At 43.4% G+C, this 72,089-nt stretch overlaps 1 protein-coding gene across 1 annotated transcript; it reads left to right on the plus strand.

Moving 5' to 3' along the window:
* The first annotated feature begins 304 nt into the window (after positions 1 to 304).
* On the plus strand, positions 305 to 31,010 carry MOGAT1 (monoacylglycerol O-acyltransferase 1). Its single transcript, XM_024195477.3, has 6 exons — positions 305 to 864; positions 18,550 to 18,728; positions 19,471 to 19,675; positions 24,485 to 24,659; positions 27,640 to 27,839; positions 30,165 to 31,010. The coding sequence occupies exons 1-6, from the start codon at positions 771 to 773 to the stop codon at positions 30,317 to 30,319; spliced, it is 1,008 nt and encodes a 335-aa protein (XP_024051245.1). The 5' UTR covers positions 305 to 770; the 3' UTR covers positions 30,320 to 31,010.
* The last annotated feature ends 41,079 nt before the right edge of the window (positions 31,011 to 72,089 follow it).

Consider the following 72,089-nt stretch of genomic DNA (forward strand, 5'->3'; position numbering starts at 1 on the left):
CATAGACATGTGGAGGCAGCTGCTTAACGCTATGGGGAAAGACTTACACCGTTTTTGGCTGTTTTTACTCTGCTCATATTTGTTGGCCCCAGGCCCCTAACGTGAGGCACCTTTTTCACAGTTAGGCGAATGGTGCGGGGTAGAGATTGACGTGGAAGGGATCACCTGATGGTTCCTATTGGTACTGACAAGCCAGGTCTTATTACAACCACCTCCTCTCCGATCTGCCCTAGTCACTGCCCCTCCCCGCCGGGCTCGCCTCTTGGCCTGAATTGCTCTCGTGTTGCACAGCAGTCAGGTGTTCCCCCACCTCGCTGAACTGCAGCCTCTGCACTGCTCCCCGAGCTGCAGCCTAGCCCGTCCCAGCACAGTAGTTCCTGCTCTGCCGGCAGCCCTCTTGGCCCGGGACTGTCCGCTCTCCGCCTGCCTCTGCTGGGAGCGGGCAGCGAGTTCCCGTAAAGTAGGGTGCGTACGGGCTCTGGTCTGACTCGCGCCGCTTGGCTGAGTCACATGCAAGCCCCGAGGCTTTGGCTGCCCTCAGTGATCGCTTCCCCCTAAGGCAGCGGGCCGCCCCGGCGCCGGAGCTGAACCTTCACCCCCCGAACTTCAACTTGCGGGGAGCGATGGCCAGCCGGAGCACTGAGGACCTGTTTTAATCCTGGCGGGGGATCAGAGCTGGGAGTCGGTTGTTTGCTGTCCTCGTTCGGCTGCTGTTCACCTCTCCGGGGAAGAGCGAAGGTTTTACCTCTGCAGGACAGGACAGACACAGCATGAAGGTCGAGTTTGCTCCCATCAACATTCCCCTGGCCAGGAGAATTCAGACAGCTGCAGTGATTCAGTGGCTCTTCTCCTTCCTCTTACTAGGTAACAGCCTTTTTCCTGCTTACGTCTTCGAGGAAAAATGATTAATCTCTATTTTTTTTTGTAAAAAAGCAGCAACAGGCGGGATTCCTCCAGACTGAGTCGCCACGTGGTGAATTCCCACGGTGCTTTCTGGCTCTCTGTGAGCTGAGGGGTGAAAACATTTTTACTCTCAGTCAAATGGACAGGGCATTTCAGAGTAGAAGGATCACTTCTAGTTTTGTTGGCTCTGGGTTGTCTCAAAAGCTGTTGCTGTTTTTCTTCTGTCACTTGTGTTTTTGTTATGCATGGATATTTTTAAAAAAACAGCTGCAAATGAATTTCTCAATGACAGTATCTTCCCATTAAAACAAATTCCTCACTCCGAGCTAGATTTATGATGACTAATACCTACCCCCACAACAAAAAAAGAATTCGGAATGTCAGATGTAAAGATTTTTATGATTAATGTGGCTTTGGTTATTTTTGTAGGACAGTTTTCTGTGGTGAATCTCAGTGCAAATCAAACTTAAATCATCAGTGATAAGGGACTACTCTGTCATTAACCTCCTGCTTCAGGAGATGGGACTCTAAGTTTTTCATATGCTTGTTTATTTTTATCTAAAATTAACCTAGTTGTTGATGCTTAGTTATCTTACTAAATTAGTTCCACTGACTAACTTATCACTATATGGTGATTTTCCCCCTAATATTTCAGTTAGGAGTCCTGCCATTACATGTTTAATCATAGGAGTAAATCTTACTCATGTGGGTAAACCTTGATTCTCAGATAGTATAAATTGGCATAGCTTTGTTGAAGTCAATGGAGTACACTGATGCATCCACTGAGAAGGCTCACTATCAGGTGATTTCAGTATTCACATAGTTTGAGTTTTACAAAAATGTCTTCCTTACAAATCCTGCCAATATATTTTATTTTTTTAATTCCCAAAATTGTTTCTGGATCAGTATAGACATTTAGGTGTGGTCTAATTACTTACAAACAAAGGGATTGGGGAAAAGAATGTACATGTAACCCTTTTTCCAGGTGTGTGTAATTTTTTTTTAACCTTTACATATTTGCCTTTAGCCCCTTACATTTTTAATGTACTCTCCAGTTTACAAATAATTGTATTTGAGGTCTGAACAGTTTACACCTATAGTCGCATAATTGCCCATTGTCTGTGTATCTTTTATAGTGTTGGGCCAAATCCCTGAACCTTCATAAAACCCAAATATAAATGTCATGTGCAGTGGAAATCTGCTGGAGTTGTAGGAGGAATCCACAATCCTTTCTTTGCCCAAGGCCATGGAATGAGGATCTGTCAGTCTCCAAGATAGATAAAGTAGATCACGTCCTTTTGGCATACTGGAAACATAGGCGCCGGCTCTGTGGGTGCTCTGGGACTGGAGCACCGATTGGGGGAAAAATTAGCAGGTGCTCCGCACCCACTGGCAGCCAAGCTCCCCCCTCCTCGCCTCCCTCCCCCCCCCCCCCCCCCCGAGCGCTCCGCGTCCCCACTCCTCCAGGGTCGAGCACCCACCAGGCAGAGGGGAAGCTGGTGCCTAAGACTGGAAACAAGTGCAGAGAGGCGTGAGCCAGAGTGACATCGTTCTCCCACTATGAGAAAGGGACCAAGTGACCTTCTCTGTTGGATCATATGAACTGGAACCATAAACTCCCTGAACATTAAATCTCACCAACTGAGGGTCAATCCATCCTCATCATCATATCCACTCATTATACTCCACACCCGAACATAGCCACTCTATGAACTTCATACCCTCCTATCTCAATGCCTGTACTTTGACCCATCAACCTTTTACCCCCAATCGGGGATATTGCAGATTATGTATTCCTTATGCCACCTGATCTTAAACCAAACTTTGCACCCTCGATAATCTGTACATTATTCCCTGATAACCAGAAACTTCTATGCTCAAACTCTGTTCACTTTTTTTTTAACATCATCTTAATAAAATTTTTATGCAGAGGTACAACCAAATTCCTTGCTGCAATCCTACGAACAAGCAGGCAGCTGTGTTCTGCAACTGCTGCGCCCCATGGATCAATTTTAGGGGAAGTCCAGTTAGACGTCTATTTCAGTAGTCTAAATTAGATATAACAAATGCACACATCCCTGTGAAAAGGGCCATGCTAGCAAGAATCAGTCTGATATTCTGGATAAATTGGGGATGGCAATAATAGGAGTTCACCACTGAGTGCCATGCTGGGAGAGCTTCCATGCTGAGGGAGCTGTCAAGGTAACCTCCACATTTTGTGTCCATACTCCCTGCATAATGGAAGCACAGGTTGTTAACTATCCTCAAAATGTTTCACCTTACCCAGGAGCATCATATTGGTCTTATCTGAGTTGAATCTTAATCAAATGTCTCTAATCCATCTAAAAATGTTGGCGGGATAGTATGAGAGCGGAGAGACAGTTCAGAATGGATTGGCCAACAATGAGGCATAAAGTTGAGTACTGTCATCATTCTTTCCTGTCCTGAATGTCCAGTAGAGAATTTTTTTCTGAACAAATATAGATATCCCATGAGCTAATCATTCAAGAGCTCCTGAACTATATGTCTCAAAAATGCCTTCTTTAAATGAATCATCCTCCATGCTTAGAACAAGTGGGGTATTTCCCTTTATTGGTAGATTTAACTGGGTAACATGCTATTGGTCACATGATAGGTTTAGTCATCCCAGATATCCTGCAGTGACAGGACCTCTCCTGTGTAAAGCAGTTTGTCCATGCCCAACACTAGCTAATACCATATGGTTTAACCCAGGGTTTCTCAAATTGGGGTCTGTGGACCCCTGAAGATCTGTGAAGGTACTTCAGGGGGTCTGCAAGTCATGCCTGAGGCCGCCGGCCCCGTTGATCAACTCCTCCCCCTCCCTTCCAGCGCCTCCTGCACACCATGGAACAGCTGTTCAGCAGTGTGCTGGAGATGCTGGGAGGGAGAGGGAGGAGAGAGGATGGGGCGTGCTCGGAGGAGGGTCAGAAAGAGGTGGGAAAAAGGAGGGGCAAGGGTGGAGTGGGGGTGGGAAGAGGTGGGGCAAGGTTGGGGCCTCAGACTGAGCAGAGGGTTTGGGGGGTCTGCAAAAAAATTTAAATCAAAACGCGGGTCCTCAGGTTGCTGAAGTTTGAGAACCACTGGTTTAACCCATTTAATTAAAGGTATGTCTACACTACGAGAGTAGTTCGATTTTAGTTAAATCGAATATTTGCAATCGATATTAGAAAGTCGAACGTGTGTGTCCACACCAAGGACAGTAATTCGACTTTGTCAGTCCACACTACCAGGGAAAGCGTCGACATTGGAAGCAGTGCACTGTGGGCAGCTATCCCACAGTTCCCGCAGTCCCTGCTGCCCATTGGAATTCTGGGTCGAGCCCCCAATGCCTTCTGGGGGGAAAAAATGTCTCGAGGGTGCTTTTGGGTAACTGTCGTCATCCAATCGTCACTCCCGCCCTCCCTCCCTCCTTGAAAGCGCCGGCGGGAAATCAGTTCGCGCACTTTTCTGGTCAGTGACAGCGTGGACGCCACAGCACCGCGAGCATGGATCCCGCTGCGACCATCGCTGCAGTTGTGGCCGTTGTCAACGCCTCGCAGCTCATCATCCACCTTTCACAGAGGCAGATAGAGAGAAATCAGGCGAGGAGGCTACGGCAGCGGGGTGAGGACCTGAACTCCGAGAGTAGCACACGCCTGTCAGAAACCACGACACCCAGCGCCGAGGACATCGCGTTTGCAGTGGGGCATGTGGATTTTGTTGAACGGCGATTCTGGGCCCGGGAAACAAGCACGGACTGGTGGGACCGCATAGTGCTTCTGGTCTGGGATGAATCCCAGTGGCTGCGAAACTTTCGCATGCGGAAGGGGACTTTCCTGGAACTTTGTGACTTGCTGTCCCCTGCCCTGAAGCGCAAGGACACCCGCATGCGAGCAGCCCTGACTGGTATTTACTTGGAGAAGCTTACTGACTCGCTGTGATCTCAGCGAAACCAATATCCCCATCGTTATAGCAGCTTGCTGCGTGCTCCACAATCTCTGTGAGAGCAAGGGGGAGACCTTTATGGCGGGGTGGGAGGTTGAGGCAAATAGCCTGGCTGCTGATTACGCCCAGCCAGACAGCCGAGCGATTAGAAGATCCCAGCGGGACGCGCTGTGCATCCGGGAGGCTTTGAAAGCCAGTTCCAGGACTGAGCAGGGTACCCAGTGACTTTTAAGTTTGTGGACACAGAAGCTGAACTTGCCCCCATTTCTTTACCCAGTTACCCCCTTCACCCCCTTCCCAAAAAATAAAATCTGTTCTGTTTTGCTAATGAACACCGTTGTCTTCATTACTCTTTTCGCGGGAATGTTTTAAACCTGGGTTTAGTGTTGTGATGCTAATGATGCTTCTAAACTGCCCTCCCCCGCCACAAAGTCACAGAGCAACCCCCCCCCCCACAGAACATGAAAGCCACCTCCCAGACTAACCAGGGTAACTAGTCACTGCACTGTGTATGTGCCCTGCTGCTGGGCCTGCCCCCTGCTAAAGGTGACTGTCCTGTCTAATTACCAAGCCCCTTCCCCCCCTTCAGACAGACTCTCCTCCAAAAGAAGAGGATGGAAACAGTAATGAACAGAAACGTATTTTTTATTAACAACCGCACATGGAACGGGGGGGTGAAACTTGGACGGGGTCTTGTGTGAGGCGGGTAGGAAAGGACTTTTCAGATTTTGGGGAATGAGAGCCTTCTACTGCTATAGCTGTCCGCTGGGGTGGAGTGAAAGTTTTCACGGCCCCTGCCGCCCCTCCGTGTTTGGACTTTGGGTGAGGGGGGTATGGGACTTGGTGGCGGGGCAGGGCGGTTAGAGAGAGACTGCAGCGGGGCTCTCTCCTCCTGCCTCCGGTCCTGCAGAACATCCACAAGGCGGCAGAGCGTGTCCGTTTGCTCCCTCATTATTCCAAGCAGCGTTTGAGTCGCCTGCTGGTCCTCCTGTCGCCACCTCTCCTCCCGTTCCATGTTTGCCCGGTGCATTTGGGACAAGTTCTCCCTCCACTGTGTCTGCTGGGCTGCCTGTGCTCGGGAGCATCCCATTAGTTCAGCAAACATGTCTTCCCGTGTCCTCTTCTTCCTCCTCCTAATGTGCGCTAGCCTCTGGGCAGATGTGGCTGTGGGAATTGGAAAAAGGGAGTGAATTCCTGAGACAGATCAATGTATCTGTGAACAGAGAACATAGTCTTGCTCTGTGAACAAGACCATGCAGAGCACCTATCACACGCGCACTGAGGACAAGGTCGAATTTTCGGCCCTCGCCTACAGTGCCTGCGGTCTTGCTGTGGCGAGCTGAGGAGCGGGGCAGGACACCGGACTTTGTCTAGCTGGCAAACATGGTAAGCCGTAGACTTGTGGCTGCTTAAAACTTTAAGAGTGGCACTGGCCTCCTTTCACATAGAAAGCAATGCGAGTCTCTGCTGGCAGCAATCCTGCAAGCATCAACTCTGCCCCTGTCCCAGCCCCTCGCGGCTGTAAACCGCGTGGCTGTAAACCGGCGGTTGCAGTTCTGTAAAGGAACGGGCAAGCAGTCCCAATACTAACTTTCCCCTACCTAATTCAAAGCAGGGCGTCATGCCAGACATCACCCTCCTGAGGGTCTCGGAGAGCCAGAAGGAGAGGATGCTGCGGGACAGCCTGCAGAAACCGGGGCCATTTGCTGCTATGCTGTGCAAGGCCATGATCCCCGAATACCTGCTGGCGTTGTGGCAGGGAAACGTGTCATACCACGGGGGGCCCAATAAGCTCTCCCTGCCAAAGAACCCGATAATTAGGCTGGAAAGACACCTGCAGGAGGCCTATGAGGAGTTCTCCCCGGGGGATCTCGCCTCTATCCCCGGACACATCGACCAGTTTTTGGGTTAGGTGCCCTTGGAGGGACAAAAGAGTGGAGCGTCTTGGGCAGTGTAATCATGAAGCGGACATTGTTGAATTTTCTTAAAATGGTTCGGACTATACATTGAAGCGGCCAAAGACACAGTAATCATGAAACCCTTTGTTCAGATTCCCCTTTTTGTTGCACTTTCCTGTTTACATGTTTAGAAGCACTTTACCCATTGTTAATATTTCAAATCTTCCTGTTCTGTTATAAATAAAAGTTTACATACTTGAAAGCACTTTAGCTATTGTTAATATTTAAAATATGCAAGTTCTGATATAAATAAATGTTAAGATATTTAAAACACTTACTGCTTGATCCTTCCCCTGAATCTGTGTCTGGGGTAACGGCGGGGGACGGTTGGTAGGGGATCTCTGTGAGGGTGATGAAGAGCTCCTGGCTGTCGGGGAAATCAGCGGTGCCAGCGCTGTCGACTGCCTCGTCCTCCTCATCTCCTTCTTCATCTTCCCCGTCCGCTAACATGTCGGAGGAACCGGCCGCGGACAATATCCCATCCTCAGAGTCCACGGTCACTGGTGGGGTAGTGGTGGCGGCCGCACCTAGGATGGAATGCAGTGCCTCGTAGAAACGGGATGTGTGGGGCTGGGATCCGGAGCGTCCGTTTGCCTCTTTGGTTTTTTGGTAGCCTTGTCTCAGCGCCTTGATTTTCACGCGGCACTGCGTTGCATCTCGGCTGTATCCTCTCTCTGCCATGGCTTTAGAGATCTTCTCGTAGATAGATCTTTGCATTCCGTCTTTTGGAGCGCAGCTCGGCAAGCACGGACTCATCTCCCCACACAGCGATGAGATCCAAGACTTCCCGATCAGTCCATGCTGGGGCCCTCTTTCTAGTCTGGGATTGCATGGCCATCTCTGCTGGAGAGCTCTGCATCGTTGCCACTGCTGCTGAGCTCGCCACGCAGGAAATGAGATTCCAACTGCCCAGACAGGAAAAGGAATTCAAATTTTCCCGGGGTGTGGCTGGTCAGAGCATCCGAGCTCAGACTGCTGTCCAGAGCGTCAACAGAGTGGTGCACTGTGGGATAGCTCCCGGAGCTATTAGCGTCGATTTCCATCCACACCTAGCCTAATTCGATATGGCCATTTCGAATTTAGCGCTACTCCTCTCGTTGGGGAGGATTACAGAAATCGATTTAAAGAGAGTTCTATGTCGAACTAAATAGCCTCGTGGTGTGGACGGGTGCAGGGTTAATTCGATTTAACGGTGCTAAATTCGACATAAACGCCTAGTGTAGACCAGGCCTAAGACCAGTGAAACCTCTTCAGAATTCTGGACCCAAGTTTCTTTGTCTCCCTTTTACTGTATTTTAAGCTGCCAAAATCTATCCTAAAGCAGAAAAGACATTAAGAACATAAGAATGGCCATACTGGGTCAGAACAATGGTCCATCTAGCCCAGTATCCTGTCTTCTGACAGTGGCCAATGCCAGATGCTTTAGAAGGAATGAGCAGAACAGGGCAATTTATCGAGTGATCTATATATACCCTGTCATCCAGACCCATCTTCTGGCTGTCAGAGGTTTAGGGACACCTAGAGCATGGGGTTGCATCCATGACGATCTTGGCTAATAGCCACAGATGGGCCTATCTTTCATGAATTTACCTAATTCCATGGGCAGCCGGTGACCCAGCCGTTAGGGGAGGCTAGCCCCCGGCCCCTCCCCTTGTGTCCAAGGCCCCACCCCTCCCCTTCTGCATCCCTTTTACCCTTCTGCCCCCCTTCCCCTCAGGAGCCGAGAGCACGCTCACAGTGGCCCCCAGCGCAGGGCGGTGAGACTCGGCTTCGGGCGGCCGGGTGGCATGGCTAGCCCCGGTTTGCCGGGTGGCAGCATCCCCAGCCCTAGTGCTCTGGGTGGCCAGGCAGTGCGGCTAGCCCCAGTGTGCCAGGCGGCAGCAATCCTGGCCCCGGTGCTCTGGGGGTCGTGGCTGCAGCACCTCCAACCCCAGTGCTCTGGGCGGTATGGCCCCAGCACCAGCCACCCTGAGTCCCTGCGAGAGACAGGCCAGCCAGCCTGAGCCAGCCAGGGCAGAGCGCTGGGAACCGCAGGAGGGGGCCTGGTCTTCGGGCGGAGCGTGGGTGGGGCCATACTAGGCTGTTTGGGGAGGAGGCACAGCCTCCCCCTGCTTATGATACCCGCTGCCCATACCTAATTCTGTTATAAACTTTTAGCATTTGTTCTCCTATTAATCATCCATAAAGGTCAGGGACATGGCATCAGTGATAAACATGAACCTAAAAATATTGGGAGCGATGCCTAGAAATACATAGATCAGATAAGAGGAACCTCCTTTCAAATCTCTTCCTCTGAACCTGTTAAAACTACATCATATGTTTCACCTCAGTATGCATCATCATGAAAGCCAAGGTTTCTGTAAGTTTAAAAAAAGTTTGGTAAAGTTCCTAATAGCTTATTTTTATTTTCAATTTTTCATTCTGTTTAAGTTGTTTGTGTTTTTAAAAAGATAATGTAAATTTGAAATCTAGTACTGTAATGTGATCATGTTTAAAATTTCTTTTGGATACTATGGTGATCCATGAGTGCTGTAGCCAATCTTTGTGGTTTTATAATCACATTTTACTATTTTAAAATATGGTATTAAACCCATGTACCTGCATGAAAGACCTAAAGCAAATAACATGGGAATCTGACTGCACTGAAACAGTGAAACCATCCATACACCGAGTGCTGTCAAATCCACAACATTAAAACTGAAAAAAATACGCAAAATCCTTTTTCTCTTGGCTGTCTCTGGTGTAATATTCATCAATGCTACTTTTAACAACAGAAGGTCAAAAAACTTCAGACAGAAATGTGACTTTTTTTTTTTAAAATTGGTAGCATTCCTGTGATAACTCATTACACGCAGTTTTGCAATATATTAACTATGTGAACTTTTGGGTATTAAAAAAAAAAAAAAAAAGTTTAAACAAAAAATATTTTGATAAGAAACCTAACTTTATTCCCACAAACCACATACTAAAACAGCACCCATGTCTCAAAAGCAGCTGTTGAAAAGTGGAATCCGCAAACTTTCGAGAATCACACAGGTCGTGGGCGGGCAAGTAAGTGTTGGAGTCAGATTGTGTGTGTGTGTGTGTGTGTGTGTGTGTGTGTGTGTGATTTTTTTCTCTTTAACCTTATAAAGAAATTAAATGACATTGTAACCCTTCCGAAAGATGCTGGCCTGACAGGCCTGGAGACTAAAACCCTGTCTTTGGACTTGGACACTTTGCCAAAACCCTTGTTGAAATGTGTTCAGCTATTGCTACGATCCCACATCCTCTTGATGGGAAACCCACTAGATGGTGACATACACAACTCCCCCTCCCCAATATATTGCTTATAGGTCCACTCCAGTACACATACAATGCTTATCCCATGCACTTGAGGATCACAGATCTGCTGGGGTGAGTGATGTAATACTGCAGATCTATTAATGATAGCAAGTCAATTTGTATCAGTCTGCCAGGACACAGTCAATGTCTAGGAAGAAAGATTTAATTTCCCTTCTCCCTTGAAATGAAGATAATTTAATCACAGTGAATAACATATATCAGGTTTGGTTTTATGAGCTGTTCTGAAGATGAAATAGCTGTTATTTCCCTTCCTCTTTGATCCATATTTTGGAAGAATCAAGTTACAGAAGAACATTGAAAGAACTAAAGATCTTTTACAAGCTCGTGAGTTAGGTCGGCAATAACATTATATATAATTGGTTGATGTTAGAGTGTGTGTGTGTGTGTGTGCGCTGTAACATCAACACTCAGTCAGTATTGCTTATAGAGGGAAGTACTGATAGTGTTAAAAATAATACCTAGCTCTTACATAGTGCGGGTTTTTTTATCCATAGATCCCAAAGCACTTTATAAAGTTTTACAGATAGAGAAACTGAGGCACAGAGAGATTCAAGTGACTTGTCCAAGGCTACCTAGCAACTCATTGGCAGAGCAAGAAATAGAACTCAAGTGTCCTGAGTCCCAGTTGAGTACTGTCTCCACTAGGTAACACGTCCTTCCTTTTAACAAGCATTCCAATTCACCACATGAATAAAACCTTCCAAGGTCAAACAAACAGTTGCACCACTCTGTGAAGGCCAGCAAACTTGGACTCAAACATATCGAAATGGCAAGTCCTACAGCCAGCTGCCTTCCACCAAGAATCTGCTTATGATATTGTCTAAGGTCATTGTCATTTGTTCACTGACTTCCTTCTAACTAATGCCCTTGGAGAAAAATGCCCTTTTTGTGCTTAGAGACTTATTGGTTAGAATTCTTAGTCATTGTAGTTTACTCATTAACTTTGCTTTATAGACCATTAATGCATTTAAAGTAGCAGGTGTGATTTGATGGTATTGGTGTACTCTATCTCACTGTAAGTACAAGAGGCATTATAACAACACAGGGTGCAGCAAGAGAGGTGTTGACCAGGCACTCTCAACTCCCATTGGGCATGGCCCACTATTTAATGCTGTTGATAGGAGAAGAGGTGCTTAGTACCTCTAGAAGTGCTCGGCACCTTGCAGGATTGGACCCTGCTTTAGAAAACGCAAAGCAGTAAGCTTACTGATCTCTGTAGGGTGTGATCCTGTGCATAGTGTTGAATAGTCTTACATGATATTATTCATAACTGCTCTGTCTAACTTTCATACAGTTGACATAGAGTACCTTGCCAAGGAGGTGAAAGGTTACCACGTCTGTTAAACTTTAGGCTACTGCACTGAGTCATTACTGTGCCAAGAATCCTCTCAGGAACAACACTGGGAAATATTTCTGCTTATCACCCTTTGGATGAGACCTAAAGCTGGAATCCCATCCACTTGTGGTAATTAAAGACCCCATGACATTTTTGCAAAAGGAGCAATGTTGGCCAGATTCAACTTGGCCAGATTCAAACTCTGATCACAGTACCTAGAAATTCCCCTGTCATTTCAGACGGCAAAGTTAAGAACATAAGAATGGCCCTACTGGGGTCAGACCAAAGGTCCATCTAGCCCAGTATCCTGTCTTCCGACAGTGGCCAGTGTCAGGTGCCGCAGAGGGAATGAACAGAACAGGTAATCATTAAGTGATCCATCCCCTGTCGCTCATTCCTAGCTTTTGGCAAACAGAGGCTAGGGACACCGTTCCTGCCCATCCTGGCTAATAGCCATTGATGGACCTATCCTCCATGAATTTATCTAGTTCTTTTTTTGAATCCTGTTATGGTCTTGGCCTTCACAACATCCTTCAGCAAGGAGTTCCACAGGTTGACTGTGCGTTGTGTGAAGAAATACTTCCTTTTATTTATTTCAGACCTGCTGCCTATTAATTTTAATTTGGTGACCCCTCATTCTTGTGTTATGAGAAATAGTAAACAACACTTCCTTATCTATTTTCTCTACATCAGTCATGATTTTATAGATCTCAATCATATCTCCCCTTAGCTGTCTCTTTTCCAAGCTGAAAAGTCTCAGTCTTATTAATCTCTCCTCATATGGAAGCCATTCCATACCCCTAATCATTTTTGTTGCCCTTTTCTGAATCTTTTCCAATTCCAATATATCTTTTTTGAGATGGAGCGACCACATCTGCACACAGTATTCAAGATGTGGGCATACCATGGATTTATAGAGAGGCAACATGATATTTTCTGTCCTATTATCTATCTCTTTCTTAATTATCCCCAGCTTTCTGTTCACTTTTTTGACTGCCGCTGCACATTGAGTGGATGTTTTCAGAGAACTATCCACGATGACTCCAAGATCTCTTTCTTGAGTGGTAACAGCTAATTTAGACCCCATCATTTTATATGTATAGTTGGGATTATGCTTTCCAATGTGCATTACTTTGCATTTATCAACATTAAATTTCATCTGCCATTTTGTTGCCCAGTCACGCAGTTTTGAGAGATCCTTTTGTAGCTCTTCGCAGTCTGCCTGGGTCTTAACTATCTTTAGTAATTTTGTATCATCTGCAAATTTTCCCACCTTACTGTTTACTCCTTTTTCCAAATCATTTATGAATATGTTGAATAGGACATGTTGTTCTTCACATCCTTTCCTAAAGCATCTAAATTCCTTGCTGCATAATGTTGCTGGTGCAGAATAGCCCCTTCATCCCACCTCAGAAGTTGCTGCCTTTCTTTCTAGATAGTGCTTTAGAATTGTCCTGGATGAAAGTTGCTATCTGTGGGCTTGATTCAGAACCTACTAAAGTCAATGGGAGTGTGACATACTGTACCTTGGGGGAGCGTCTTGTAACCCCCATATTCCTCATCTCTATATAATTGTGATATTGCATATAAAGCATGCCATGTGAGCTATCAGGGGAAAGGTTATGATTGGCTGAAAGTCACTGTTCTATCTAAATATGTACATCTTTAGTGCATATGAAGTTATGAGATTGTGTTGTATGGTTGTCACTAAAACATGCTGTACATTGGGGAATAAGCCAGATATTAGCCCCTCAGAGACAACAGCAAGGAAAGTAACCAACGCCTGGGTGGGGTGTCAAACAACCCATCAACAGCCATTGTCCAGCAAGGGAGCTACAATTCAATGACTCACCTGCATACGGCCACACCAGGGGAATTGCTCAACCTTGCCTGGGGAGTGGCGACTTAGCAATGCCCACCAGATGTGCCTGGACTTGTGTTCTCCAAGCACATGGACTAAGGGTATAAAACACAACACAGTAGCCACATGCTGGGTCTTTTCTCCTTCCCCCACCTATGCTGCAAGCAATAAGGACACTCACAGAAGACTGAAGACTCCAGCAGAGGAGACTGGCCCAGGTTTAAGGGATAAACCTGTATATTAAGAACTGCAATATCCAGTGGGGTGAGAAAAACTGCTTAATCTAGGTGTTGCCTAGTCTAATAGCGTTGAGAGTTTAGACTGCATGCTTATATTTTCTTTTGGTAACTAACTCTGACTTTTTGTCTATCACTTATAATCACTTAAAATCTATCTTTGGAGTCAATACATTTGTTTTACTGTTTATCTTTACCAGTGAGTTTGCCTGAAGTGTGTGGTAAATCTGCTCCTGTTTGCAAAAGCTGATGTATATCCACTTTCCATTGATGAAGTGGTGAACCAATTAATAAATTTGCACTGCCCATCTTGAGCAGTGCAAGATGGTATATTCTTGAGCTGGGGGGATTCGGCTGGTGCTTTTCTCTGTGTGATTCATGAGTGGCTCTGGGAGCATTCATGCAATCTAGCTGGGTGCGGGGCTCCACATACTGTTGTGCTGAGTGATAACAGCGCCTGGAGGGCTTTGCTGCTTGTCACTAGGAAACAGGGCCGCCCAGAGGATTCAGGGGGCCCTTGGGCAAAGCAATTTGGGGGGCCCCTTCCATTAAAAAAAAGTTACAACACTATAGAATACTATATTCTCGTGGGGGGCCTGGGGCAAATTGCCCCACTTGCCCCCCCCCCGTCTGGGCGGCCCTGCTAGGAAAGCATTGTGAGAGACAGCCCGGACTGGGGAGTTTAGGGGGCACAGTGGTCCAACAGTCCCAGGCTGCACCCCAGGGATCCCGTCAAAGGGAGTATTTCCATTGTCTTCAGTGTTGTTTTCCAGTGTTCTTACTGTAGCCATAGAGCTAGCTTAAAGGCATGTTACTTATAAGTAACACAAGAAACCTAGTATCAGAGGGGTAGCTGTGTTAGTCTGGATCTGTAAAAAGCAACAGAGTCCTGTGGCACCTTTAAGACTAACAGATGTATTGGAGCATAAGCTTTCGTGGGTATTCAATACATCTGTTAGTCTTAAAGGTGCCACAGGACTCTCTGTTGCTTTTTACAAGAAACCTAGAGATCTATATCATGTAAAGCATTAGTTTAAGCAGTTAGCATAAGGCTTTAAGGCTCTGAGCCTTAGTATAAGAAAGTGGCCCAACAGGAACCCTGAGTTTTGGGGAACAGGGAACGTTGTGCTTCGGGGGAGGGTTTGTACAAAACAATACCAGGTAACTGCAGGAGCACTGAACTGATACTAGGCTTGGATATTGTGATAAATGAAGTGGGGGGCGGGTAGCTCCCTTTTATGGACAGCCAGCCAGTTAGCTATAAAATCCCTTTTAGTAGTTGTTCTCTACTTGCTTTACCTGTAAAGGGTTAAAATGTCTCCCTGCATAGGTAAAAGGAAGGGAGTGGGCCCCTGACCAAAGGAGCCAATGGGAGGGCTAGAACTTTTTAAAATTGGGGGGGGGGAAAAAACTTTCCCTTTGTCTGTCTGTCGTTCTCCAGAGGGAGGGGACAGAGCAGAGACAGGGCTGAAACTATGCTATAAAAAGCTTTGGCCAGGTATGGAAAATCATCAGATCATACCTAGAAACTACTCATTTGAAACCCCAGATAAGTAAATAGATCAGGAAATGTCTAGGAAGATGCGATTAGGTTTATCTCTTATTTCTCTATGGCTTGTGGACTCCTCTGTGCTAACCCCAGGTGATTTTGTTTTGCTTGTAACCTTTAAGCTGGACCTCAAGAAGCTATCTTGATGCTTAATCCTTGTAAAAAATTTTTTTTTTTTTTTTTGAAACCTAGCAAAAAGCCTAAGTTCCAGATGTATTTTCTTTTTTTGTTTTTAATAAAATTTACCCTTTTTAAGAACAGGATTGAATTTTTGTGTCCCTAAGAGGTTTGATTGCTGGTGGCAGCCAGGGCTTTGGAGCGGAGCACGGAGCAGCTCCGGAGCAGTGGAGCTGCAGGTTTTTTGCCTGGAGCTGGAGCGGAGCCAGAACACCGCTCCAAAGCCCTGGTGGCAACAGCTGATTTCCTTTGTTTTTCTTTCTCGGCTCTTCCCCAGAGGGGGTGTGTGTGAAAGGGCTTGAGGGTACCCCACAGGAAGGAATTCCCAAGTGCGCCTTTCTGGGTTCTCCAAAGGGGGTTTTTGCACTTGGGTGGTGGCAGCATCTACCCGTCTAAGGTCCGAGAGAAGCTGTAACCTTGGGAGTTTAATACAAGCCTGGAGTGGCCAGTATTAATTTTTTTAGATCCTTGCGGGCCCCCACTTTCTTCACTCGAAGTGCCAGAGTGGGGAATCAGCCTTGAGAGATACTTTTAGGATAGAAATACTGGCAGATGCTTAGCAACGAACTTGTCTTGGGGATGAATTGATGTATGTAAGTTAAAGTTATTAACATACTAACCTGTAGGATAAAGACACCCCAACATTATTAGGGTGAGGAAGTTAGATATGGACAAAGGGGTGGCATTTGTATGAATAGTCATGATAACCACTAGGCCCTATAATAGGCCAGACCACCATGTAAGGGGGCGATCTGGGCTGTCAGACTTGTTTGGCATGCCAGGGTGTTGCCCAGTTCTTTAGTGGTTATTGATTATTACTGGTTTCCAGTTAATTACAAGTCTAAAGAAATGGGTATTGAGGGTTCTAGTCCCAGAATCAGGCACAACAGAATTCAGGTTAAGTTCAGTATCTGGTTGGGAACCCCGAAGTGCACAATGATGATACTCACACTGAAGGCAAAGCCAAACTTTAAGCAATTTTTATTAGCACAATTAGTAAAGACGCAAATGCTCCAAACCACATAAAAAGGTAGCAGTAATATAAGCAGCTAATATTTTGTACCATTCCTTACATATACTCACACCCTTTCTTGGGGATCAGGTGGTAAGAGACAGTCATCCATGGGGGGTCTTTCTCTGTCCATGGCATGCCAAACAAGTCTGCTGCTTAAGATAATGCCTTACAGGATATAGGTCCATAGGTTTCTTGAACTTCTGCTAAATGAAATGCTAAGCTAGGTCTATGGGGTACAAGGGACAGGGTTGGAACCTCATGGATGACCACTTGTCTCTTACCACTAGATCTCCTTGAGAAGGTGTGAGTACATGTTTTGTATCATTCCTTACATTAGCTTAATTCTATATTACTGCACCCTTTTCATTTTGTTTGGAGCATTTGTGACTTTACTAATTCTGCTTATTAAATTGTTAAAGCTTTGATTTGCTCGCAGTGTGCGTGTCATCATTGTGCACAGCGGGGTTCCCGACCAGACACTGAAATTGGTAACCTGAATTAGCTCAACGTGTCTCACTGTTATCTACTTTTCCCATTTACTCTAGAGTGATTCACCATCTGCTGTGAAATCCTCCCCTTCAAGGTGCCAGGCTGCAAACCAGGTTGATGTAGTTCCCACAAACTATTTTACTCTTGAAAGATGAAACATAAAAACTGGTTTGTAAAATATCCTTGTTCAGCCAAGGTAATGCTTATTTGCTTTTACACCACAGTAATGGTTAGAGGCTCCGGTCAGGATTGGGGCCTCATTGTACTAGGCACTATACAAACACATACAAAGACACAGTTCATGGCCAAGGAGTTTACAATCCAAGTTTAGCTCTTTCTACCCTCTGATATCTATAAGCAATGCCCTTTGTGCAAGTCTTGTTGGGTACTCTAAATTCCTCCCACAATTTGCTACTCTTTGTGCCATGTAGTAGAGGGTAGCATGTGGCCCAGAATTTCCTTTTAACCAGCTTTGTACATCACAGCCAGAGTTATCCCAGAGCTTCTTAATACAGGGACAAATCCTGCAGGCCCTACACAGGAAATATTCCCATAGACATGACTGGGACTTTTTCCTGAGTAAAGATTGCAGGAGTTGGCCGAACGCTAACATATCCTGGCTAATACCGTATTATAAATCCACATGATTCAGAAAACTAAGGAAATGGTATCAATATGCTTCCTATCTACAGTAATTATATTAGGATATTACAATTGCTTTCTCATTAATTTGAGTGTCCGTTATTCTGAAAGTGGCTGGGTTAGGACAGCTGTCGTGATTCCATAGAAATGTTGGTTTGGTTTGTTTTTTTGCTTCTAGTGGCAAGACCGTAGACTCTTATTCAGGGCCGGCTCCAGGCACCAGCTTCTCAAGCAGGTGCTTGGGGCGGCCGTTCCGGACAGGGGCGGCAGTTCCAGGTATTCGGCGGCAATTCGGCGGACGGTCCCTCACTCCGCCTGGGAGTGAAGGACCTCCCGCCGAATTGCCGCCGCAGAACGCGATCGCGACTTTTTTTTTTTTTTTTTTTTTGGTTTTGGTTTTGGCTGCTTGGGGCGACCAAAACCCTGGAGCCGGCCCTGCTCTTATTAAATTAGGTTCCCTTTCGGTAACAATACCTAGCTCTTTTCATCAGTAAATCTCCAAGCACTTTGCAAAGGTCACCCCACAGGTCCGTGGTAGAGACGGGAATAGAATTCAAGTCTCTAGAGTCCCAGCCCCGTGCTCAATCCGCTCCCTCCTCATCATGCTGTCTCCCTCTGTCAGCCCTGTTCCGTCTCCTCACCAACCAGAATATATGAAGTCATTGCTCACTCTTGCTCCCTCCTTCCCCCTACCCTTAAGTGAATAAGATTCCTTTGACCTTAATTGCTGCTGGCTCCCTGCTGAGTGCTGGAATACTCAGACCTTTTCCCCAGCTCCTGTTTAGTCCTAATAGAAGTGAAGTGGTTCAGCACCTTACAAGATCCATCCCTCACACACACGTTGGGGTAAAAATAAACCCAAGTGAATACCTTCTTTGTCAGGCAGCATCTCTGCTCACTGATAGAAATTCAAATAATAGACAATAGGCCAACTTCAGTTTGAAGTTACTCTGGATAGCCAACAGTGTAACTTCTATGGAGTTCCTCTGGTTTTACACAGGTGTAAATGAAAACAAAACTGGGTCCAAGGACTCTTTCCTATAGTGAGATAGTAATGAATAATCTTCACTGTGGTTTTTTTTGTTTCTTGTAGCACAGTGTTGCTGGGGAGTCTTTATCATCTTGCTTTTGGGAAACTACTGGTTCCTACCTGTCCTCTATGCACTGTGGCTCTATCTTGATTGGGAGACCCCCCAAACTGGAGGGAGAAGATCAAAGTGGGTCAGAAACTGGACTGTTTGGAAGTACTTTACGGATTACTTTCCAATTCACGTGAGTAAAAAGTTTCACACTGAATTGTGAAAATGCAGATCAAGATGGCTTTTTATGATTAACGTTTTGGGCCACATTCATCCCTGGCATAGCTCTGCTGAAGTCAGTGGAGTTATACCAGGAGTGAATTTGACCTCTCTTCTGTAAAACAAGCTTAGATGAAGAAAATCTGGAGTTAGTGACAGGAAAAATAATTGGGGACTGGTTCTTTTGATCTGAACCTTTCTAGCCACAAGATAGAAGATCAGATATTGTGGAGATTACAGAACTACTTAATCTGAGACAGAACTGAGCTCTTTATACTTACTTTGCTTGAGATCACCTAAGGGCAGGTCTACACTTACTTCCTGGTCTGGCCGTAAGCAATCGATCTTCTGAGATCGATTTATCGCGTCTAGACAAGACGCAATAAATCGATCCCGGATCGATCCCGGAAGTGCTCGCCGTCGACGCCGGTACTCCAGCTCGGCGAGAGGAGTACGCGGCATCGACGGGGGAGCCTGCCTGCCACATCTGGACCCACAGTAAATTCGAACTAAGGTACTTTGAATTCAGCTACGTTATTAACGTAGTGGGGGGTTAGTGTGGACCAGGCCTAAGATGCTCATAATAGGAAAATAAAGTATCAGTGATCTACACATTATTACGTGCAGCCTCCCTACTTTTAAAATTCTTCCTGTGTTTATGAACCACTGTGATGAAAATGGTGTTATACTCAGACTCCATTTATATTATTTTTCAGCTCATAAAAACGTCAGATTTGGATCCAAGCCAAAACTATCTGTTTGGATTTCACCCTCATGGTATTCTTGTTGCTGGAGCCTTTGGAAACTTTTGCACAGAATATACAGGTTTTAAAGAATTATTCCCTGGTCTTACTCCATATCTTCACATCTTGCCCTTCTGGTTCGGATGCCCTTTCTTCAGAGATTATGCTTTGAGTACTGGTAGGTGGAGCCAAGATCTCTGAGCCACTGCTTCAGATATGGCATTTGTTTAAAATGAGTCGTATAAAGTGGGCTCAGATATAGGGCCTCATCCTGTATCTACTGAAGTCTATGAAAAGTTCTGCCATCTAACTTCAATAGGACCAGGACTGGCCCTGTAGAAAATCTGTTTACAGTGAATGATTGTTTCAAAAGCAATTCAGAAGGCTTTGTTGTACTTTTAATGAACTCTGATATAGTGAATCATCATTGAAAGTGACTTGTAATGACATTCCTGAATTATTTTAATACATAATAACGTGGAAATTGTAATTCCAGTTATGCAGCCCAATTCTGTACCAGTGAAGTCAATGAGAGCTTTGTCAAGGGAGCAGAATCAGGCCCACAGCAAGTCTATCATGCAGTGAGGTTGTTTGGTGAAAGAGTGACTATACTATATGAGGGAGCTAAGCTAGAAGACTTTTTGGTTGAGCAATGCATCTTTAATTTTTTAAAATATAATTTTAGTGAAAGCCGAGAAGTCATTACAGGTTGTGTAGGCACCGGTCATGATGGATAATATTAATATTTCTTTTCATATTATCATAGAATATCAGGGTTGGAAGGGACCTCAGGAGGTCATCTAGTCCAACCCCCACTCAAAGCAGGACAAATCCCCAGATCCCTAAATGGCCCCCTCAAGGATTGAATTTACAACCCTGGGTTTAGCTGGCCAATGCTCAAACCACTAAGCTATTTTTTAGTATTTTTGCATTGGCTGTAAGTAAAAAGACAAACTTAGATGCAAAATGTCATTCAAAATATAATGGCAGTAGATGCTGGTATTCAAAAATAAAATCATAATATATGAATACCATAATATTTCACATTATGTAGGAGCAGGACATTGACAATAAAAGAATTAACCGGTTGCCTACAGCTGCAAATTCAGATCAGTTGCAAGTGGGTGCAAGTCCATTTACTTTAATGAGTTGCACTGTCTTACACAAGGTTCAATTGGCCCATCCAGACCCTTACTAAATTGAGTCATCTTTGCTCATGCAAAGTAATCCCCATTGTGGTCAATATGACTGCATGCATTAATAAGGTGTGTAGCAGGGTTGGGCACCTCCCGCACATATTGATAAGTTAGGCCTGTCTCACCTGCACAGGAAGAACTCACTGCCACACCTAGAGTCTTTTTCCAGACCCAGTTTTATTCTCCAGACGTATGATTTAGGCAGTCATCAAACACAAGAGCTGTTCCTCAGCCCACTCTGGGCTACAGGTCCCAAGGGCTTTTCCCCTTTGCCTCTCTGTCCTTCCTGCTTCAGGGCCTACTGTAGCAGCCTGTCTCCCTCCTCCAGGCCATCTACCTGGGAGATACTCTTCCTCAGGGTCTACCAGAGGAGCCAGAAACCCTTCTGCAGCTTCCCCTATTATCTGAGCTCTCTCACTCTATAAAGGCATCCCTTGGCCCTCTTCCCCAGCTAGATCTAACTGAACAGGCTATTTGATCCTTGGATGATCAGGATCAGCTGGGAGGGGAGGTGATCTGTTACAAGCGAGGCTGGGCCTGATTCCCCTTAAAGAGTCAGCCAGCCTGTTACAAGGCCACATTCTTGTAATCTGTTCTATGCAGGCAGACCTTTTTGCCCATTGAAATCAATGGATCTCTGCCTGGGCACAGGAGTCCATCCACAAGGATCGGATTGCAGGATGGGAGTGTAAAGCTTTTATTTATGGTGGGATCAATTTTTGAGTTGAAGGAGGAACTCTCTATGTTAGGTACTTGTATGGCCTCCTTATTACTACAATATCTGAGTATCTCACAACTTTTGATGTATTTATCAGAGCTGTATTTATTAGGGAAAAAGAACCTGCCTCACGCAGAATTTTGCTATTTCTAAATTTGGGTTTGTTCCAATTCAGACTGGAAACCAAAAATTTCAAAACTTTCCTCAATAAGGGATGGAGCTCCAGGGCAGGCTGCCCCAGGGCCATGGACTCTGGAAATGTGGGTTTCCCAGCAGCCTGCCACATTGACTACTGAGGAGGTGAGTTGGCAGAATACAGACAGATTTCTGTCAGAACTCTGCCTGGTTTCCAGAGGAACTTCATCAAAATCAAACTGTCTCCACAGAATGTTTTGATCTCGATGAATTGACAAATTCTGACAAAAAAAACTTTTCATCAGAATTTTTCCAGTCAGCTCTAATATTCTCCTCAAAGTCCTCCTGTGAGGTAGGGCAGTGTTGTTATCCCCATTTTACAGATGGGGAACTGAGGCACGAGAGGGGCTAAAGTGACTTGCCTGAGGTCAGACAGGATGTCTCTGATGGAGCAGGTACTTCAGCCCAAGTGCTAGGTTAGGTGCTAACTATTGGACCATCCTTCCTCTCTGACAATTACTGAGATTTCTCTATTATTTTCCCATGCCTACCCATGAGCTGTTTTACTCTAGTCCTTAGTTCCGGTTACATGGGAAGAATAGGGCAGGTGGAGTTAAGTACAGTATTGTTTATTAAGCAATGATACTATGTTCTGTGCTATTGAAGAACAAGGTTGGAGACGGTTCCTGTCCCAAGAACGTTATAGTCCTGCTCTGTACAAACATCATTCCAGTGAAGGACTTGATTACTTACCTGGGTCTGAAGGGCTTCACTCCCAGTTTTGTTTTATGTGTAATTACACCATAAACCCCAAGCTCTTTGGGGGAAGGAACTATCTTTTGTTCCATGTCTGCACAGCACCTAGCACAATGGGATCTTGGTCCATAACTAGAGCTCCTAGCTGTTACCACAATACAAATAGTAAATAATAGTAAAAGCGGGAGGAATGGAAGGAAGCATGAGCCTGCTTCTCCTCTCGCCATGGTGTATATCAGGAGTTATTTTATTTAAGTTCATGAAGTTATAGCAGGAAGGCAAAATGGCCTAGTGGGCAGGGTGCTGTGCTGTGCTAGTAGCCAGGAGACTTAGGTTCTATTCCTGGCTCTGATGTTAACTCACTGTGTGTGACTTAAGGCTGGTGGTTCAACCTTGCTATGCTTCCATTCACCCATTGCTAAAATGAGACTGTTTGTATGCTTTTTTGCTGAGATCTGCAGATGAAATGAACTAATTTATTTTATGTGAGAAGAGAAACGCCTAATATGTAGTACCACGTAATATGAAAGTACTTCCAATTATAATCATATAACGTCACAAAGGAATCGCCTTCCACCAAGATATAACTTTTCAGGGGATTTTTGTTACACTTGCACAGGTCAGGAATTGGTGGTAATGGAAACTGAGCATATCTGACCTGACAGAATGTTATCCACAATCTAAATATAGCTCAGTACAGAAGTGTTTCCACATGGCTTTGCCATTCTGACCCCTAGGAACAATCCTTTTACTTTCTTGATGAGAAGTAATTTTGACATGCCCCAAAACTGCCAGTGTTGTAGACTAGTCTGAGTGATTTTATAGACACACAGGTCTTAGAGCCACAGGGGACCATTATGATCATCTCGTCTGATCCCCTGTATAATACAGGCCATAGAATTTCCCCCATTTCAAACAATGTAATGACTGCTGTGTACTCTGTACATTGAGCTCTCCTATCAGCGTTTGAAGCACATTTGTTTAGTTAACTTATTCCTGGTCATATCTGCAAGTCTCTCTAGAACATTAGTTAAACTCAATTCGGTGTCTGTTAGCAAGATATTTCTCTTAGTATGTAGCTCCAAGAGTAGCAACAAAACTGCATTACTTTTCTCACATTAAAACTTCCCTAATAGCAGAAAAGATGGGAAACAGCAGCTCAAATCTGGGCCATTTGTTTATTTGAATCCAAAAGAAAAGGCATTCAATGCCAGCTTTAAAGAAGCACAAGCTGGATTTGATCCCTAGACTGTTCTTTAAAAAATATTACTCTAAGATAGCGTGATTGCACAAAGCTGTGGGGAAGAATCCTGCAGGAGATGGGTTAGGCAAAGGTATGTTTTCCTTTTTAATGTCTATAATTCTCATGCTTCAAAGGGTCAGATTCAGTCCAAGTCTGTCACGGCTTCAGCTGATGTGAAGGGCCCATGCAACAGAAAGTCAGCCAGGGAAGAGGGGTTGGTTGTGTCAGCAGAGAAGAAGGCAAGGCCTCCTCTTTGCCCGGGAGGGGTTATATAGAGAGTTAGTGCAGCCCAAGTAATGGGATGGGCAGCACAGGCTTGGAGGTGGCATGGCCAGGGTGCCTCAAGGAAGAGCTAATGAAGTAGTTTAAGTGATCTGATTCTGCTCCTTATTACACTGTCATTCCATTGACTTCAGTTCTGGCACTATGGGTCCTAGTTTAGATTGCAACATCCTATATCCCCCCTGCTCAAACTCCCAAACATTCCCAAACTCCCTTTTATTGTTTATATGTGCCTGCTTCCCAATTAAACCCTCCACCTGCCATGGCTTTAGCTTCAGCCTGTCGACTCTCTCCATTGTAAAGCTCTCCACATGATTCTGTAGTCTCGCATTTCTGAGAAGGAAATATATTATTAGAATCATTGAGATGAGAAATGCCTGATTATTAAGAATTTGTATTGACATTGTGTGGACCCCTCCCCTCTGAAGATCTCACAATGTTCCAGCATGGCAGGAAAATAGAATTTAGCGCAAAGGGGAAAGAGGCACAGAGGACTTTGTCAAATACAAATCTGTTACAGAACCAGGATCAAATCCCGTGTCTCTTGACTCCATCCTGGGCCTTAGCCATTCAAAATATTTTAAAACTATTTCTAGCTTCTCTTGGTATTATACAAATGATTTACTGATCCCCTGTTACAAACGTTTGATCCTTAAGGAGTGGTGTCAGCCTCCAAGAAGAGTGTGTCTCATGTGCTGAACAATGATAGAGGTGGAAACGTTGCAGTGATTGTGATTGGAGGAGCAGAAGAGTCTTTGGATGCCCATCCTGGAAGTTTAACTCTGAGTATCCTCAAGAGGAGAGGTTTTATTAAAATGGCTTTGAAATATGGGTAGGTGTCCCATTAGCACTGTTGGCTGTGACTGCGACTGAACTTCTTGCAGTGTTCATACAGCATAGAAACTGTGAATCTGAGAAGGTTATTTCTGCATTGACATGGGATGCAGATGTCTAAAATAAGAGCCAGAACTGATGTATCTTGATTAAAACAGAATAAGAAATAATACAGGGGCAATTGTGAAATCCCTTTTCTTATTATTTGCAGAAATAATCTAATGGTAGGTAGAGGTATTGGCACATCCTGATGATTTGACTGACTTGTTTTAAACCACAGCAGCAAACAAACTGTGAAATTCTATGTAGTAATATTTTCCAGTTCCTCAGGTTGTGTTGCTGAATCATTCAGACACTCTATTTACTGGCTGTCCCATAGCAGTTCTGCTGATCCTACCGTTCCTGTACTTCTGAACACTACTGATTTCAAAGAGTATTTTTTCTCTTTGACTTGATTTCCTCATGATTTTTAGGGGAAGAGACGTGGTAACCCTTAGGCCCGGATTCAGCAAAGTGCAGAACTGTGTGCTTAAGTGTGTTGATGAATAGGGATGGATTTAAGCACTCGCTGAAGTGCTTTGGAGAAACAGAGCCATAATCCCGGGAAAAAAGGGCATCTTTTTCCCTTAAAGATGACCCACAAAGTGGGGGAGGTAAAAGCCAAGCATACAGATGCATTTCAGGCCTCCTTCATAAGTCTGTATAGTAGTAATATTAATAACTTGTTTAACCAGAAGAAATCATCAAAAATAGAGTCCAAGGTCTATCCTCCTACTCCAGTGGTTTTCAAACTGTGGATCGGGATCCCAAAGTGGGTCATGGGGTTGCCAGGGCTGGCTTAGATTTGCTGGGGCCCAGCGCTGAAACTGAAGCCCGAGCCCCAGGCTTCGGCCCTGGGTGTCGAGACTCAGGTTATGGGCCCCTGCCTGGGGCTGAAGCCCTTGGGCTTTGGTCCCCCCTGCCTGCGGTAGTGGGGCTTGGGCTTTGCCCCACCCCCCATCACCCGAGGGTGGCAGGGCTTGGGCAGGCTCAGGCTTCGGTCCCCTCTCCTGGGGTCATGTAGTAATTTTTGTTGTCAGAAAGGGGTCATGGTGCAATAAAGTTTGAGAACCCCTGTCCTACTCCTATCTGAAGCTCCCATTTAAACCAACAGCAGCTCTGTGTGATACAGTGTGGCTCTGTGTTCTCATTCACAATGGTGAGTTGGCCAAAGCAGCTCACAAAATGTGCCACTATTTAACTGACACACAGGACTATAGATAAGGAGCCAAATCCTGCTCCCCTTGTCCAACTGCTATGGAGGTCAAAGGGAGTCTTTCCATTTATTTCAGTGGGAGATGGATCAAGTCCCTTAAGCACTTCAATAGTTCCATTCCCTCCAATGGGTCTACTGGGAAGGACAGTTGATTCAAGATCATACAAACATTGAATACAAAATAGAAAAATCATAGTGACACAGCACAAGTAGAGAATAAACTAGTTTCTCCTGAGTTTCACAACCAAAACTCCATGTTACACTGAAATAAAGTATCAACCCCCTATAGGAAGTCTTTCAGATGAAAACGAAAGCTAGTATATTCACTGGGCATGTAGAGAAATGCCATTGCACCACAAGGTTTTCCTGTTCATCATCATTAATGGTCTAACAAAAACTTGGCAGTCTATAAATCCACTCTGTTTACAGAGTCTTCAGATGTTTCTTTCAGGGGCAGCTGTATGATGCAGAACTGTTATTGTTGAGAAACCTGCCTCACAATTTTAGGCCAGGCAGACACCATTCGAGGGGCAAGGGGAAGTGGGGTAGGGAATGGTATTTCTTATGAATCCCAGAATCTAAGAAGCCACATAAATAGTTATCTTAGTTTCATGCAAGCAATTCATGACTATCCATTGTACATACCAGACAGCTGCATCCTTGCTTCAGGAGGATTAATTTTCATTACTCTTATTAGCATATCCAGCTGATGCATTCCAAGTACTCTTCACCTTGAGTAATCTTGCTGCAATACTACCATTTTAACAGCCATGCACCATAGAGAGAGATTGTCAAACATGGTATAAGATGAAAATGCTTAGGAAATGTAGCGATTGCCTAGGATTTTAGTGCAAGAAAACTGGGAGCTGTTAAACTTCTGGAGAGAACACTTAAGAAAACACTTGATTTAAATTTTCTACAGTAGTATTGTATTGGTTCCCCATGCTTTCTAACAGCCACATAAGTTTACCAGACTGATACCTCAGCTGTAGTAGCCAGGGCTTTTAATAAAGGTTTCCCCTTTCACTCTGACAACAGCACAACCATTGCAGTTCCGATGCTTAGAATGGGGTGGAATTTGGAGAGGTTTTACAGGTGCTATATAACCCCTTTCAAGCCACAGATCCCCACTGAGGAGAAGAACAAGAACTCCTTATGATGTGGAGAGGCTGAGTTCTAAACTGAAATAGACTACTAGAGCAACTCCTGCAAACAGGATTCAGCCGCTAATGTTAAAAGTTCAATACTGGGATTTTCACAGGCACTACATGGAGTTAGACACCCAACTCCCATTGAATGTCACCTATAAGATAGAAGGTACTATGGAACTACAGCAAACTCAGTGAAACTGTGATGGCCTAGACCCAACAGCTGTTTGTCATGAATAAGATTTTAGCAGTTACCATAAAATCAGAAAAAGGGGATTCCTCTGTCTTTACTGGAAACCTTCACTTAGGTTTGCTACTGTTTGAACACTGCGCAGAAGGCAGTAGATGGTTATGTTTTTTGTTTTTACTAAATATTGTGCCCCCTTCCAGCTGCACAAAGAAGCATTTCAGCTGCATTTCAGGGAAGAGTTGAATGCATAATGCAAATACTGATGAATTTTATAAGCATTGAGGAAATTACCTGCATTGATTAATGTGACTCATCATGCTGTAGATGTGAGTTGCAAGTCATGCTTCATTGAGTGCCCTGTGTTTCAATTCTGTTTACTTTGCAGGGCTCACTTGGTTCCAGTATTCTCTTTTGGCGAAAATGAACTGTTTAAGCAAGTTGCAAACCCCAAAGGATCGTGGCTCAGAACTTTACAGGAGAGCCTGAGGAAGATAGTGGGGTTTACTTTACCACTGTTTCATGCTAGAGGAATATTTCAGTACAGTTTTGGCTTGATGCCTTATAGGAAACCTATTCACACTGTTGGTAAGTCCCTTAGTGGTTTCTGTCATTCCTATGGGAATGTTTAAAATGTGTGATTTGTGGTTGAATTCAGTAACAGTGTTCCTTTACAAATCTGCTCTGCCAGACAGAACTGGCTGCTGTGCATCTAAACGCAAGCACATGAGGTTTGAAATAAATGTGTCTTTCCTAATGTCTTTATCCTGTTCTCTTCTGTTCTGTTGGCCGGGGGAGGAGCTAAAGGCAAAAGGCTTTATAAATAAGTTACGCCAACTGGGCCACAATATGTGATTACAGTAGATTGAAACAGGAGGGGGAACTTTGACCGCATCAGCCACGGGGTGGGGTGGGGTGAAGGGGAGCACTGTTTACACAAGCCAAAATGGGGGATGGGGGGCTTCCCTCTCCTGTTTGCGCTCCCCTTCACTTTAATCCCTGCCCAAATCCTTTCCTCAGCGCAGCCCACCTGAGATGGCTGAGTGCTCAGGAATTCCTATGGAAGTCAGGGAAATGTTCCAATCCCTTGAAGAGCAGTGGAGCATCTCCATAGCCATGTAGTTTCATCAGAAGATATTTAGCCCCTCATCCCTCTCCCTGGACAAGTTTGGCAGCTAGATCCACAGGCCCCCATCCCATCCACAGTAAGACACAGAAACCAGCACACAACACAGCCCCAGGGCAGGGTACGTGCCTCCTCCAGCCCCTGTAATCTCTGTTCTGCACCCTTCAGGTTCTTCCACATTTGCAGGATGCATGTGGCATGCAGGATTTCTAGTTCCATAGAATCAATCTTTTTCTTTTAAAAAGTTTTTTTTAATGGACAGATCATTTAATGTTTAATTGAAACATATATAAGGTGCTGACAGATCAAATTTGGGGGATTTTTTTCAAAATTGGCCCAATTCTTCTCTCGTCAAAGACCGTGTTGAACTGCTATGAACTTCAATGGAGTTAAGCCAATGCTGAATGCTTTTGAAAAATCCCACCCTTAAATCATGGTCATGTTGCAAGCTACCCAAAGGCAATGGTTGGAAACCTAGATATTTATCAGGTAAAGCCATTTTCTAGGGTGTTGGAACAAAGACTGAATTCCATTGTACAAGTCAGTCTGTATTTCCCGGTGTCCTGTTCTGTCTGCCCATATAGTGTGGGGTGGGGGGGGGAAATTGATTCATTAAAAAAACTGAACCTTTTTATTTAAATGAAACAGAGGTTTATGTCCTTAATTTTAAATAGGTTTATTTTTAACATGTAGTTTTGACTGTAGTTATGACTAATCTATTCATTTAAATGAAGGGGGGGGGGAAGCAGTATGGTTGCTGCCAGGTTTTAAAGAAAACTGCGCTGGTGGAAGTCACTGGCTAAACACCTGGAACCAGAGTTTGTTGAAGTGCTAAACTATCTTAGGCAGCAATAAATATCCTCTTCTGCTGATGTGAGAGAGAGAGAGAGAGAGAGAGAATAACCTGAAATGAAGACTATAATCTTGTTTAGTGCAATGACTAGTTAGTTCATTCAAAGTTAAAAAAAACAATTGAGAGTTGAAAAAACAGGAAACTTGTTTTTCTCTTCCAATGTATGAATAAAAACTAGGTGTGAGACGATGAAATCTATTAGTTCTAAAATCCTGAAGGATATAGTGACCCAAAACAATCAGTTAAATTTACTAACTACAGATAATACTTCCTTTGCTTAATTAGTTTTAAATGCAAAGTATGTTTAGATAAACTTTTTTCTTGTGTCCAGCACATTTGATGAGTTTTATTCAATTAATAAAAACAACTTTAAAATTATGGTTTTGTGCCTTTTTAATTGAATTTGAATTTCCATCCAAATAGAGCTTAACTCAAATCTAAGTAAAAAATGATCCATGTAGTAAATGAGAAATGAATCATTCACCATTTTCTAACAATAAAAAATCAAAAGTTAAGAATCTGAACAATTGTAAGTTAAGCCATATAAATAAATGTGTATCTTCCTGGTTAGCAAAAAGAAGCACTAAATTTAGTGCAAAGGCTATATTTATTTGCAAGTTAGCATGTTTCAATGGTTCCCAACCATTGAAAATCAACTTTTCTTGGGAAAATTAACTAAAAAGTACAAATGCAAAACAAGATTAAGATCAATTTAAATCAAGACTTCCTGCTTACTGATTTAATACTAAGTGAAATTCTGGCCCCATTGAAGTCAAAGAGAGTTTTGCTGGTGACTTCAGTAGAGCCAGGATTTCATCCACCATCTGTAAAACAACAAAACTCAGCATCTAGCCAATACGGAAGGGTACTTTTATCTGCAGCAAATAGATGTCAGTGTAGCTAATGTCATTGCTATTTTGTTTGTTGTTTGCAGTGGGGAAACCTATCACTGTAAAACAGAATTTGAATCCTACTCTTGAAGAGATTGAGCAGCTGCATCAAACATACCTGCGAGAACTAAATAAATTATTTGAAGACCACAAAGAAAAATATGGGATACCAGACCATGAATCGCTCCTCTTTAAATAACTGCAAATTCAGGATGTCCAGATGTAAGACAGTGGCCTTGTGATGAAACAAAACATTTCTCAATTTGCAACCACTCTTCTATATGAAAAATGTGTGCGTGTGATAGATTAAATTGATAGAATTCTTTCCATCTTCTTAGTCATGGAAAATCCTTCTTCATTTAGCGTCTGGTCCTGCAAACCTATCTGTGTGAGTGTCCCTTTGGCTTCATCAGCACTGAAAAATGTAAGTACTTTTCTCACTATTGGCTTAGCAGCTCTGCTGGTGAGAATGCTAGTGTAGACAGAACACAGGTGTCTTTACCATCATGTGGTCCAGCTCTAGTTTCAGATAGTTGAGCTGCACTGGTGCTAGATCAACAGTGGGAAAAGTGTTAGGGTAGACAAGGCCACTGATTGTAGCAACTTTATTCCTATCTTTTACCCAAGGAGTGTGTAATTTAAGGTTAGGGGATATACTAAACTTGTATTTGGTGTGACATTGAGTTGTTCTCTAAATACCAAGAAAAACAAATGCTAATCTTCAGTAGAAATGAAGCTGTGTGTATAGAGCTCCCGGCCATCAAGAACAGAACCTGAATATGCAAAACCATGGATAGTTTGAGGTTGCTGTCTTAAATGGGTAGGATGACCCGACGTCCCGTTTTTAACTGGACAATCCTGTATTTAAGCCGCCTTCCAGGTGTCCTGACTTTTTGTTAAATACGGGCAAATTGTCCCGTATTTTCTGGGATCCCAGCACAGAGTCGGCAGTGGGAGGCAGCAAGCGGCTGTACCCCCCCCCCTTTACTTTCCCCAGCGCGTGCCTGCACCAGAGTCTCCCTGCCTGCCTCCTCCAGCAGCAGTGCCGGGGATGGGCAGTGAGAGCATGCCCAAAAAGCAGCAGCCTGGGCTCCTGCCGCGCCCCGTGCCTCCTGGGAAGCAACCCCGCTGCACTGCCATCAGCTCCCGCCTTGAACGGGTGAGTAGCCGGGGAAGGGCATGCTCCCTGTCCTCCGTGCACCTACTGTGCTCTCTGCCCTGCACTTGGGGCAGCCTGCGGGGATGGGGGTCCCTGCTCAGCCCTGCAGGAAGATCCCTAATCCACAGAGTAGAGGGGATCTACTGGCCCCCTAGCAGGGGGAGCAGGCTGCAAGCAGCATTTCACCTCACTGCTGACCCCCCTGCACATAGGACCCCTAGTGGCGTACGGGGAGGGAGGGGGGAGAGGGCGGAGTGGCAATGCCAGCCCTGCGCTGGAGGGAGGACTAAGGAGGACTGGCCGGCCCACCCTACCCAGTGTGCAGGGAGGCGAGGGGGGGCTTAGACCACCAACCCTATAGGTGTGTGTGCAGCAGGGGAGGCTTGGACCACCAGACCTGTGGGTGGGCGGGCAGTGGTAGGATTGTGGGGGTGCAGCAGAGGGGCTCAGACTGGGGGGGGGGGGGGGGGGGGGGGGCGGGGGGGCCTTGGGCAGCCCGGCGCAGGGGGGGTGTGTGGCTCAGGCTGGCCCAGGGGTGTCCCTATTTCCTTTTTGGAAAATATGGTCACCCTATAATTGGGCCCTACCTAAAGTGGTTCACCCAGACTATAAGATGATATTTAACAGATTCACCCCTCAGTTTGAAGAGCTGATAGGGCTTTGTGGGGTTTTAGTATTGGGTGTGTGTGTGTGTGTGTGTGTGTACATGCATATGTTGTATGATGGGACAGAAATAACAGTAAGTTTTAGTAAAGGTTGAATTTTGGGTCATCGGTTTCTAAAATACAATAACTTTATAGGAAAAGGCAGTCACCATACTGTAAATAGCTATTTTGTTTTGGAGCTACTTTACCAAGGAGACCTGTAGGAATCATAACAATTTTGGCATGACTAGGCTGTGACTGTTACAAATGAATACCAAACTCTTAGGTCAGGCATCTTTAAGAGAAGGAAAACTGCCTCCATTTTGCTTAGTACAGTTCTGAAACATCACTGAGAGAACATATATTAGTTTATACTTATTTCCAGTGATGAAAAAGATTGGAATCCAGCAGCTAGAGCAAGGGACCAGGAGTCAGATCCTGAAATGTTATTCCTGCTGCTGACTTGCTGTTTGACTGAGTAAGCCACTTAACTGCTCCGTGCCTCAGTTTCCCCATCTAAAGTGGCAGGCCCATTGCACAGGGAGGCAATATGGGTTGCCACTTTCTCCTCCCCTGCAGTTGGTTCTGTGTGAGTGATTGATCATGCTGAAAAGCTGCTCTTTCTCTCCACTGCTGCAGCTGCTCAATATGTGACTCTACTGGTTGCCTGCCATTACCTGGATTCGGAGCAAGGAGGGAAGGGAGGGTCTGGCTGCTCTGCTCTAGTTACTACCTACCTGCTTTCTTGCTGGGCAGTGCTCAAGGAAAGTTGCTCCATTGACTCTGTCTGTACCCGACGAGGGAGGAGAATGCCCAGCACAAGATCTTTCTCCAACTTACAGAGCAATGGCGGCCAATTTAGGGGAGGCAGAAGGAAACTAATGAAAACTGCCTCTCCTTCTCTGTCTTGAGGAGAGCCAGGGATACAGGATCAATTTGCTAGTGGTGGTGCAGCATTAATTTTGGGGATGGAGTGAGGATGAATTTTTAGAGAGTGGAGAAGGGGATCTGTTTGCTGTTGGGGAGGAAGGTAGAAGATGAATTTGCTGGGGGAACCTGGGAGGGAGGGTCAATGAGGGGAGCAGAGGATCAGCTGGATGGGGTTGGCTGTGGATCAAGGAATCCATTGATGGTGGTGAGGGATGGAGAGAAAGAGATCCCCCTCCTCCCATACGCGCACACATTCCCTGCACCAAACAGCGCTCAACCAGAACTGTCAACTGTGCTCTGGAAGTTTAAGAAATGCTGGGTGGGTACCCCTGAAATGGAGTTATGAACAGTAAAACTCCTACATTAGTCATGTGTCTTACTATCCAAGCATAATGCTTTAACTGTAGGGACATAACTCTCACCAGAAGTGACCTTTTGGAACAGTGTGCTGAGCAAAATAGGGATGATTTGTACTAATTAAATTTTGAAAGAAAAATCCTGACCACACCAAAACCCTGCACTGGAAGGAAAATGGGATAATCTAGTGGGCCTTTCCCAACTTGCATCAAAATTTTATGGAAATCTTTTTTTTATCGTGTCCAGATGGGAAAGTGTAGGCTGCTCCATTCCCACAATCTCAGAGCAGTGACATTCACTTCCATACTATATGTTGTATTCATCCTTCAGAAGAAAGGTTAGCACAGGGGTCGGCAACCTTTCAGAACTGGTGTGCCGAGTCTTCATTTTTTCACTCCAATTTAAGGTTTCGCGTGCCAGTAATGTTTTTAGAAGGCCTCTTTCTATAAGTCTAAAATATATAACTAAACTATTGTTGTTATATGTAAAGTAAATAAGGTTTTTAAAATGTTTAAGAAGCTTAATTTAAAATTAAATTAAAATGCAGCGCCCCCCCGGACCACTGGCCAGGACCCAGGCAGTGTGAGTGCCACTGAAAATCAGCTCGCGTGCCGCCTTCGGCACGAGTGCCATCGGTTGCCACCCCTGGGTTAGCACTTCATGGATGCATGAATTTCTCCCTAATAAAATGTAAGCCTGAAGGCTCCTATATACTTCAGAATTAATCTGATTTAGGTCTCTGTGGTGGTGTTATAGGGAAAAAAGTACTAATGAGACAGCAAAAAAGTTGGGGTTGGGCATGATCTGAATGCTGCAATAGCTCGATGTCTTGTGGTTTTGTAAGTGTCTAATCATCGTGAGCACAATGTTGGAGTGTAAGCAGATTGAAGAGAGATTTTTTCCCCACAAATCAGGCCACATATTTGATGTCTGTATACTTGGAGCCTTACTTTTGGCACCCATTATTGAAAATCTTGGCCTAACTCTCAGGTACCCTAATGCTTGGGTCCCAAAAATAATGATGTTTGGTGAAGAGAATTATATTAATATTTTTGATATTTAAGAAAGTAATTAATATATATATATATATGTATTTGTAAATGCTTTCTATATGCACATGGAGGAAAGCCTTTGTTTGCAGTTTCGTTGAAAAGAGTTTGCCTTACTGCAAATAGTTCTCCGACTTGTTGATGTCAACTGCAACATAAATTAGAGCGACCTCATTCGTGAGCTCTGACCAGCTATGCATGAGTTATGAGTTTGATTTCCAGTCCAAGGCTCCTGCTTCCGGGACTGTCTGCCATCGGATATGCTCTGGAGGCAATGCTGTTGGGGTGGGCAAAAGTAGGGAATGCATCGTATCACTGGACAATTAAGCAGCTACTTGACAGGCTCAGGAGGGAGACTCAGCAAAAGGAATGTGTCTGTGATTCATGTGGGGGTTAAAACAGTAGGAGGAAAAGAGAGAAAATCTTTTCAAGACACATGTTGTCATAGGGGGACTACAAATACAGAAGCACCTAGCATCAAACCAACTGCAATCAGTTAACAACAGAATCCAGTATAATTCTGTGACACTAAGCACCCCTGTATTCACATCGTATACACTATTGTAATAATCTGTTTACAGAATATGCCTTGTGAAGTATCATTTGAAAACTCATAATTCACTGTTCATTAATATCCTTCTGTGATGTACGTACATGGTGGGTAGTCAGAGTTACGAATGTATGCTGGAATTATGACTGAAGTGTATGTAAACCAAGTATGTTGGGGGAGTTGTTAGACATGTTTATCATAAACAAAGGATGTATGTTTACCTCAATTTACATATAAGCAGTAAACAGGACCATCAAGACAGCAGGGGGAGGAGATGCCAAGAAACAGAACAGTTTTCATTTCAGCAACCACAAGTAGGGGAAGGAAGAGCATAGAGCTTCCTTCACTACCAGATTCCATGTCCTCTTCCTCACAGCTTGAATAAGCTTTACTTTGAGGGGTAAACTTCAGAAGAATATATTGCAAAGGTTTACTGGACTATAAAGACGGGGGCTAAACCTCATGTGCTAGGCAATTGAATCAAATGATTATATGCCATATTACTGTATTATAAAAGCGTGTAGAGTGAGGTCTTTTCTGAAAGCTAATGACTGGTGATTAATATAATTCTGAAGTGTATGTATTCACACTGTATGAGGAAATATGGATAATTAATGATATTGTGTTTTACTGCCGGTGGCCGAACAGGGAGAAACAGGTTCTCTCCCAGACAGGAGCAGCAAAGGCAGCTATATACCTGTCTCCTATGCAAAATAAGCATGGTGGACTCAGAACAATGGAAGCGCCATTTACATACCGGGGGATGGGAAGCCCACAGGAAGGGAAGAACAGCAGGAGGTCATCCTGCCTCTTGAAATAGTCACTGAACTTTGGAAGATATAAGCATGGACAGAAGCCGTCTTTTGGCATCCATCACTAGACAGACATAAGGGAAAAGAGCTCTTGTGAGCTGAGAAAGGTGGGTCCTTCAACCAAGGGAGGTTTGAAGTCTGGGACCTGAATATAGGTGAGAAACCATCTTGAACAAAGCCTGTATCTTGCTAGATTAAATTTTAGACTTTTAGATGCATTTTCACTTTTATTTGCTTGTAACCCTTTCTAACATTATTCCTTTTACTTGGCATCACTTAACCTATGTCCTATTGTTAATAAACTTGTTTTATTTTTACTATAAACAAACTCAGTGCAGTGTTTAAACTGGGGTAAATACATCCTCAATTAAGTTAATAAGCTGTGATGTGCTTTCATGTCTTTAGAGGGACAAACAGACCTTAATATTATTCTGAGCTGTCCAGGAAAGGGCTGGACCTTCCAGAGCACACAGTTTTGAGAAAGTTCAGCATGGGAGTGTGTTGTGGTCACCCTGCAAGTAGTAACCAAGGCTGATGGAAGCCAGAGTGGGGGTGTAGACATGCTGCTGGGGTCAGAGCTGCTGAACCAGGGCTGTCTAGTATACAGACACTTCAGGGTGTGACCTGCATGCTTGTAGGCTGGTTGGGAGAATCCCAGGTTGGGCGCTACAGCAGCAAAGCATTGTGAGGCAGCCAGGGTTGCAAGGCAAGTCACACCCCAAACCAAACCCCGTCAATTCCCTTGCCTTTTTCCTGTTCTCAGGGCTGTAGATGCCTTGGTGAGAGCTAGCATTGCTGCTTTCTGGAGAAGCAGCTGTTTTCTCGATAGATAGATAGCTGGCAAATTGTCAGCAATCTCTTCTTCCTTTCTGTTCCTCCTTGAAGCCACATATTATTCTTTTCATTGCCAGGCCTTATGCAGTTCTGTAACTGCTGCAGTGTTACAAAGCCCATGACCTCTTTCTGGGTTGGGATCTCTGAAGGTGTTGGGTGGGGGGAGATCTCCAGGGCTGTTCATCACTGAGCAAGGGAAAGGGTTTTGGAATCAGGGTTTGGAGGGTTACATCTGGGTGCTTATCATTAGCAGGAAATCTGGAGGGTTTCTGCACTTGGCAGTAGGCATGATCAAGAATTTGTCCAGGGAAGGAAACTAGGGAGGGGTTGACAGTTGGGAAGATGGGGAGAAGGAAGAGCAAATGCTTGTTTTACCCACACATTGGGCCCTGGACCATCTTCATTAGTTGCTGGTACCTTTCTTCTTGCCATGGTCTGGAAATCTCTGGCTGTTCACCAATTACTTCTCTGCCACTGGACCTTGATGACATTCAAGCTCAGGTGTGAACTAAAACACTATGTGGGTGTAAGGAGAGGATGCAGAATGATATTTGGACTCCTGTTGCTCAAATTAACTACTGATTCCAGGGATGTGAAGGATAACAAGAAGGGTTTCTACAGGTATGTTAGCAACAAGAAGACTTTCAGGGAAAGTGTGGGACCCTTACTGAATGGGGGACGCAACCTAGTGACAGATGATGTGGAAAAAGCTGAATTACTCAATGCTTTTTTTTGCCTCAGTCTTCACAGAGAAGGTAAGCTCCCAGACTACTGCACTGGGCAGCACAGTATGGGGAGGAGGTGAGCAGCCCTCAGTGGTGAAAGAACAGGTTAAGGACTATTTAGAAAAGCTGGCCATGCACAAGTCCCTGGGTCCAGATCTAATGCACCCGAGGGTACGGAGGGAGTTGGCTGATGTGATTGCGGAGCCATTGGCCATTATCTTTGAAAAATTGTGGTGATCGGGGGAGGTCCCGACGATTGGAAAAAGGTAAATATAGTGACCATCTTTAAAAAGGGGAAGAAGGAGAATCTGGGGAACTACAGACCGATCAGCCTCATCTCAGTCCCTGGAAAAATCATGGAGTATGTCCTCAAGGAATCCATTTTGAAGCACTTAGAGGAGAGGAAGGTGATCAGGAACAGTCAACATGGATTCACCAAGGGCAAGTCATGTCTGACCAACCTGATTGTCTTCTATGATGAGATAACTGGATATGGGGAAATCAGTGGATGTGATATATCTTGACTTTAGCAAAGCTTTTGATACAGTCTCCCACAGTATTCTTGCCAGCAAGTTAAAAAAGTATGGATTGGATGAATGGACTATAAGGTGGCTAGAAAGCTGGCTAGATCATCTGGCTCAACGAGTAGTGATCAATGGCTCGATGTCTAGTTGGCAGCTTGTATCAAGCAGGGTGCCCCAGGGGTCTGTCCTGGGACCGGTTTTGCTCAACATCTTCATTAATGATCTGGATGATGGGATGGATTGCACCCTCAGCAAGTTCGCGGATGACACTAAGCTGGGGGAAAAGGTAGATACGCTGGAGGGTAGGGATAGGGTCCAGAGTGACCTAGACAAATTGGAGGATTGGGCCAAAAGAAATCTGAGGTTCAACAAAGACAAGTGCAGAGTCCTGCACTTAGGATGGAAGAATCCCATGCACTGCTACAGGCTGGGGGCCAAGTGGCTAAGCAGCAGTTCTGCAGAACAGGACGTGGGGATTACAGTGAACGAGAAGCTGGATATGAGTCAACAGTGTGCCCTCGTTGCCAAGAAGGCTAACGGCATTTTGGGCTGCATTAGTAAGATAATTGCCAGCAGATCGAGGGAAGTGATTATTCCCATCTATTTAGCACTGGTGAGGCCACACTTGGAGTATTGTGTCCAGTTTTGGGCCCCCCACTACAGAAAGGATGTGGACAAATTGGAGAGAGTCCAGTGGAGGGCAATGAAAATGATTAGGGGGCTGGGCACATGACTTATGAGGAGAGGCTGATGGAACTGGGCTTATTTAGTCTGCAGAAGAGAAGAATGAGGTGGGATTTGATAGCAGCCTTCAAGTACCTGAAGGGGGGTTCCAAAGAGGATGGAGCTTGGCTGTTCTCAGTGGTGGCAGATGACAGAACAAGGAGCAATTGGGGAGGTCTAGGTTGGATATTAGGAAAAACTATTTCACTAGGAAGGCGGTGAAGCACTGGAATGGGTTACCTAGGGAGGTGGTGGAATCTCCATCCTTTGAGGTTTTTAAGGCCCGGCTTGACAAAGCCCGGGCTAGGATGATTTAGTTGGGGTTGGTCCTGCTTTGAGCAAGGGGTTGGACTAGACCTCCTGAGGTCTCTTCCAACCCTAATCTTCTATGATTCTATGACACGTGAGTACTGGTTCCAATGGGTAGATCTGATCAGCATGGTGTAAGAGACATAGATCCACCTCCCACTTAAATCTGAAGGTTAATTTTGGACTCTGCACAACAGAGCTGGTGAGAGCTGCACAGTCATACTAAGTAGGAATCAGGTTACTGCAGTTGGGCAGCAGGGTATTTCCATTAATTACAAAACAAGAAGGGGGGGTGGGGAAGTAAATAAAATCAGTCCCATCAAGTGCTGTTTACTGACAGCCACGTGAACTGTGCAGATCCTGTTCTATCTACAATTGATTAACACACGTTCCACTTAATCTGTGCTAAATTTCCCCCAAGTTATTTGTAAACAGAATGTTAGTGTCTTAAAAATAATCTGCATGTTACCTTCTAGCATGTAAGCAATGCCTGTTGCCATTCTGAGTCAGTACAACAGCCCTGTAATCCTGGTCTGGGCACCTCTGCTGTCAGGGTTGTAAAACAAATCCAGGCATCGATTCTACCATCATTGAAGTCAATGGGAGTTTTGCTATTTCCTTGTTTAGTTTGCTGCAGGTTTGCTTTGGAGTAGGTTCTGAGCAGCATGTGGTACAAAAAAGGACGAAGAGGAGGCCAAATAAGAAAATTAGTGATCCGCAAATCGATAGGTGAGAAGAGTAGGGAGAAAGCATTGACTTGGTGTATGAAGGAAAAAAAACTTAGTGATACTATTCTTCAGAAGGGCTGGGGAAGGTTTTGTGCTGTCTTTCCCCAGCCCTTCTGAAGAATAGTATCACTTTTATCTGTTAGATGTTGGCAAGGATTCTGCTCCATTAATGGGTGTCTGCAGTTATGATTCCTCTCCCTTTCCCTCTCTGGTCCTTATTAGCTTATCCACAGTTCTTGTGCTAGCACTATTTCCTTTTACACCTTAGCAGGCTGGAGTTCTCAGATCTGCCTGACACTTCATTTTTTCTTATCTCCACACTTGTTCTTCTGCACCCAGCCAAATACAATACAGCACTATGGAAGGTTTTGAATCCCTAGGTCCTAAGCCATTTGCTTACCACTTCCAATGAACAAACTGGTCTTTCTTTCAAGAAGCAAGATGCCTCCATATTCCAAACAGGTGTGCATAGTGGTCAGTGCTTATGCACCCCTGAACATGTCCAACCTGCTTCAGCATGCATGAGTGGACTGCAGACTGCCAGGACAGATATCCTGCATACCATACTGGTCCAAACAGGTGGCATCAGTCCCACTCTCTCTGAGAATAGACTCCAGAGCTGGAGTAAAAGTCCCCACTCACTGACAGCTCCTGCTGACAACCCTGCGGGGCTAGCAGCTGAAATGTATTCAAGGTGAATGCAATGGGGATTTGACTCTAGCAGACAAACCCTGCTTGCCTTATTTGCACAAGTAGTCTCATTGAAACTGAGAAGGCTATTTCCCTAGAAAGGGACAGCCTGGAAGTAAATTCTGCAAAATCTGCGGTTTTCCTACTCGCTTGGGTTGCTAATGGCCATGTATTCCCTTGTGGATGGGGTCATAACATCTTAGTTCACCCAACAGAAGTTACAAAAACTTTTGAATGTAAGTTTTGATTCTCTTTCCACCTACTGGATTTTATTTCTTAACCTATCATGTATGTTGTGGAAATTGTGAGCTATGAATTTCAGTTGTCCCTATATTGTTTTTTATAATTATGGCTCTGGTTGGGAGGTGTGGGGAAATACATGTGTTTTTGTACCGAAGTAGGCTTCTGTTTAGCTGAATTTAAATGTTTTCTCACTGTAACCTGTGCCTGGTTTAGCCCACCTCCCCAGGGAAAGAGAGCGAGTGCAGTGGTCATGTGATGTGACTCAGAACCAGGCCTGCTGAGTTCTGGAAGAGACTCAAAGGAGCGCCTGAGGGGGTGCGAGTTGCCCTACAGGCACATTCTAGACAGGTAGCCTGAGGAGTGAGAGAGACCTGAGGTGAGGCTTCTGCAGGGGATCCAGAGGCAGAAGAAGGAAGGAGTCCTTCCATGGCTGGAGCTATCTGTAGCCAGACTCAGGAACAAAACCCTTTAGAGGAGTGCAATGGGCTGCAGAACCCAGGAAGCACCTAATGAACTATCGAGTCTGGAGAAGCAGGCTGGGAAATCGTTTGAACTGTTCTATGTTAATAAACCAGTCCTTGAAAGGGTGAGTCATTACAAAGCATCAGGTGGGAAATTTTGTATGGCTGTGGAAGTGGGGGGGAGCAGCAGGGTTTGACACTGGTTTGGATAAAACCTTTTGCAATCATGCTCTTGACTACTGCTGATAAGGGAGAAGAAAGAGACTGAAATTCATGTGTCTCTCGGACTGCTGCTTTACTATAATATCAATGACAAGCTCTTTTTATAGTGGCAACCGTTCTACCAGGTTCATGTGTAGACATTTCCCAAGCTCGGGGTCCACTTAAGATTTGAGCGTCTGTCTTTTTTTAGTATTCTTTTTATTGGACTATATAGCAAGCTGAAATGCACATTAAGAAAGGAAAGATTTGATAAAACTAAAAAAAAACCCAACAACAAAAAATGCCTTCAAATGTCAATTTGAAATACTGAGTGGATGGATGAAAACAACAACCGTATCACAGTACCCAATACCCAGCTTTAACAACAATGGATCAACATCGTGTCTTGGTTCTATATAAATACAACGTAAGCAGTATAGATGAATGAGGGAAGTAGAGGAAAAATGGGGAAGTGAGGGTAACTGGTGTCTTATACTGTCAAAGTGCTGTAAAAACATTAATCCTGTGTGGTGGGTAAGTAAATAATATTACAACATTTTATTAAGTAGGCAGCCACTCATTGATAGCCTTAATTCATCTCTTGGTAGACACCTATTTGTATCACAACAGGCAATACCTGGGCAGTACCAGGCAGTGGTGTTGCCAGTCTCAGTAAATAAGCCAAAGGCTGAATGGAGACCAAACTACTCTCACACTCCTGGAGGGACTTGTTCTAGACAGGGGAAGCTTACACTGCCATTTCCCACGGCGTAGATAAATGGAGGACTTCAGGCTCGCTGGTTTACATCCGACATCTTTCACAAGCACAACATTATTTTGGGGAAGTTCAATAGTCAAAACCAGATAGGATGGATGTGTGACATCTGCGAGGCTTTGTATGTTTTCCAATGTTGATTTTAAAAAAAAAAGTTATTGTGGAAGTTAGTATCTGAGAATGTTAAGTGCCCAGCGCTTGTTGCTGTCTTTATACAAGCTTGAGACTGTTTTTTCTCCAGTTTCCTTGTTAGCACAGAACTGTTTCTCCAATGAATAAAAGGAACATGACAAAATAATGGGAAAATGCTATGTAGGGTGAATTCTCTCTTTCCATTTACATGTCCCTTCATTTATAACTGAAAATTAAAAATGGATATGTATTTGCTTGTGTTCTTTAGGTCACACTTTTTTTTTTCCTGCTTCACAATAGGAAACTGATTGTTTTAATGTTGACCTTTTTATTTGCAAAGTTTACCTTTCCACAGGAAGAAGAACATTCCCAGTTTGAGGGATTCTGTATCATGCAAAATCTCATATCAAAGCTGTTCAAATATATTGAACAAAAGCAAATTTTCCACACTGTCACTTCAATATCTATAGACTGACTAGTTAATTTTATACAGTGCTTTGAAAATGGACAGCTTGGTATAAGGTGTGAGTATTACTGAAGGGCCAAAACCTGGCCCCTGGTTTAACGAAAGCAAGAGATGCAGTAACCCCTTGCACCAACAGAACCAAGCTCAGCCATGGTGCAATGAATCCTGAACCCCTGGGGTCTACTGCCCAGGGAGTACTCAGGGCACTGCAGCAACTGTGCAGAAAGGAGAATATGGAACCCCTTGAGCAGACAGCACATGCAGATGAGTTTTCTCAGTACCCACCTGGTAGCCTTCTAAATATCTTGCCCTTCTCTTTTGACATCAGGGGTCTCTGCTGTTGTTTCAGGAGTGAGGGAAGGGTGGGAGCCATGTCCTCAAGTTTCCCAATTGGTCTCCTCTTTCCCTTTTTACCTGTTGTGGCATGTATCTTTGCATGCCTGCCTGCCCCTCTGTAACCCAGCTGCTGGTGTGATGTGTTCTTTAGCTAAATGGGCTCTGTGTGTCTCCCAGTATTCCACACTTTAAGGGGTAAGGCAGCCACTTTATGGTCCTGCATGGTGGTCGTCAGACAGTCAGTTGCAGAGAGCTGCCTCGGTCTGCAGAGCCAGGTAGGTCCTGTCCATGCACACATCCTCCTCGACATACTTCCCAAAGATTCAGCAGGTGCAGTCAGGCACTTGGGAGCAGGGGGTGAGAAGTGCAGAGCCACTATGCTGTAACCTTGGGATGGGGGTATCTACATCCTTTACAAGATCCATACAGCTCTCTATGGTCATGGAGCCCAACTCAGCCACACAGCTCCATCCAGGCCCCAGCACACACAAATCACAGGGCAGGATTTAGCCCATTGTTATTGATTTGGTCAAGACTATGTAGCTGCTAGCTATGTACATGCTCCCTTAGCGAATGTATTACTACAGAGAACAGAATTATGTCTTTATTGGGTACTCACTACTAAGGACTCTCATATATGTGTGGCATTAAAATAACATTTATCTGCTGAAATTTTACATTGAAATTTGAGTATTTGCACGACTTCCTAAGTAGCATGAGTTAGACAACTTGAATATCAAGTTTCAAAATGAAATTAAGCCAAAAATATCCATAGTAAATAAGTCAAATGAATGGGGCTATTCAGCACTTGAGTAACACATCTCCTGTACAAGCGACTGATTTCAAAGCCTTTGAGAAGGTTCTCTAGGGCAGATAACCACATGCTGGCTGAATCATTTGCTCTGCTGACTTTTCTCTTGTGCTCAGTCCGATGGCAATGGAAGGGAAAGTAGCTTCACTGCAGAAATGACTGTCGCTGCTACAGACCACTTCATTTTTTGTCTTCCGTAGTGTTCCCAGTGCAAGAAGCCTGTTTAAAAAATAACATACATTCAATAACATGTCTAGAAGTGAATAATCTCAATGAAGATATTGTTTGTAGGGTGAAATTCACCTTTCTCTGTACCAAGCTGAAGTAGAATGCTGCATCAGTTTGACTATGGGTTGCAATAGCCACTATTCTTAACTTTCTGTCTAGGATTGTTGCTGTCTGCTTTTTAATGGCTGACACCTTCCACCCGAGAAGGGGGGGCACTCTCCTCTTGGCAGACTCCACTGTCCCTTTGCAGGTTAGCCATAGATACGCACCAAGTCCTCTGAGTGTCCCTCTGGTGTGTCTGGCTCCTGGTCCACTGGACACACTCAGAATTCACAGGTCCGCTGTTCCCAAAGGAACAGTACCTACCAGCTTATCAGTTTCACCTCAAGATCACAGCTCTGCTTAACACAAAGCACTTAGATATGTTTGTTGTGAAAACAAGAATAAGTTTATTTTAACAAAGACTAGAGATTTGAGAAGAAACAAGTAGGATAAATGGAAACAAATGGTTCTCTATAAAACAAAATCATAACACACATTCTAGAACTTAAAGTCAACTAACAAGATGCCCTCTTGTTAAATAAGGTACTGCTCAGCCTGCTGGCAGCTTGTGTTCCCAGACGAAGGATGCCCAAGTGTCACGCAGCAGCCCGAGATATATTAGACCAGTCTTTTGTTCTTCATCTGCAAACAGGGCTCCCTCCCTCCCTGGTCACTTCTTAGTCTTAATTTCTGCTCCTGAAGTTCCTGCAATTTCTTCATTAGCATTTGACTCAGTATGCAAAATGTTTCCATTGGTCAGCCAGGAAGATAAGTGTCTCCCACCTCCTGCCTGATGGAACCTGTTTAAGGCAGGTTACCTCTGGGTGATCTGTCTTTTAGCTTCAAGTTAAAAACAATCATATATATATATATCTCCTTACATATTATCCGCACATACATTTCCCAAAGGTTTTGATGATCAGTGTGACACAGACTTTCAATAGAAACCTTATGTGCCAATCTTTGGTGGACTAGTATGTAGATACCAGACCTAGGGGATCCCTGTAACTCGCATATACCCTCTGCCAGCTGGCATCAATAGATCCTTGGGTCACATATGAGAGTATCCTCCAACTATCTTTTTCAAAGGAAAATTTTATCTTCCATATGCTGCTAACACTCTCCCACTTATAGAGCATGTGATGAGTTTTCTGTTTAATTCACTAAGCTCCACGAGTGACTGTTCTCTGCTAGAGCTCTTTGGCAAAATTCTTTTGTAGAATAATTTTCATGTTTTCCAGTGGTTACTTGATCCAAATGGAATTTCCTGCATCTCCTGATGAAATCATAGAGCATACGTTCCAATCAAGGGTCCTTGGTGATTTTCAAAGAGTGGGAAAGGCAGACAGTGTTTAACTTTTACTGTTTCTAAACACCCTCTTTCAGTGTTCTGCATACCTTTCTCTTGACCCAGTTCCTTTGAGACCTTTGATGTTTGCTCAGCCTTCTTCCTCCTTGGTTGGATATGTAACACGGAAGATGCAATGCAGAGTCTTCATTCTTAGCCAGAGTTCAAAAATTATTTGTATGAATGTTGTAAAGCACAGTAGTACAACGAGAATGGCCCTGAACCAAACACTGGATCTGAACTTGGAAAATTTTGATTTGGATCTGATTCTAGCCTTAAGCATTACAAAATGGATCCCATTCTAGCACTAAACATGAAAATTCTCCACCCACCAGCAGAAGAATGTTAAGTGAAATGAAACTACTTTAAATCATAGGGACTGAAATATTGTGTGTGTTCCTTTAAGCTCCTTTACATTTTTCATATTCTCCACTGAAATACAATCTGTTCCGAATGTCATATTCTAAAATGCAATGGTACCATCATATAATTTTATCCCTGCCATTTTTTCACTAGACTATTGAGAAATAATTTTAATGTGACATTCTCTTCTGAAAAGTAGCCATGTACAAGTTTACAGCATTTTACTCAATGGATCAGCTCCCTGCATGTATTCATAGTCATAACAGCTACTAAGATAGTTAAACTATTTTTTACTTCTATTAGCGCTTGAGATCCATCGCAGTAAACACAGAGGGAGCTGGATTTAATTCCTCATTGCACATTAACAGAATGGCTAGCAAGTTTCAATTGCAGCGCTGTTACACCATCGGTTATTATGACCCCATGAAAAACAATAGGTTGCACATGTATAACTGAGAGCACGATTTGAAGAGAGTGGGGGTAGGTTACACAGCTGCAACTGAAGGCCTAATTTGGCTTGCCAACTTGTGTTGATGCATGAAAGAGAAAGAATCTAGCTTGACTTTCTGTTTCCAGATTGAGTTAGCTGGCCTGACAGCTAAAAGAAACATCTTTTTAATAGTAAATTGAGCAAAACTGATCAGGAGTCATTAAATGACAATGAACACAGAACCTCGGTATGCCATTTTAGTGTCCTTTTTCAGTCTAGAGCAGTAGTCTAGATCCAGAAAAAGACAGATACCCCAGGTTACAAAAAAGCTTGTAAAACTATTAGAAAAGCCTTACAAGAAGTGGATTTGGTTTAAAAAAAATAAAAAAATAAAAAAATCTTAGAAATGATACCCATACAGGTTTTGCAATAGCTTGCATTTGTGTCACCTTTCTTCCTGAAAAAATCTCCAAAGTGCTTTATAAGCTAATGTAACACCGACACCCCAGTCATTGGCGGGCAGGCTCGAACCGGGGACCTCTGGAGCTTAGTGCATGTGCCTTGGTCAGTTGGTCACACTAATACACTGGGAATATTTCTTTCACTACTGAAATGCATCCATCTCTAGGGTAAAATTCAGCAAGTATTTAATAGTTACACTAAACAGTTTAGGTCAAGCACTGAAGAAGAAAACCTAATATTTTGATCAGTCTGGTTAACTGAATTTAGTTACCCAAGTTGGATTTTGTTCATTTTGTTACAATCCAAGTTTTAATGAAGTTCCTGTATCTGTATTCTACACATCCATTGTTACGTTGCAGGAGCTTGTCTGAGAGAGGCCCAGAGCAAATGGAGGAGCAGATGGAACATCCAACAGCAGTCAGGAATGCGAGAGTATGTAATTATTAGCATACTACATAGGACAGCATTTGTTTGGAGATTCCCACTGATGTCAAGATATGTTTGTGTAGTAAAAATATATTACATTGTGCACAACTGAGGGTATGTCTGCAACCAGGGGTGTGACTGCAGCATGCATAGACATATCTAAGCTAGTTTGAGTAACAGCAGCAGTGTGGCCACTCGAATACATACTCAGGGTCCGAGGCAGGCTTATACAGCCTGTGCTGCCACCCACCTACTGTAGCTTTACTGCTATTTTTACTTGAACTAACTAGACCAAAAGTAGCTCAGATATATCTGTACATGCCACCGTCACACCTCTGAGAGTCCCAAGACAATGACAAAGTGGGAAATGAAAGGACAGAATTAGCAAGGTAAGTAAAAAGTGGACTGAGGCACTAAGGGATCAACCTCAAGTATGTAGGCAGCTAGAAAAAGAACAGAGGTGTGTAAAGGAGGAGATTGGGGGTTGATTGGGAGAATGTTGGAGCTGCCTGGGGAAGCTATGAAGCATGGCTTGTTCTCCTACTATACTATCTTACTCGTTATATTGTATACATATGATTATGAACACCTCAGAGTGGACAAAGCTACTAAAACGGTTCTGCAGACTGACTGGGGAAGCTATGGTATGTGGCTTGTTGTCAAGCTGTAACTCACTATATTTAGTTCTCAAATTCCTGTTGATTTCAGCATGACCGTGAATACTGGGGGCTTGATTCTGATTCATTAACACTGGTGTAAACTAGCCGTAGCTTCACTGAAGCCAAGGGAGCTACACAGGAGTAAGTGAGTTCAGATTCAGGCCCTGTGAGACTGAGTCTTAAAAAGTTTTTAGGTTTTGGACAGCAGCCTCATTAAATGATTATTTTGTGTGTGCACCCTGAGCATGGCACGTTCTACATGAATGATTAGGAATAGCAGGTGTTTGCAGCTGAAAGGGAGGGAGGATTGGAGTGACATGTGGTGACTGAACACATTGTATAGTTGGCAAAGGATGTGAAAGAGAGAGAGAACTGGGTTAGCATGTACAATTGATTGTAAAGGAGCAAGGGGACCTTGGTTAGTATCACATAAGGGTATTATTCTATGCAAGTACTGGGACAAAATTTGCCTTCTTTCATTGTCCCTCCAATTCCACTAGATGGCATCTCTCATTCAACTTTCATTTCTTATCATTGCTGCTAACTGATTCAATAGACTTTGAGAGAAGAGAACTGGAAATTGTGGGGCTATGTCTGTATGACGATACCATTTATTTTCTCACCCTCTGGTACCATTTTCTTGAAGCCTCAGGGTAAGGCAGACGTCCCAAAAATATGAGGCGTCTCCCACAGGTGGGGGCAGAGGAAAATTTGGGGGGCCCAGCTGGGGCCTGGGCCAGCCCCCATGTGGAGCAGAGAGGGAGCACCACCCAGTTCTGCTCCTGGCCCTAGCTGCTGGCCCCGCACCCAGGACCCCAACTGCCAGCCTCAGCCCCTGGCCAAGGCTCTGCTCCCCCCCACCCCAGCTGTGGCCCCAGGCTCGGCCCTCTTATCCAGGTACACATCCCCCCCCCCCCAGAGGGGGCACAGACAGGGGCAAGGGAGAGCACGAGGTAAAAAGTTTGGGGATCACTGGGGTAAGACAATGAAATCTTGTCTGCGGGTACATATAAGGTTGCCAATTTTGGTTGAACATATTCCTGGAGGTTTCATCACATGACAATCTTTAATTAAAGATTAATCTTTAATTCCTGGAGACTCCAGGACAATCCTGGAGGGTTGGTAACCCTAGGTACATGACATCCTGTGTAAACTTCAACTGTCAACTCTAATACTGTGTCAATAGGAGACTGTGGCCATTATGTTATGATATGCAACAGAAGAGCAGTTCCCATGGCAGGATATGCAATAACCCATGGTCACCAACACCACATCATCAATCAAAAATGTCATCTCTACCTTTAACAAATAGCATGCCCTTAACTTTGTGAGGGTTCATGAACCTTGTTTTTGTCCTAGACACTGCTGAGGCTAAGAGAACAGGGAGTCCTTTCTTTATTTCAGTGAGTTATGTCTCTGGCAGCTTCTGTTTGCTTTAGCGTTTCTATAACCTAATGTACAAAATGTGCCTGGGTGTTCACTATTAAGCCTGTTCTCTTTTTCTCATTGCCAGAGATAGTAATGTATAATCTTGTCTTTGTGATGTATGTAACACACCCTCTTGGGCATTTATCTGCTAGACAGACTTGGCAGTGCCAGCTGCCAATGTGAGTCGCATGCATGTGTGTATATATCTAAGGCAGAACGCACTGAGTGCAATTTACTTCAGGGCTGGATTAAGGTAGTAAAAGGCCTTTGGATGCTATAGATTTAGGGGCCCCTAAATCTCCTATGAAGTCCAATTTGTGTTGCGACACTGCTACAGTACCTATTTAATATCACATGAGGCTGGGATCTCCTATTGCCTTCACAAGCTCTGGCCTTGATTCTGTTTACTTCATGAAGTACAAGCAGCTATGAAAAGAAGTATTACAAGTGTTACCTGCCAGACAGTGGATTGAGGGTGGGGATTGGGAGATTTAAATGGGAATTCTTTTGCCAGCCAAGTCAACATGAATATTTTGTAAGCATATTTCGCTATCTAAAACCTAAAGATCTTGGGTTCGTCTGGAGTAACTAAACTTTGTATGATAACAGTTCACTACAGGAAATATATATTTTTTTCAGCATGTAATCTTTAAAAGAATGTCACCGCTAGAACCCTTTAAAAATGTGGAGTATATTGGAGCTGTTGAACAGGGCAGAATGTTATGTTACACCACAGCCTCTATTAAGAATCTCTCATTGTTTACATTTAAACTTTCCTTTATGAAATATCATTAAGTTTTAATCTAACACTTATACAGTGCTTCTTATCCATAGATCCCAAAAGGTCCAGATCCTCCAAGGTATTGAGGCTCCTAACTTCCAAGTTAGGAGCCTCAATACCTTGGGAGATCTGGGCCAAAGCACTTTCATGTTATGTAGCCTTCTTCTAGGCTGACCAGATGTCCCGATTTTATAGGGACAGTCCCAATTTTTGGCTTTTTCTTAAATAGGCTCCTATTACATCCCACCCCCAATCCCAATTTTTCACACTTGCTGCCTGGTCACCCTACCTTCTTCAGAACTTCTTTTTACAGATGTGAATCCAAGGTACAGAAAAGTAAAGTGCATTGCCCATTGCCACAGCAAGTGAGTGGTAGAGATGGGACTAGAACCCAGGTCTCCTGACTTGGTCTGCTGCTCTCTCCACTAGACCATGCTACCATTTCACTTGTTAAATTTGCATATGAAATCTGAACCTTGATCAGGCTTGTATTTATTTTTACACAATTTAGTTTATGTTGAAAGAGGAAGGCAAGGAAAAAATATGTAATGTATTCATTTGTTTTGGGCAGCTACTTGCACCTCCTTTAAAGAGCATGAACTTAGCATTTACATAACACTTTTCACACCAACTCATCCTTAAATCCCCTGTGAGGTAATTTGACGCATGATAAAGCAGAGGCAGAAAGATTAAGGTCCAAATGTTTTGAAAGTGAGCCCTCAAAAACTTCAACTAAACTCAATGGCTACTTTGGGTGCTCAGAATTTAGGAAAATTACAATGTATAGACCAAGTATCAGGGGGTAGCCGTGTTAGTCTGTATCTACAAAAACAACAAGGAGTCTGGTGGCACCTTAAAGACTAACAGATTTATTTGGGCATAAGCTTTCGTGAGTAAAAACCTCACTTCTTCGGATGCATAGAGTGAAAGTTATAGATGCAGGCATTATATACTGACACAGGGAGAGCAGGGAGTTACTTCGCAAGAGGAGAACCAGTGTTGACAGGGCCAATTCAATCAGGGTGGATGTAGTCCACTCCCAATAATAGATGAGGAGGTGTCAATTCCAGGAGAGGAAAAGCTGCTTCTGTAATGAGCCAGCCACTCCCAGTCCCTATTCAAGCCCAGATTAATGGTGTTGAATTTGCAAATGAATTTTAGTTCTGCTGTTTCTCTTTGAAGTCTGTTTCTGAAGTTTTTTTGTTCAATGATAGTGACTTTTCAATCTGTAATAGAATGACCAGGGAGATTGAAGTGTTCACTTACTGGCTTATGTATGTTACCATTCCTGATGTCCGATTTGTGTCCATTTATTCTTTTGCGGAGGGACTGTCCGGTTTGGCCAATGTACATGGCAGAGGGGCATTGCTGGCACATGATGGCATATATAACATTAGTGGATGTGCAGGTGAATGATTTCCAAAGAGCTCAGGACCAGGTTCTGGAGCCAGATTTTTCAAAAGAGCTCAACTCCCATTCCAAAATCAGATTTTCAAAAAAGCACTTGGGCACCAAGTTCTTTGGAACATCTGGTCAGAAGTGTCATCACCATGGGAGCTTCCAGGTGCTGAGAGTATCTGAAAATCTGGCACCAATTGAGAGAGCAATGAGTACTTGAAAATCTGCTCCCGGAAATGGAGGCATCCAAACTCAGAGGCTACTTTTGCAGTTTCCACTGCCTCAGGAATAGGAAACAAACCTAGGTGGGACAGACTGGATGACGGGGAAGGACGGCCTGTGCTTCTGCTCCTGCTTAAAGGGGCCATGGGACAGATTCACTGCAGCTTGTAAAGCTCAATAAGTAAACTCTGACTCCTTAACCCTCCTCATGTTTTGAACCTTGACTCCTCTATAGGGGAAGCTGCTCCTCCTCTAGTGAACTGCCCTCCCTGCTTCCAGTATATCTCCTTCTACCACCTTAACTACAGCCAAGTACTGAGGTACAACCGCCTTTGCTCCAACCCCTCAGACAGAGACCAACACCTACAAGATCTTCACCAAGCATTCTCAAAACTACGATACCCACACGAGGAAATAAGGAAACAAATCAACAGAGCCAGACGTGTACCCAAAAACCTCCTGCTGCAAGACAAGCCCAAGAAAGAAACCAACAGAACTTCATTGGCCATCACCTACAGTCCTCAGCTAAAACCTCTCCAACGCATCATCAGTGAACTACAACCCATCCTGGACAACAATCCCTCACTTTCACAGGCCTTGGAAGGCAGGCCAGTCCTCGCCCACAGACAACCCGCCAACCTTAAGCATATTCTCACCAGCAACCACACACCTCACCATAGTAACTCTAACTCAGGAACCAATCCATGCAACAAACCTCAATGCCAACTCTGCCCACATATTTACACCAGCGAAACCATCACAGGACCTAACCAGATCAGCCACAACATCACTGGTTCATTCACCTGCACGTCCACCAATGTAATATACACCATCATGTGCCAGCAATGCCCCTCTGCTATGTACATCAGCCAAACTGGACAATCCCTACATAAAAGGATAAATGGACACAAGTCAGATATTGGGAATGGCAATATACAAAAACTTATAGGAGAACACTTCAACCTCCCTGGACACACAATAGCAGATTTAAAGGTAGCCATCCTGCAGCAAAAAAAATTCAGGACCAGACATCAAAGAGAAACTGCTGAACTTCAGTTCATTTGCAAATTTGACACTATCAGCTCAGGATTAAACAAAGACTGTGAATGGCTAGCTGTCAAACTATAAAGGGAAGGGTAACAGCCCTCCTGTGTACAATACTATAAAATCTCTCCTGGCCAGAGACTCCAAAATCCTTTTACCTGTAAAGGGTTAAGAAGCTCAGGTAACCTGGCTGACACCTGACCCAAAGGACCAATAAGGGGACAAGATACTTTCAAATCTTGGTGGGGGGAAGGCTTTTGTTTGTGCTCTTTGTTTTTGGGGCGAGTTCGCTCTTGGGACTAAGAGGGACCAGACATTAATCCATGCTCTCCAAATCTTTCTGAACAAGTCTCTCATATTTCAAACTTGTAAGTACAGCCAGGCAAGGCGTGGTAGTTTTATCTTTGTTTTCTCAACTTGTAAATGTACCTTTACTAGGGTGTTTACCTCTGTTTGCTGTAACTTTGAACCTAAGGCTAGAGGGGAGTCCTCTGGGCTCTTTAAGTTTGATTACCTTGTAATGTTGTTTTCCATCCTGATTTTACAGAGATGATTTTTACCTTTTTCTTTAATTCAAAGCCTTCTTTTTAAGAACCTGATTGATTTTCCCTGTTTTTTAGATCCAAGCGGGTTGGATCTTGATCCACCAGGAGTTGGTGGGAGAGAGGAGGGGGGATGGTTAATTTCTCCTTGTTTTAAGATCCAAGGGGTTTGGATCTGTATTTACCAGGGAATTGGTGAAGAGTCTCTCAAGGCTACCCAGGGAAGGGAATTAGCACATTGGGAGTGGTGGCAGCGGACCAGATCTAAGCTGGTAGTTAAGCTTAGAAGTTTTCATGCAGGCCCCCACATCTGTACCCTAAAGTTCAGAGTGGGGAAGGAGCCGTGACACTAGCCAACTACAAAAGCAGTTTCTCCTCCCTTGGTGTTCACACCTCAACGGCTAGAAGAGGGCCTCATCCTCCCTGATTGAACTAACCTCGTTATCTCTAGACTGATTCTTGCCTGCATATTTATACCTGCCTCTGGAAATTTCCACTACATGCCTCTGACAAAGTGAGTATTCATCCACAAAAGTTTATGCTCCAATACCAGTCTATAAGGTGCCATAGGACTCTTTGTCGCTTTTTACAGATTCAGACTAACACGGCTACCCCTCTGATACTTGACACCTTAACTTAGTTGCTTTTTCTTTTGGTTGGAAACTTCCTCTCTTTATAATGCTTTATAGCCAACTTCCTTCTGGAAAGGGAGACCTTAACACTATCAGTTTGAAGAAACACATTTGCTGTTGTGGGATCTAATTGATAAGTAACACTAGAAGCCATTTGCAGTGTATAACAACTTTTTTGTAGATAACTTACAAACTATGTTGCATATTCATCAGCACCATCTACTAGAACCATATTTGTTGACTGGGCAGGATTTAGTCTCCATTCTCTCTGTCCCTATTTTGACCTTTTAGGCCTCACCACTCCCCCTTTAATTCCTCTAAACCACCCTAATCCCCATATTGTCTTTTTAATCTATAAACTTTCTAGGGTATGAGAGATGCTGCTCCATCTATTTAGTGAATCCCCTCAGAATGATCATGAAGTATCCCTCTTGGTCTTGCAAGCCCCTCTTTCTAGTGCTTTCTATAATGAAGGCAGATGGCAGGTGGTTGCCTGCCACATGTGTTCCTAACCAGCTGTTCTGGGCACCACTTCCAGCATCTTCTGAGCCACACCTATGAAGGCAGAGCCATGCCCCACCTTGCTCTGACTTTACACTTGCAAGCTATAGATAGCATGACTGCTGCTTTTGCACAACTGCTGTGTTCTGGCAAGCTGATTTCTGAGTATCCACCACTTTCCACTAATCCCAGGTGGTATTAGCTCCACAGTGGTCCAGAGCAACATGCTGTAATAGGGCAAGATCATATCTGGCTGCTCTTTTCTTGTGCCCTCCACACCATTACACTCTTCCTTCCACTTTGGCAATGGGGTTGGGGAGGGGCTACCCCTGAGGGCTTCAGGTACCAGCCTGCCTGTGACAGGCTCTGCTAAAGAGTATGAGCCAATCCAGATCCACCTGTGGATAGTTAGATGGCTAAATAGTTGGGCATCAGTTAATTAGGTAAGGAGCACTTGAGCCTAAATAGGCTTATGAGAGTTCAGAAAGTCTGTCCTTGGAGAAGAGGAAGCTTCTGAGCAGATAGACACAGACAACTAATTAATGTAAAGGAGATGGCTGGGAAGCTCCTCCCAACAGTGTCTCATAGAGAGAAGGAACAGGCCCAGGGAGATTGTGCTTCTAGGCAAGGTACCGGAGCTGCCCCGGAGAATGAACAGGGTGTGGGACTTCCTGGGGAGTTACTAGAGACTGACTCAGCAAAGAGTGATGTACTGTCAGGAGACAACTGGTGTCTGGCAAAATGCTCTACAGAAACCCAAGCTCCAGGCAGGGAATTCAGCCTGAGAGTGCTCTGGGCCTAGAGGTAGAAGAAATAGGTCTGATTAACCCAGGCTGGAGAATTTCCAGTGGAGTAGCTGACTGGAGCTTTTGTTTGTTTTTCATTTTTATCCTGTTATCCATTAGATAAATGAGACCCTCCAAATAGGGTGCTCTTTAATGCTAGAAAGGTCAGCCTGGACTCCTCTATACCCTGAGTGAGGGGAAACTGAGTCAGGGAGTTATCTGAGGTGCCCTGCTTGACCACAGAGGGTATGCTAGTGTGACCTCCACACTATTACACATCTCCTTCTACCTCTGTTATTTGAAGAGAATCTGTAGCCCTGAGGAAAGGGGATTAGGTAAGCAATAGCTGAGCACTCTTTGGATAATGCATTTATTTAGAGCAGGGTTCTCCAGGGTAAAGAACACCTGAACTTCTAATGTAAAAACCAAGCAGAAAACCCCACCTCCTTCCAATTTGTAGAGGACCAAAAACACACCCCACAACACAGTCCAGCCCTTCTTTATACTTGTAAAGAACAACAACAAATACATTAAATAAATAAGGCAGAAGCCTTTTTTTCTTTACAGATCACCTTCAGCTGTGGAACAGGTGTGTTTAATATCTTGCCCAAATATGCTGGCATAGTCAGGAATAAAATTCAGGACACCTGACTTCCAGAGCAATGCTCCAGTTAGTAAACAAGGCATCCTAGGTTAGAGAATTCAAAACTGTAAGCAGCAACAACACTGGTCTTTATAACGTGCTAAAAAAGAATCTCTCTTAGCATCTTTGCATTAAGGCTTACATCCTCTGACGGCCGGACACTAGAGAGCAATATAACTACTAACACAGAGAGATTAGCTGGTGCCCTGAACATGTTCAAGTACTTGGTATAGCTGTTTCCAAAACCAGACTCTCTCCACCCCAAATGTAGACGATACCATTACTTTTCTTATCCTTCTTTATATTTTTTTATCCTAAAAGAATGCAGCTCCACTAACTACAACTATAATATATATAGCCTGGGAAAGGTATTACACATTTAAATTAAAAACAATACATAAAGTGTATTATGCCATGTTTCAGTTCACACCTAATAAGGCCCCAAACTAGCATTATTTGCTAATAGTATTATTATATACTGTTACTATTACCTTTTTAAAACAAAGTTTTATCAACTTTTTGGCTATAGATTCTGAATTAGTAGTGGTTTATAACTTGACCATAAAAATTTGCTGATGAGGAAAATATCTGCTTAGTTATTGTTATCTAACAGGAGATTAGGGGAGAAGAACTGGGAATTATTATTGAGTGATTTGTAAGATGTCCATCTCTATAGCAGGTGGGCTACAGATATTACGAGGTGAAATATTGTTCCAGATGCCATTTATTTAAGAGCAACAAAATAGTAGAATTGTTTGCACTTCAAAACCAGAAAGTTACTTTTTAAAAGTCCTAAAATACTGCAGTCCATTGGTTTATAAAGTATAGTTGTGCATTTGGAACATTTTGTTTAGTAAAAGGTTACGAATAAATAGGTCCTATATATAGAAAAATGTCAATGGGAGTTTTACCTGTGGGGGTGGTTCCATTATATTTAAATAGACTTATGCTAGTGACCCAAATTGACAAAAGCTAAAGAATTCAGATTTAAAGCTGATATTGATTTCCCCCCCCTCTGTTTTGTTTAGTGACTTGTTTTTGCCACTAGAAAGGATAAATAAATGCAACAATGTGTATTCATTCAGGTGAATACATATTTTAGGGTTCAATATGAAACTGATGACATGACTGTCATGTTGCCTTCTGTAGCTGTTCAATTCCTTGGATCAATGGGCAGCATCTGTATGACTGTTCTGTTGCTACCTGTGGAGTCTTGAAAACAAGTTTTCAACCAGTAAAATTTAATGATGGTTCATTATGTTTTCTAGTCCCAACATGAGTCCAAAGCCTGCCTGTACAATTTCCTGTTTGTCTATTTCTATTACAATCTTAATATTTTGACCTACCTTTTGTATTCGTGCACCACATACTGATTTGTAGCTGAATTTGACACATTTCCATTCGTGGTATCATTCAGCATCCTCTAGCTTCAAGCTAAGCAACTCTGCTGCTCTTTAACGCACAGGTTTCTCTAATTAAAAGGACTGAATGATAGCACATCTGCCTGCTACATGAATTACTCTTGGAACAGTATGTGGCAGCACTAATCTGCACTATGTGGGATTAAACAGGCACAGTAATTAACTTGCATAAGCACTTTAGCAACTTTTACACTTGGAACTACAGCATGTCCTTTACGGTGTGATGAAAGGAATGTATACAGAAAGGGGGAGGTGTGGTGGGAAAAGAAGTAGAAAAAAACGCAGATGAAATTAAAACATCACACCCACATACCAAGAGAGAAATTGACCAACTGCACCCAGTCAAAAATTAGTATCCTCTTTGTCAGGTTCAGACACTTATAGAACACTCAAAATATACTAAATGTTTTAAAGGTATATTGAAGGCACAAGGCCTGATCTATAATCCTAAACTAGAGTTTGTTTACTCCATATAGAGTCTTTACAATTGGAGATGCTGCCCCTGGGTAGCCTAGCAATCAAACATGCTGTTTAAATTGCAGTTTGCTCCCTGGTTGAGATGCTGAAGCAACTAGGAGTAGTAGGTGCTCAGCAGCTTTGGAAAAACTGGCTACTTTAGGTGCCTAAATATGGATCGAGGTGCCCAACTGTGAAGATGTAGTCAGAGTACTGTACTGTAGTACTTCACGGGGGTGCTGTGAATGATGATTGTATAGCACTACATAAATACTAAGGGCTAGTCTACACTAGGAACATACATTGGCATAGCTACATCTCTCAGGGTTGTGAAAACTCCACACACCTGGGAGACATAGCTATAGAGACCGAACCCCCAGAATAGATAGTACTAAGCCTGTTGGCTATAGCCTCTCGGGGAGGTGGAGTACCCACGCCCATGGGAGAACCCCTCCTGTTGCATGGGTAGCGTCTACACTGAAGTGCTACAGCGGCACAGCTGCAACTGCAGCTGTGCTGCTATGTGTAGACAAACCCTAAGTATTATTATATTCTGTCAATGGCATCTATAACCTTTCTATTTCTTCATTAGAAGTAGAAGCATTATTGGTTGTGCTGTATACCTTAGTATCTTAACTGTGTAGAATTTTGCAGATCAAAATTGTGCTGTATAATTAGGGTCAGTGTCTGAAAACAGTGTGGACATTAGCTATCAATATTTTCCTTTAAATTTGCTGATAATGTTCTACTGAATTTTTTGCCACATAAATTGCACAACTACATCAGATAACTATGTTTTGCAATGGTATTGACTCCAGCTTGCAATGATGCTGTGGATCACAGGACCTTGCTAACACTTTCTGGAATGAGCCCAACCACTCTGTTTACAAACTGAACTTTCCAAGCATGCACTATTTCAGTTTGTGCTACTGCTAAGATAAAGAACCCACTCACAAAGAATTCTTGTTCTGCTGGCAGTGCAGCTGCTGATCCTCATCTAGAGAACAGGGAGAGAGTCCAGCTCTGGTCCCAACTCTGCTGTGGCCCCAGTTCCTGGCCCCGTCTCCACTCTCGGCCTCAGCTCTGCCTCTGGCCTTGGCTCCGCACCTGGCCGTGGCCTTGGCTGATGGCTCTGATCGTGGCTCTGCTCCCAGGCCCAGCCCTGCCCCCAGCCTTGGCCCCCAACCATGACCTGCTCACAGCTCTGCTCCTGGCCCCAACCCCACTCTTGGCCCCACACCCATCTCCAGCTGTGGCCCTGGCCTCGGCCCCTGGCTCCTGGCCTGCTGCAGATCTAACCCCAACCTTGGCCCCCGGCCTTAACCCTGTCCACGCCCCTCCCAGGAGCCGCGGAGCCGCGGCCTGGCTCCTGGCCCTGGGTCCCGACTGTGGCTCCTGGGGCGCGGGGGCATGATATGAAAAGTTTGGGGACCATGGGGCTACACTCCTTTGTTTCTCACCCTCAAAGTCCTTTGCAGAGCTTGCTGATTTTAAATTGAATCAAGATCCAATCATTAATGAATCTCCCCCACTCCACCAAGGGTGTTCCTCGGTGAAATAGATATCAAAGGGGTTCTTTTCCTTTCCTCTTATAGTCCAGTAAACCTTTTAAAATGTATCCTTTTGAAGTGCACACACAGATACAACTCTTCACCCCACTCATCGCCCCCTTGCTTGTTCTCCAGTGTATGGGTGCCATGTTGCCTTCACATGCTCCCATTAACTTGTTTTTCCTGTTTACTCCACTTGCAAATCTAACTCCCATGGCATTTGTCTCACAATGCTTAATTTACATAGAGGCAGGGATATTGGCATAGACACACTTTTGTCTGGCAGGAGACCTGTGTTACAGACTTTATAGCAGGAAATCAGTAGGTATATATTATATAGCATGGGTACATTTCTCATATACTGTGAATACATGCATTTCACAATGATATTTAATGACCAGGGTGTCACCAGCTTGTATGTCACACAATATTCTTTGTAGATAAATGCTATGACAGCAACATGTTAGATAAAGTGAGTTTGTCAGGTCTTCTAGGAATTGCTGACATAGAATAGTGAGCCTCCATCAAGTACTGGTATTTCCTGAACCTGGCTGTCTAGGAACTCTTCAGCTTCTTTGATTCTCAGTAGTGTCTTTACTTGCCCCTCCATTCCAAGAATCCTCTCCTCCAGCACAGCCACCAACTTACACTTCATGTACATGATGTCCCTTCTGTTTTCAGGCAATAAAGAATGTGGCACATGCGCTGCAGGTTACCCCACTGTTCCATTTCTGCAGGGGCGGCTCCAGGCACCAGCGCAGCAAGTGCGTGCCTGGGGCGGCAAGCCGTGGGGGGTGGCCAGCCGGTCGCTGTGAGGGTGGCAGGCAGGCGACTTTTGGCGGCATGCCTGCGGGAGGTCCGCTGGTCCCGCGGCTTCGGCGGCAATTCGGCGGCGGGGACGCCGAAAGCCACCTGCCTGCCGTGCTTGGGGCAGCAAAAAACATAGAGCCACCCCTGCATCTCTGGCCTTCTTGATATATCACACATAGTGCTGCACCTGAAAGAAAAGCCTCTTACATTCTCTCTCCAAACAACTTCTGAAACTCTCCTGTGTATGGCTGGTAACACTCTTCTCATTCCACTAGTATCTCTGGAGGATGTTAAACAGAAGCTACTAAAGGTAGACATTTTTAAATCAGCAGGTCCAGATAACTTGCATCCAAGAGTTTTAAAAGAACTAGCCGAGGAGCTTGGTGGATTGTTAATGTTGACTTTCAATAAGTCTTGGAGCACTGGATAAGTTCCAGAAGATTGGAAGAAAGCTATTGTTGTGCCAATTATTAAAAAGGGTAAATGGGATGACCTGGATAATTATAGGCCTGTCAGCTTGACATCAATCCCAGACAAGATATGGAGCGGTTGACATGGGACTCAATTAATAAAGAATTATAGGAGGGTAATATAATTAATGCAAATCAACATGAGCTTAAGGACAATAGATCCTGTCAAACTAACTTAATATCTTTTCTGAAGGCGATTACAAATTTGGTTGATAAGGATGATAGTGGACATAATATACTTGCACTTCTGTAAGGTGTTCGACTTGATACCACACAACATTTTGATTAAAAAACTAGAATGATATAAAATGAACATGGTATACATTAAATGGATTAAAAACTGGCTAGCTGAGAGGTCTCAACATATCATTGTAAATGGGGAACAGTCATCAAGCAGGTGTGTTTCCAGTGCAGTCCTGTAGGGATTGGTTCTTGGCCCTACACTTTTTAATATTTTTATCAATGACCTGGAAGAAAACATAAAATTCATCACTGATAAACTTTGCAGAGGACACAAAAATTGGGGGAGTGGTAAATAATGAAGAGGACAGGTCACTGATTCAGTGCGATATGGTTCGCTTTCTGTACTGGGTGCAAGTAAACAATATGTATTTTAATATGGCTATACATAAATGTACTCATCTAGGAACAAAGAATGCAAGCCATACTTAGAGACTGGAGGACCCTATCCTGGGAAGCAGTGACTGTGAAAAGATTTGGAGGTCAGAGTGGATAATCAGCTGAATATGAGCTCCCAGTGTCACTATGTGGCCAAAAGAGCTAACATGATCCTTGGATGCATAAACAGGGGAATCTCACGTAGGAGTAGAGAGATTATTTTACCTCTGTATTTGGCCTTGGTGCAACTGCTGTTGCAATACTGTGTCCAGTTCTGGTGTTCACAGTTCAAGAAGGATATTAATAAACTGGATGGTTCAGAGAGGAGCCACAAGAATGATTAAAGGATTACAAAACATGACTTATAATGATAGACTAAAAGAACTCAAGCTATTTATCTTAACAAAGAGAAGGTTAAAGAGTGACTTGATTACCGTCTATAAGTGTCTACATGGGGAACACATTTAATAATGGACTCTTCAATCTAGCAGAGAAAGGTAATATGGTAACAGATAAAAGGTAATAACATGAGCCAATGGCTGGAAGTTGAAACTAGACAAATTCAGACTAGAAATAAGGTGTACATTTTTGACGGTGAGGGTAATTAACCATTGGAGCAATTTACAAAAGGTCCTGGTGGATTCTTCATCAGTGACAATTTTTAAATCAAGATTGGATGTTTCTCTAAAAGATAAGCGCTAGGAATTATTTTGGGGAAGTTCTATGGCCTGTGTTATACAGGTGGTCGGATTAAATGATCACAATGGTCCCTGCTGGCCTTGGAATCTATGAATCTGAGCACCTACGGTCCCCAGTGTGATCTCCCCTTTAGAAATCATGCATCAGAATGAACATTTGGATGGAATGGCCAAGCCATTGAAATCAATGCCTGGTGTTGTGAGAGTGGAAAGCAGCTGGACAGCTGTGTTTTTAATCTATTACATTAAAAATGAAAATTGTTTGGAGTACAATGTGACCCTCCCCCTGATATAGTTAGTGTGCTCCAACCCATCGCCACCTGCTGCAAGACATTACATACTTATTTTCTCACTAGTTCTAACTGTATATATGATTTTTTCTGGCTCCTTTAAACTGCAGTGCTGAGTCCAAGTAAAAACTGCATACTTGGCTATTATCCAGAGTTGTAACTCAGTTGCTAGAACCTGTGGAGAGCTCCATATAATTTAATCTTGCCTTCTATCATGAAAGCATAAAAGGTATAAAGGTGTGTTTTTAAAGCAGCATGGCTCAATCCCAGCAAAATTCCAACACTGTTATTTTCTCCTTGGTATTATGAGTTTAGAGGGCTTTTAATTAAATCTCAGGGAGGAAAATACTGCCATGTCTACATTTACCAGGGATTGACGCTGCTGTGATCGATGCAGTGGGAATTGATTTAGCAGGTCTAGTGAAATCGACTGCAGAGCACTCTCCGGTCGACTCCGGTACTCCACCGGAATGAGAGAAGTAAGGTAAATAAGATCCTCTCCCGTTGACTAAGTGCAGTGTAGACACTGCAGTAAGTCGACTTAAACTACATTGACTCTAGCTACGTTATTCACATAGCTGGAGTAGCGTAACTTAGGTGACTTACCCCAGTAGTGTAGACAAGGCCTACGTGTCAGTTGTGTGTTCACTCTGGAATGGTAATGTTAAAATAGCATGCATAGGGTTGGATACAACATGATATTTTAGTCTATGGCATGATTTTTCAACTTTCCTCTTTTAACACATTTATAAAATTTAAAAAGCCACAAAAGTTGGAGCATATTTCTGGGCTTTCTTCATGCTTGAAATGAGGTTTGCAGCTGTCTCTTTACATTTTGGTAATGATCCACAGCTGAAAATGATCGTATACGGGTGATATAATTAAGCTCCTGAGCCTGCAAAGACTTTTGCAACTTTATATGCATGTGAATAGTCCTACTGATATATGATAAAGAATGGCATCTTGATCTAGTTTCTGTTCTCAAACCAATTCTAGAGCTTTTGAATTATGGGTTTTTATAAGATACATTGATTCCACCCAGTTTATTGCTTGAAAGTAATACCTTAAAATAATCTGAGTGCAGCAGGAAAATATTTATCTTCAAGTCTGTGTTAGTAATAATAAATTGAAGGTTTATTTCTAAGATTAAAAATTAATCAGCCAAATGTGTGGAAACAGCTATCATTGATCTTGGCTTAGTTGCATCTTTTTAATATGAATGAATGTATCTAGTGCCCCAAGGGCACTTCTACTTGAATAATGAGTGGAGCTGGGTGAAACTTCACTATGAAACACAAAACTACTTGAAACTCCCCTGGTTTGGGGTTTCATTACAAACTTGAAATTCAGCCCAAGTTCCTCAAAAAGTTCATGAACCTGGCTCCACTTTCAAGCAAATTTGGACAAATGCAGAAAGAATTCGAGATGAGGCTGAATTGGAACTCCCCATCTAACCCTTTGAGCTTTGTGAAAGTGCAGATCTGGATCTTAACTTCATGGCTAGTTGAATCTGTGAGTTGTTTTGCTGCAAACCAGGTGAATGGCAGCAGTTTCAGGTGGATGGGTCATTACACAAACTAAAAAATATTTCCCCATGCTAATTTTCCGCCTACTGTTACTCACACCTTCTTGTCAACTGTTTGAAATGGGCCATCCTGATTATCACTACAAAAGTTTTTTTTTCTCCTTGTCATAAATATAAAGGGAAGGGTAACAACCTTCCTGTATACAGTACTATAAAATCTCTCTTGGCCAGAGGCACAAAATCCTTTTACCTGTAAAGGGTTAAGAAGCTCAGGTAACCTAGCTGGCACCTGACCAAAAGGACCAATAAGGGGACAAGATACTTTCAAATCGGGGGGCTGGGGGGGGAAGGCTTTGTTTTGTCTGTTCTTTGTCTGTTCTGTATGCTTGCTGGAGACAGATCAAGAAAGCAAGCAATCCAACTCCATTAGGATTAGTAAATACTAGCAAGGGAATGCCTTAGCTTACTTTTATTTTGGCTTGTGATTTTCTCTGTGCTGAGAGGCAGGTGTATTCCTGGTTTTCTTTTTGTAACTTTAAAGTTTTGCCCAGAGGGAAATCCTCTGTGTTTTGAATCTGATTTGCCCTATGAGATCATCTTCCATTCTAATTTTACAGAGGTGCTTCTTTTAACTTTTTTCTTTCTAATAAAGTTCTGTTGGTTGCTCATCTTGTTTATTCTCAAGCCTCCCCAGGAAAGGGGGTGTAGGGCTGGGGGTATATTAGGGGGGAGTAGGAACTCCAAGTGGTCCTTTCCCTGAGTTTTGTCTGATCACTTGGTGGTGATCAGACCTAATCCAAGGTACAAGGGAGAATTTGTGCCTTGGAGTTTTTAACCTAAGCTGGTAGAAATAATCTTAGGGGGTCTTTCATGCGGGTCCCCATGTCTGTACCCTAGAGTTCAGAGTGGGGAGGGAACCCTGACACTCCTGCTGATAATAGCTTAATTGATTAGTCTCATTAGAATTGGTATGGCAACCCCCATTTTTTCACGTTCTTCGTGTGTGTGTGTGTGTGTGTGTGTGTATATATATATATATATATATATATACTGTATTTCCCACTGCATGCATCTGATGAAGTGGGTTTTAGCCCATGAAAGCTTATGCCCAAATAGTCTCTAAGGTGCCACAAGTACTCCTCAATCTTTTTGATTTCTTGGGGATCATTCCACTCAAATCAAAGACTGAGAATAAAGTTTGCATGAATCTCTGTGATCCAAAGCCACCAATTTATAGACAATCCTAATTCTACAAAATCTTATGAACAGCAATTTTAGATTCTGGACCATAAAGCTACAATGAAGCTGAACAGTTCTATCTTGGATGTAAATGAGATAACTTACATTCAGAAAAGTATGTCAGCCCTGGATCTGAACTTCCGTCAAGTCTGGAGGTGTCTGGATCTGCGGTGAAATCCTGGCCTCATTGAAGTTAATAGCAAAACTCTTATTGATTTCAGTGGGGAGATGATTTCACCCATAGTGTTTTAATTTAGCTCTGTAAAAAGGAAAGCCCAGCTTTAAATTATGGTTCTAGATTTCAGCAGAGGTTGGAGATGTACAGCCCTACCTGTACTTACAATATAAACTTACATTGGTGTAGCATTTGGCCTGCTGACTTCAGTGGAAGTTTTCTTGAATTAGGGATGAGAAAAATGTAAGGACTTTGGGATTTGGCCCCATAGTAAATGCAATGTGTAAACTTTTTGGTCTTATGTACAATAACATTTTTACAGACTATTTATGTACCTCAGGCCTTGTCTACACTGGGTTTGTAGTCACTGTTGTAGTTACGCTGTGTCGGTATAGACATGCTGCAATGATGGAAATGGTGACCACTGTAACTTACTCTGATTTAAATTGTGTGTGTGTGTAGGCGAAGAAACAATATAGATGGGGCAGATTGTGGAGCTCTTACGCTGGTGAGTACTTACTTGGACAAGTAGTCCCATTGTGTTTTGTTTTTTAATTTATTACTTCAGGGATGGACTGGAGGAGAAGGAAAAAGAAAGAGTTAAGGCATTGTTAGGCAGATGATACAGAGAATGGGGTGAGTCATCCATCCTCGGTAAAAATGTTGATCATTATAATAAGCAGAACAATGTTTGAAAATGAACTTTTCACTCCCTCAGTATTTGATATTTAGGTTTGGAAACAGTCCTTTGAATAGACCAATATCTGTGGCATCTGTTCACATATCTAGGACCACATTCTGAATTTCTTAATTGTGCAAAACTACTGAAGATAATGGGAGTTTTGATTGATTAAGAACTACAGAATTTAGCCTGTAGTTAGTATGTGTCATTTATAGTGGAACCTGCAGGAGAAGGGAAATGTTGAGTATGACACCCTTTGGCCCAATCTAATAGTTCTCTGTTTAAATATGACTTTTAAATGGCTAGCTTTGGGGGCAGCAATACCTTCACTTTGTGAACAGCAAGACCCCCAAAGAAAAATATTCTCCTGCCAATGCTGGCTACAGGTCTCAAAGAGCCAGGAACTTATTGCTGTGAACAAATCAAAGGCCTATTATCCCATCCTCTCAAGCATCCACTGAATGAATGAACAAAAACCAACAGCAAGAGCTGTTCTGAGCCAACAAGAACTAAAGAACTAGCATCAGTTGGTAACCCTTCTTCCTTCTAATTTCAGCCCAAGCAATCTGTCGCCCAAGCAGGGGAGAATTCAATAACAGGGTTAAAGGGCAGAAGATATAGTCATTTAGACTTGATAATTAAGCCTGTTATGAAGGAGGGTTATTATTATAATTAGTGTTGATGAACATGAGTATGAAACAAATGGGGCACCAGGGTATTGTTTTTAAAATGCATCACACTTCCTGCACATGCAGGCTTGCTCTCCAGTTCAGCAGATGCATGGCCAGTTCTTATTGCCTTCTTGGGACATCTCAACCCACAGTGTAAGTAAAAATAGAAGGAAGTGGTGTGTGTGACAGGGAAAGGGAATTATTAATTTGACACCATCATAAGTGTTTATGTTGCGATGCTTTGCTTCAACCCAGACCAGTGAGAGATTGTGTTGCCACCTGCCTTGCATCTTTGGGTGCTTTAAATGCCATGCTGATATGGCTCACAGCCCGGACACCAACAGCTTGCATACAAACATGCAGGTCACACCCTGGCTTTCACCACCCACTTACTGTTTGCAGCGTGACCCCAGCACCCACCCAGTCCTGAAATTGTCTGCGAGCAGTGTCCAGCCCTCTTCTGGAACCCACTCAGAAGTTAGTCAGTTTGTTGCTCCTTTAAAGAGACAACACATTACAGTTTGTTAGCTTAACTGGGGTTTATACGCCCTTCCCTTCAATCAGTGCACTGAATTGGTTTATGTTAAAAGTGAAACAAGTTTATTTAACAAAAGGACATAGGATTAAGTGATACCAAGTATAAGGAATTAAGATAGAAAGCATTAGAAGCAAACAAAAGTAAAAATATGTTTCTAAGACTAAAACCTGATCTGACAAACTAAACTCTCTTGTGCAAAGTCGTGTTTTCAACCAAGTCTCTTTTCCAGCATGGCTCACCAGACTTTCTGGCCAGGACCCTTCGCAGATCTCAGTGCTTGGTTCCTTTGTCTCTTCAGGTGAAGAATGCCAAAATGGATTTTTCTCTCTGTTTACATCTTCCCAAAATTCCCTGACCCTGCTTCAAGAGGCAGGAAGGTTTCCCACGGGTGCAGTCTGCAATTGCCATCAAGATTGTTAGGTAATCTTCTTTCCCCACATGCTCTCCTTATGGCTTTGTTTGCTTTGTATGTAAATGTGTTTTAATTTGTCTTTGATCACATCTTGCCTAATTTACATTGGAGACCCATTCAAACAGGCGGAACTACATTCCCTTGTTTGGAACAGGTGTGGCTTAGGCACTGTTTGACAAATGCATTTTAAGAACATATTTGCAGCACATTTCAATAAAGTCCTTTGTGGACTGACCATACATACACCATGTCAGAATCTTAATGATCAGTGGGTCATTAGTTTTCCAATGATCTATTACATGCCACCTTTTGGGTATATGTCATGACAACAGTGTGTTGGGGTGCACTGAATATGCCAGGCCTGATAAGAGGTGCTGACACAGAGCGGGGAACAACCAATGGGCTTCTGTGTCATAGATGTATAAAGACACATGACATGACTGATGAAGACGATGAGTCGAGATGTATTAGTGAAAGCTCATTTTAGTTGTACAGTACCACAAGTGTGCATGAGGCCTTACAGATGTATAAAGATATTTCTCCTGGCCAGAAAGAGTTTATAATCTAAGGCTACTCTCCTGCAAATAGATATATAGGCATGAACCTTTATTCCCATTTTAACTGCATTGGCACATCTATTTGCAGGATCAAGGTCCAGGTCACACATAAAACAAGTGATACAGATAAACAAAGGGAAGAAGGAGGGGAAAGAGAATAAGGTTTACACTAGTAAGGTCAGGTGGATGCTGTGGTTAAATTACAAAAGCATGTGGATCCTCCCACATTTCATAAAGTTGTTTATGATTGTCATAATGTTTTTTGCAAGGGTTGAAGTGTGCAGAGAAAATGCTGGTAGGAGAGAAGTAATAGAATTCATGTGAGTGAAAGAGGAGAGGGAGATGGAGGGGGAGAAACTGAATGGAAGGAGTACGGGACAGAAGGGATGTGATGCAAGGTGAGCAGAAAAGAGTATGGTAGGCAGCAAGAGTCATGCTGGTGGGTGAAATGGAGGTGCTGGCAGGAGTGGAAGAAGACAGGAATTGTGGATCTGGGCCTTGAGCTAGAAGAGGGGTCTGTGTACACACAAAGTATGGATCCAAGGGTGGGCCCACCATTTGAGAATGCTGGAGGAACAAGAGGCAGCTTTGATGGGCAGAAGTCAGGACCTCCATGAGTATGTTTGTGTGTGTGCAGGGGGTCCTATAGCTGAATTGGATCCAGGCCCCATTTAGTCTTGATTTGTCACTGGGTGCTGGGGCTGCCTGGTGCTCAGAAGTCACTGGAATCCAATGTCCCTGGGTAGCTTGTGCTGCTGGTGTGGGGAAGAAGGGGAATAGGGCAAGCGGGCTTGGCTCTCTTTTCTAGTTCCTTGCTGTTGTTGGAAAATAGTAGAGTGACATCAGTGATTGGCAAAACTAATAACTAACAGCCAGCCAAAAAGACCATGTGAGAAAGGTGCCGCACTGGTCAAAGCCATGACATGGGCTAGGCCTCTGATCGTTAGAGGTTCTTCCTTGTGCCCCTTGTGGATGAGACCATGAGATTTTACATAACATTATCAAGACATATCAGCAGAACCACTGGCATTATAAGGAATTTGGGTCAACCCATGTCTAGGAAGAACAGAAGTGTATAGTGACAACATTCCAGTCAGAATGGTGTGCAACTATCATAACAGACTGTAAAGAAAGCCAGAGTAAAGGTAGGGGCCCTGATTTTCAGTTCATTCACACTTGTGTAAGTTAAGAGTAAATCCAATGAGGTCAATGGAGTCACACTGATGTAAAACTGCTCTAAGTGAGACTAAAATCAAGCCCAATAGCTGTAAGATAAAAGAGTATTATTATTTGTATTGCAGGACTGCCTAAGAGCCCTAGTCATGGACCAGGTCCCCACAATGCTAAGTGCTGTACAAAAGGAGAACAAAAAGATGATCTTCTCTGCCCCAACAAGCTTGCAAACTAAGTAGAAGCTTACAATCTAAATAGGCCCCTTCCTACTGATTGATACCCTTCAGGACAACTAGTGTCCTTGGCATTTGAATGTACTCTACATCAAGAGTTAAGTAACTAAATTATCACTCAACCATCCTCCATTCACTAGGCTATTACAGAGACTCATTGAGGAGGATGAAGCATCTTACAGCCATGCTTTCTTCCAGCTGAAATGTGATGCAAGACGATGACTTAAGGGAAAAAGATGTACTTTACCAGCTCCTGAATACTGAATTTCCAGGGTGTGTCCCGTTCTTGGAATATAATGACATATTATTCTCATGTGCCGTAATCACAGTTTCATCCTCATGCCTATTCATTCCTTGGCCTCTCTCTCCTGGCACATGTTTTGTGCATATGTTTTTAAAGGAAAGTTTGTATGAAATACAGTCCTTTCTTTTTCAAATTGCCAATTGAAGTGATACTATTCCTACGTTTTCATTGGGATATAGTATTCTTCACTTCCTCTCCTAGGGTGTTGTGTAATGTTGGTATGTGTTGTTCCACAGCTGTCATGACTGGAATGACTGAATTTGGGGTGTGTTTGAACTGATCCCTGGCCCTGGCCCTGGCCCTGTAAATAAAGATTGCCTCCTGAGAACAGCATAGCCAACCCCAAACATTCAAAAAATCATGAGTCAAGCCCAAGAAAATGAAATTTTGGATTTTTAAAATATGTTTTCTGGTTTCTGTAAGATTTGTTTTTGAGCTTTTCTCCACAACAACTTAATCTCTGATTTCAGATTTAAAGAAAGTATCTCATATTCACCTGGCTCCAGAAGCTGGTGCTTTAGGAAAAACACCTGTTCTCACAATACTCAAGATAAAATCATGCGAGTTGGCAACATTGTGAGAGGTGCCCTTCGGTGATACTTGAGGACACTCAGCACCTTGCAGGATCAGGCCTTTAGGATCCTTAAAAATGAAAGATGCTATATGTAAATGCCAGATATTATTTTTACTAACATGAAATGGTGACAGGAGTTAACCTGTACCGTGATGAACTATGCTTTACCCAAATGTTTGTAGAATAGCTTTCATCAAAGCCTGTCTTTGAAAAAACAAGATTGTAAGTTGGAGTTTCTATCATTCTAAAATAACTGCTATTTTCATGGTTTAAGTGCCATCTGTTTGATTAATTGTTACTTCCAGTGAAGTGGGCTGTGAAACAGCTGGGTGAAGAAATACATAAACCTAAAAGAATTTGTATATTAATGTCATTCTTGTCTGTTCTTAAATATTTTGAGAAAAAGGGAACTTACTCATTACATGTGCTTGTAAACTCAGCCAGGAGTTGAATTTGGACCAGAGAGTAGTGGTACTCTTCTAACATACATACATAGACTGCATCCATTTGGGACAACAAAGTAAGATTCTGCTCTCTGTTGATTGTGCAGCTGTTCAAAATATGATTGTGTATTCTCCCTGTACTATACTGGTTCCTTCATCAGGGCCGGCTCCAGGCACCAGCTTAACAAGCAGGTGCTTGGGGTGGCCAAGGGAGAGGGGCGTCACCTGCGGCAATTCTAGGAGCGAAGGACCTGCTGCTGAACTGCCGCCGCCGGTGGGGGCTTTTTTTTTTTTTTTTTGCTTGGGGCGGCAGAAATGCTGGAGCTGGCCCTCTCCTTCATGACTAGGATTAAAAATAACTGGTGGTAAGCTATAGTTAGAATAGACTATGTAGATCTTCATAATATGATACTTTTTCACCTTTCTTCATATTTTGATGATCACTGAAATTGTTAACAATGTTGATACTTAAAGTTTCATCATTAGCATCTGAGATGGTATCCACTGAAATTAACAGGCATTTCATATCTCAGAACTATTGTTTCAGACTCTCTGTAAACTCAGGCAAATTGCTGTATTGGTTACACTTGGGTCACATTTTCAGAATTTTCTTTGCAGCCATAACAACTTTTTTGGTTTTGTTTTTTGTTTTTTAGATTCTGGAGAACTGAAGGCAGCCTCAGAGGGGGTGAGTAGTATGCTACACCAACATGACTCCCCAAAATTTGAGTCCTTATCTCACCAGCTATTGGCAGTGTGGATGCTTAGTGAAGAAGTTTATGAAAACAGTAATGAAACTTTTAAAATTGTGAACATTAAGATATTTATACACAGAGTTGCAAGGGGGATGTTATACACATAAGAACAGCCATACTGGGTCAGACCAAACCATGCTGTATCTAAACACAGAAAGTTGCAACACCTTTATCATCATAGAAATCACAACTGCCTCAATTTTAATGCCTTTTCTCAAATAATGGGTGATAATGTCAGCATATAATGATCATACAAAAGTGCTCTCTGCACATTTTACTGCAGGTTAAACTAAAAAGGCCTTTTATGAGTCTTCTGTTTGAATCTAGCTTTTCTATTTTGTCCATATATTTCCTATTTGTCTTGGTACCATAAGCATTCAGTTCTATATTTTGTAGTGTTCTCTGACATATATTATAATATAAAATAGAATGGTACAATTTTGAAGTCTATTTAAATGTGCTAGTACTCGATTCAACCTTTTACTCTCTTCAGTCTTTAACTTAAGATCCTCGCTTTAATATTACAGTGAGATGCTCTGAGGATTTATTGGATTGAAGTTACTCATTTATCAGGCTGAGAAAAATCCCAGTTACTAGCAATGCAACATTCCATTGTCTATGATGTTTCTGATACAGGTTTTCAGCTTTCCAAGTGGATATATCCCCCTGTCAATACATAAATGTAAGTCCTATTAACATTAGCTAGGAGTAACATGGGAGTCATTCATGCTTGTCACAGTAGTAAGGCTTGTATTGTCTGTATTATATAACCACTACAGGGCAATATAATCTCACATTTGAGCAGGACTGAAATTCTATCAGTGCACAAAAGAGGTTGTTGGAAGACAGACTAACAGTATTAAATTTATCCTATTATGTGCATGCATCTAACATTAATCTGCAAACCAATAAAAGCAACGAAATAGTTAACTTATTAGTCACATCCACTGCCAAAATTCATGCACACAGTCTGCTTACTATT

This window comes from Terrapene carolina, unplaced genomic scaffold, assembly GCF_002925995.2.
Source record: "Terrapene carolina triunguis isolate 2854851 unplaced genomic scaffold, T_m_triunguis-2.0 Scaffold88, whole genome shotgun sequence".
Taxonomy (NCBI): domain Eukaryota; kingdom Metazoa; phylum Chordata; order Testudines; family Emydidae; genus Terrapene; species Terrapene triunguis.

What these genes read in the sequence shown, in the direction of transcription:
- MOGAT1 (XM_024195477.3), top strand. Translation starts at nt 771, where the DNA reads ATGAAGGTCGAGTTTGCTCCCATCAACATTCCCCTGGCCAGGAGAATT. An exon ending in CTTCTCCTTCCTCTTACTAG is followed by an intron (nt 865 to 18,549) that starts GTAACAGCCTTT and finishes TGTTTCTTGTAG; the next exon opens with CACAGTGTTGCTGGGGAGTC. An exon ending in AAAATGGCTTTGAAATATGG is followed by an intron (nt 24,660 to 27,639) that starts GTAGGTGTCCCA and finishes TTTACTTTGCAG; the next exon opens with GGCTCACTTGGTTCCAGTAT.